At 40.3% G+C, this 63,328-nt stretch overlaps 1 long non-coding RNA gene across 2 annotated transcripts; it reads left to right on the top strand.

Annotated features, from left to right (window-relative positions):
- Nucleotides 1-9,353: 9,353 nt before the first annotated feature.
- On the top strand, nt 9,354-25,063 carry LOC123370804. 2 transcript variants are annotated; one of them, XR_006579559.1, is made up of 4 exons: nt 9,354-9,455; nt 13,562-13,687; nt 19,911-20,036; nt 24,441-25,063. It is a non-coding gene; the product is annotated as an uncharacterized LOC123370804 (long non-coding RNA). The 2 variants fall into 2 exon arrangements; XR_006579560.1 differs by lacking the exon at nt 13,562-13,687.
- The last annotated feature ends 38,265 nt before the right edge of the window (nt 25,064-63,328 follow it).

Here is a 63,328-nt window from a genome sequence, read left to right as displayed (position 1 = left end):
CTGTTATAGCCTCACCCTGCCCCCACACTCAGTCTTCTTTTCTCAAGACTGAAAATGCCCTGTTATTAAATCTTTCCTCATACATCAGGTTTTCAAAACCTTTATCATTTTTCTTGCTCTCCTCTGGACTCTCCAATTTATCCACATATTTTCTACAGTTTGGCACCCATGATTGAACACTGTATGTCAGCTGAGGCCTCACCAGTGTCAAGTAGAGTGGGATGATTACCTGCCTTGTCTTCTATACAACACTCCTGTTAACACACCCCAGAATATTAGCCTTTTTTGCAGCTGCATCACATTGCTGACTCATATTCAATTTGTGATCCACTATAAGCCCCAGATCCTTTTCAGCAGTACCACCCTGTGGCAGGGCAGAGGTAAACCCCTTGAATGCCCATCTAAAATGCTAGCTAAGCCCTAATTTCTGATAGGGAGGCCAGGTGTGGGGGCCCAGGTGGTCAGCAGGGAGCCCAGCTGCTAGCCCTAACAAGGGCTGGCTCACTGCTATGAGTTGAATTGAGTAGCGACAGCTGGGCTAAAGAGGAGGAGGGCTATAAAAACCCAGGGGAAAGCTCAGTCGAGAGGCTAGCCTGGAAGGGGATAGGAGGGTTACAGCTCTGTCTCCTCACCAAAGGAAAGGAGCTTCATGGGCCAGGAGACCCTGGGCGGGGCTGACAGGAGATAGCCAATGGGGGGAAAAGGGGGATAACGCTGTTGCCCTGTAATTAAAGACACAAGGGTGAAGCACCGAAGAAGGAGTGGGGACTCTTTATTTTAACAAGCCAACCCAGGGCACAAGCACAAGACAGTGGAAACCTGTGCGGACCCTGTGACACCCCCCCTAGATATTCCCCAGTTTGTAGTTGTGCATTTAATTTTTTCCTTCCTAAGCATTGTACTTTGCACTGGTCTGTGTTGAATTTTATCTTGTTGATTCCAGACCAATTCTCCAATTTGCCAAGGTTGTTTTGAATTCTAATCCTGTCCTCCAAAGTGTTTGCCACCACTCCCAGCTTGGTGTCATCTGCACATTTTATGAACACACTCTCCATCCCATTATCCAAGTCATTAATGAAAATGTTAAATAGTACCAGACCCAGAACGGACCTGTATGGGACCCTACTAGATAAACCCTCCCAGTTTAACAGCAAACCATTGATAACTACTCTTTGAGTCCAGTCTTTCAACCAGTTGTGCACCACCTTACAGTGATCTCATCTAGACCACATTTCTCTAGCTTACTTCTGGAAATATCATGGGGAACTGTGTCAAAAGCCTTACTAAATTCAAGATATATGATGTCTACAGCTATGAACAGGTAAAGATGATGCAACATTTATTGTACTGCATCAAAAATATAATTTCCATAACAGATTGTACTGCTTTCTGTGGAATAAATAGTAATTGAATGTAGAGAGGGGCCTGTCTGGATTCAAATGTTTAGTTTGACCCATTATACAGACTCTTATCATGAAATTCAGATCCAGGTTCAGTGTGGGTTTTGAAACACCTTTTCTGCCCACAGGAGCAAATTTCTGGATTTTTCAAATTGTGATTCCAATTGAATTGTAGCACATCAAAAGTGGTCCTAAAAACCCTGTTTGATCACTACATTACATTTTACTCAGGAAACACAAATGGACAATACACAGGTATTTTAATGGCATAGTAAGTTAATATATGGACACTTGACATCATGAAAGGGGATGATGGATTAGTGTGATATTACTAATACAGCCTTGGGCTGAAATTCAGCCACTGGTAGAAAGTTAGTGCATAGACTACTTTCAAATTTATGTTAGCTTATACTTGCAGCCTATTAAGCATTGTGTTGATGAAGCCATAAAGGAAAACAGCACATTTCCTTTCACCCTTCTCCCCTTGCTGTTATTACAAGAAGCTAGCATAATTGACACTTTTGCCTCTGAACAGGTTCAAATTCAAACTTCTAGTGTGGAAGCCCAGGGAATCACACTACGAGATGAGGAGAAAGTTTCAAAGAGCTGGGAATGCTTGGCACTTTTGAGGATATGCACAGCACCTTTTCGGACTGGAGTCCAAGACAATCAGCTAATAAAAGGTGACTTTTTTTTTAAATTAGGTGAGCAGGTTTGGAATTGGACAGATAAATGTGAGTAAGAAGGGAGGGCAGGGATAGAGGAGCATACACTGACTGGCACCCAAGTACAGAAAACCAGCTCTTGGAAGCACTTTAATACATTTTATTTTTGTTGAAGCATCAGTGAGAGAGAGGAGGAAAAGAGAAAAATTGAAGTGTGAATTGAGCAATAAAGATGGTTAATGTAATCTTCCAGAAGAACCAAATAACTGAATATTTCATATTTTGACCTATCCATATTTTGTGACTCCTGGAGAATATCACTTTTAAGAGTTGGTTTCTTTCTATCTTTGTGGATCAAGCTGAACTTGCCCTTGGCTCTGACTTGAACTTGGTGAGCTCTGTGTCTTTAATAAATAAACTAGAGGGTTAGATTCTGCATTGCAGAGGCAAGGTAGAGCCACACTGCAGCAACACACACTACAGTTGTAGCTCCACCATCCAGGGGATGAAACCATCGGCCTGTCCCCCTTTCAGACAGCTAGCACCCATGGGAAGAAATCGTCTAGCCTTGCTCCTCCTCATACTTGTTGGCCACTGCCTGGGATATAAAAAAGGTTGCTTCTCCCTCCCTAATCCTACCTCAGTGCAAAGTGGCCAGCCATAATCCAGAGCTAAGTAAGTGCTGATTTCTGAAGCTCCATTCTAAAATAATGCAAGCATGACATTTATATGGAGGAACAGAGTCAAGTGCAAATTAGATACGCAAGGGAAGATAAGCCTTTTAATAAGCATACTTGTTAGCATTCTCCTACTTTTTGTCTTTCTACTGTGAGATTTTGGGGTGATACCAAATACCACAGACCAGAAGTAATTAATCCTTAACGTCCTCTAAATATTGAGAGGAATTGTTTTTTAATATTATAAAAACACAGGCAGACAGACAATATAAATACATCCTAAGCCACCAGTTAGTTATTTTATTTTATTTGTATAGTTTAAGCAAAAACTTCAAGAGGCTCCTTCCCAACCGGTAAGGACAATAAACAGTCCATTAAATGTTCCATTATACATAATAACCATTATGATGTGTTTTGCAGTTATGTAGCTTCTTTCAGAAAAGGGTTTCAAAGCATTTCACAAAGGTAGGTCACTGTTACTATCTAGTATCACAGAAGAGTACAATGAGGCAAGAGAATGTAAGGATCACACAGCAGGCTTGATCCAAAGCCCTTGTAAATCAATGGAAAGACTCACATTGACTTCATTTGGGCTTTGGATCAGATCCTCACTCAGTGAGAGAATGGGAATAGAAACTACATCTTTTGACTCCCAGTTCCCTGCTCCAAGCACTCCCAGATAAAATCATCTTTGGGGGAGGGGAGAAAGGCATGTTTGCCCAGTTTAGGGAAATGATTGGCTAACTGTATAAAATCATTAGGTGCTTTATAATGATTCTAAGAAGAGCTCTGCGAAAAATATTTTGCATCTAATAAATGTATGACTAAGAACACAATAATATTCATAGTGCCATAACTCCTTCCAACAAAGACTTCAAACTCAAAACAGATCAGATGGCAAAAAGACAGAGAAAAGCAATTGGTTGTTATTACACCGCCATGGTAACCTCTCGGCACTCTTTACTGTAATTCCAGATGGGAAGTGAGAGGAGCAGCATATGGAGTTATTCATATTACAGCAAAGACCTCAGTGCTTATAATAGAAGTAGACTCTTGTTGCAAGACCACAGTGATTTCTTGGTTTGCGTTAATGTTTCATAGATGAAAAGACAGTACTAAGTTTGTTGGAGAAAAGTAATCAGCATCATATAAACTGACTTTCAACACATCCCAATTTCATGGTGTTTAAATGCAGTAGTGTTTTGGGATATTGCAAGGATTTTGCTAGAGATGAGTAATTAACTCACATGCTTTATAGTCCTCCAGAGAAGCCTATTCTTTCTTCAGTTGAGCCAGGGTGTTCTAAACTAAATATACCTGGGAAATCAATAAAGTCACTGTGACAGGGAGCGAGGCACCCAACTCCCATTGAACGCAAAAGGGAGTAAGGCATGTTGTATTAATTTAGACAGAAAATATGGGCTCAAAGAGTCAAAGGTGTTAACATAATCCAGTCAATGTCCAACATAAAACAGTGCTAAACAAGGTTCAGAGTATGGTATACGGAGAACTCAGCCTGCTTAGTATCTTGGCAAACACGCCATTAAAATCCTTTTAACCTTTTATTGTGAAGATACAGAAAAGAAAGAGGTGTAAAGTATTAATTAAGCCTTTCATTTTAACAACATCCCTTGTTTTCTCCCCCTTTAGCTGGAGAAAGTTTTTAGAAGGAAAAACCCCCTTGTGTGGCAGTCTTTTAGTCAGTACCAAAGATAGTGATAACTGTCCTTTTTGGTGAAAAAAAGAATAAGTTAGTTGAGATGTACTGGAGCTGTTGTTGCTGCTTTTGTTAAAGTCCAATCCTGTTTCCTAGAAGACAAAAGAAAAGGCAGGAGTATTCAATAAATATTTCTTTTCTGTATATGCGGAAAAACAGATAATATAGTCATATCATATAATAACTGTCAGGACTAAGCACCTTTGGCTGAGCCTGAGGACTAGCCAGCCCAGCCTCCAGGCAGATTAATGAGCTCAGTCAGGTTGTAGCAGGACCACATGATTGCCCCCCACCTGATTGGCTGAAGGGAGCCAACAGACCTAATTTTAAGATCAGTGGCAACAGTAGGTCACTAAAAGAACAGGAGTACTTGTGGCACCTTACAGACTAACACATTTATTTGAGCATAAGCTTTCGTAGGTCACTAGTTGCTCAATGCTTCTGCCCACAGCTGTGATCACTCTTGTTCCTATCCTGCTCCAGCCCTGTTCCTGACTCAATCCTATCTTGCTCCCTTCCTGGTTCCTGGCTCCTGACTCTAGCACTGACCCTCAATTCTAGTCCCTGGCTCCTGGCTTCTGGCCCCATCAGTCCAGTTATAACCACTAAGCTGGACTGTTGATGCCTGGGCTCTTGATAATAAAATTCCGTCTGTTCTAGATGTTTAACTTCAGTATCTGCTGTTTGACATTTTTAATCAATAGGTTCAAGTAACTTGCATCCAAGAGTTTAAAAGAGCTGGCTGAGGTGCTCTCTGGATTGATAATGTTGATTTTCAATAAGTTTTGGAACACTGGGGAAGTTCCAGAAGATTAGAAGAAAGCTAATGTTGAGCCAATGTTTTGAAAGGGTAAATGTGTCGACCTGGGTAATTATAGACCTATCAATCTTACACTGATCCCAAGCAAAGATAACAAAATGGCTGATATAGGGCTTGATTCAGAACTAATTAAATTAAGATATTGTGATGAATACCAATCAACAGGGGTTTATGGAAAATAGATCATGTCAAGCTAACCTGATATCTTTGTTTGATAAGATTACAAGTTTGGTTGATAAAGGTAATAGTGTTGATGTAATAGACTTGACCTTCTGTAAAGCATATCACTTGATACCACATAGCATTTTGATTTAAAAACTAGAAAGATACAAAATTAATATGTCATACGTTAAATAGATGAAAAACTGGTTAACTGATTGGTCTAAAAATGTAATTGTAAACAAGGAATCATAATCAAGTGGCTGTTTCTAGTGCCGTCCTGCATGGATCAGTTCTTGGCCCTACACTATTTAACAGTTTTTATTAATGAGCTAGAAAAAAACATAAAATCATCATGGTAAAATTTGCAGATAATCCAGAAATTGAGGGACTAGTAAATAGTGAAGAGGACAGGTCATTAAATCAGAGTGACCTGGATCCCTTGGTAAGCAGGGCGCAAGCAAACAAATGTGTTTAAATATGGCTAACTGTACAGGTATACATTTAGGAACCAAAGAATGTAGGCCATAATTACAGAATGGGTGACTCTATCCTGGGAAGCAGTGACGAAAAAGATTTGGGGTTCATGTTGGATAATCAGCTGAACTTGAGCTCCCAGTGTGCAGGGCCGGTGCAAGGATGTTTCGCACCCTAGGCGAAACTTCCACCTTGCGCCCTCCCCTGTCCCCGAGCCCCTGCCCTGAGGTGCCCCAGCTCACCTCGGCCCCGCCTCCTCCCCGAGCACACCGTCGCTGCTTCACTTCTCCCACCTCCCAGGCTTGCGGTGCCAATCAGCTTAGGCGCCCCAAGCCTGGGAGACAGGAGAAGTGAAGCAGCGACGGTGTGCTCGGGGAGGAGACAGGGAAGGGGTGAGCTGGGGCGGGGAGTTCCCTTGTGTGCCGCCCACCCCTTACTTGCTGCAGGCGGCCCTCCCTGCACTCCTCTGCCCCAGCTCCCTCCACCTAAATGCCGGCAGTGACCAGGGTGGCCGAAGATCCGGCCGCCGCGGTCGCTGATGAAGAAAATGCTGCCCCCCAAATCTTAGCGCCCTAGGTGACCGCCTAGGTCGCCTAAATGGTTGCACCGGCCCTGCCAGTGTGATGCTGTGAACAAAGGGGCTAATGTGATCCTTGGATATATAAACAGGGGAATGTCGAGTAGGAATAGAGAGGATATTTTACCTCTGTATTTGCACGGGTGCAATCATAGCTGGAATACTGTGTCCAGCAAGATCTTGAATTGATGACAGCAGAACTGAACTAGAGAGGGTTTAGAGCACGGCCAGTTTGTTTACCTACTGCATCTGCAGGTTCAGTCGATCGTGGATCCCACTGGCCGTGGCTTCCCGCCACCCCCATTGGTCTGGAGTGGCAAACCGCAGCCAATGAGAGCCGCGATCAGCTGAACCTGCAGATGCGGCAGGTAAAAAACTGGCCCGGCCCGCCAGGGTGCTTACCCTGGCGAGCCACGTGCCAGAGGTTGCCAGGGTGCTGACCCTGGTGAGCCACGTGCCAAAGGTTGCCAACCCCTGGTTTAGAGAAAAGCAACAAGAATGATTAAAGGACTAGAAAAATGTGTCATAGTGATAGACTCAAGGCTTTCAATCCATTTAGTTAACCTTTTTATTGAAGGGACTATTTGATCACACTCTATAAGTACACTCCTGGGAAACAAATATTTAATAATGGGTTCTTCAATCTAGCAGAAAAATGTATCACATGATCAATGGAAGCAAGGCAAATTCAGACTGGAATCATCGACCATTTTGAGATCTGGCAAACTCACACGAGCATTGGGCTGTTTAGAGCATTACTTTTAACTACCTCATTCTGGTGAAAGGCATACAGTGGTATTGCAAAATATGCAGGCTTGGCCAGCTAAGTCATACTTTTATTAGACAGTAGGAAAAAGGAGAGAGATAAGAAAGAGTAGGAATAGCTGGGGAAAGAAAAGAAGACACAACAGGGTGGTGGGGAGACAAAGTTTCACATTCCAGGTGATATTCGAGATTTAGCTGGAGCTGATAGAGGTGGCAATGTCATTTGGTTCCCTCTCTCTGGCCTGGTCTGGTCAGGACATCTCTCAGGATTAGGATGAAAAAGATCTGGGGTCCCAGGAAATAATAAGGATGGTGGCCATGATGGTGAAGCTTGCACTGTCCCCTTCTTTCAGTCACCCGGAGTAGTGGTAGTTTCCATCCATTTGTCTGTATTTTCCCCAAAAGTCTCTCTTAAAAAAAAGTCTATTTTTTTAGAGCATGCTGGGCAAAATAGTCCATCCTCTCATTATTTTGTCCACCAATAGGCCTAATTTTCTACAGACCAATTTTGTTTCATTTATTTTTGGTCTTACACTGTTCCTGTTTACCAACCATGTGATCGTAAAACAGTCATTGAATTATATCAGTAGATTTTTTTTGTTTGGACTAATTCAGCCTCTCTCTCCCTTTTGCAAGTATTCCCATCAACATTTATTATTATAGTTATTGCAACACTTTATGAACTTTCATAATTTTTACTTTTGAACTCACAGAATAAATTTGTTGGTCCAATTATCACAACCGGCATCTGCCAACCTATATATTTTAATTACTGAATAGGGTATGATACTAGAATCTTAAGCTATACACATAACTGAATTGACCTGAGCTTCGTTAAATGAGAGATCTTGATACTGCAGATAATGAAAGATAGTCTCTTCAATGATTATGCAGTACTTGTTTTAACACTGAACAGAGAAGATGCAAATACAGATCACGTTGCCTGTTTTCTTCCCTTCATGTTTAGGCCAGAATATGAAGAATAAGATACTCTAATGAAAATAATGGAAAGAGAAGGTGTTTTAAAATGAGAAGATTCAGTGTATTCAATGCTGAAAACAAATTACAGTGTTTAAAATGCAACATCTCTTCTCTTTGGCAGTTTTTGTTTCTCAGACAATTCAGTCTTTCTATCCAGTATAACTCCCCTGACATATGACATGCCAATAGACAAATCCAGCAAGCTTAAGCAGGTGCCATTTATGAAACTGAGCAGGATTACGTTTTACTTGTATTTTAACAAGCATCCAGCTATAACTGAATCATCTCAATGTCAACCTCTTAAAGATTTATTTAGATTAAACAAACCATAGGCTGTTGCTAAGGGAGATTTTATAACACTGTAATAATTATAACACTGAAGTGTTGTAACCTTTCTGATGAAGGCATTGTTGACATTTTAGCTTTCTCTCATGCTCTGAGCTTGTCAGGTTTATATAGATGGCATTTGATGTGATTTCCTTTCATATGTGTTACAGCAACACTTATCCTTTATTTTCAAACAAAGAAATAAAGAAACCTGTCAAATGCTGTAGAATACCCTGGAAGCAAGAGGTACACTCAGTGTTTGTGCTAAATCAAAGCTATGGAGACTGCATTTTGGCTATATCTGCCTACAACCTTTTGCTTTAAAACAGTGATTAAAATGGAAGATGTTTTATGATAGAATTTGAAACAAGGGTTTGTTTATTTTTAATCACTTTTGTGTTGAGAGTCATTTATATTAGGCAACTGATTGTGGTATAAAACATGTAGAGCATCATCTGTGCCAATTAAAGCTAGGATCAATCTCAGTGCACTTCAGCTTTTTCTGTATTTTAACAATCCTGATGGTCATACTTCTAAAAGGAAGTTGTAGAGATTCTATAGCTTCAGAAGAATACTGTTAAAACATTTAATGTGCATTTATTAATAACGCAATGCACTTCCTGTACTATCCAGCCAAACCAGGCTTTCTCACTGCACAATGGTGTCATATTTATTGCATACTCTCAAGGGTAGGGATTTAACATTTGGATCACTAACAAGAACAGAATGTTTCCTTCTATGACTAATATAATGACTAAGTGCAGGGTTCCAAATGGAACCCAGACCTACTGGGACAGTACAGAGCAGGATATGTGGAAGATAACATCTGAAACCTTTCTTAATCCAAGCAAAAGCAAACACAACCATCTCTACAGACTCACAGAAAATTGGTAGGGTCCTCAGATGATAAGCAAAAAACATTGCAAGTTTCTTGCTGGGCACATGGACATTAATTTTGAATAATTCTAATAACTTAGTGGCAAATTATTATATTTTAAGTTAGTCTCCTACTTACACTATGACCAGTCATGGCTGGCTCTGATTTAAAAGCACGGTAGCATGATACCTGTCAGAGGCAAAACCACCTGGTCAGACAGGTACCCTTTTTCTCGATAGAGTTAAACAACAGTGACCAAAATACCAATAACTCTCACACTACAGGCCAGCCATCAGCCATCAGATGATAGTAAAGTTTGAGTAAATTGGAGCTAGAAACCCTAGAAGTAAAAGGCTCCATGTCTCCACCTTACTAATATTCTGAGCTATCTAGCACGCCCCACCCCCAGAATTCTCTCTAACTTGTTAACATCTTTCTGGTAATGTGGTGTCCAGAGCTGAATGTGATCACACCAGACCTGTCTGTTTGTATATCTAGGTATGTTTATGATCCCCATCACCATGTAACCTGATCTGAAAGCCTCCAAAGAGGACCTGTTAACTCCCTGCTTTGTGACGTATAAGCAGCTCAAAATCATATTGGGCTTTTTTGCTACCATACCACGTTGCATTGTGATGTAGAATATACTGCCCATCATCCTTACGTTTCTTTCAGAATTACTTTTACTAGGTTGATAAGGGTGGGATTTTAAAAGTGCTCAACATTGGTCTAACTCTGCTCCTTCTGAAGTCAGTTGTAAAACTCCCTCTGACTTCAGTAAGAGCAGAATTAGGTCAATGCTGAAAAGCCTTTGAAAAGCCCACCCTAAGTCCACAGTTTTGGAGTCTGAAAACTCTACCTGTCATGCAGGCAAGGAATTTATTATTTACAGGAATTCAATGTTCTTCAATGGCTTTCACCCCAGTACAGGCAATCCCCTGCAGAATAGATGGAGTTTTGCTTCCAATATTGGATTTATGTATTAAGTTCCTACACACGCATCCTTGTGAAATGTTAATTTATTTTTTTACCCTGATAAATATAAGCCCACAAAAATATAGGCCTCATGCTGTTTTCCCACTAGGTAGACAATGGATTTTGCTATTTATGTACCAGAAAAAATCATTACTTTAATATGGGTTTTGCTTTTGTGAATTTTTTTCACAAAAATCTCCTTTTCTAACTTGAAAAACTTGACATGAAAATTCTGATAGCTTTGAAAAATATTGCCATTTCCTCCCATGGAATGTGAGATATGACCCTTTATTCCATCACTACCTTGGGATTGTGTAATGGTAAGAAACAACAGGAAAACGTGCAATGGGATTTTCTTTACACTGGCCTTATTAAATACTGTATATTTGTTCAAAGGGGAAAAACACACATGCTTCAGTTGAAGGAAAGTATTTTTGTATATGTAAGGGAAATAAGCCAGTCAGGCACACTACATTTGCAGAGTTGCCAAAGTCAGTGAGACCTTAAATTATACTATCAACAACATAATCTAAGTGCTGCTGGTGTCCAGGCACAGCAGTAGTTTGATACTAGACCTTTTCAGTTAATGAATCTCTATGCATTGTTCACTCAGGATGGATCCTGCCCTTCTTTTGGACTTGCACGCTCTTCAGTCAGCACTAGAGGAGTTTGCTTCTTATCTGACAAATGCTCTAACCCCTATTGATGAATATAAGGCACAGTGCTATTGCCTCTGTGTTTCTGTATGCTGCTTGGCAGACTGATCCCTTGAACCTTTATTCAGACACTTCACTGGGACTACTCACACAGGGAGTGGTTTGAAAGATCAAATGTTGTCCAGTCTGCACTACTGATTCAGCTGAGCCCTGCTACTGGAAAGCAAGCATCATGCCAGCATAGCATAGCATAGGATGTACGAAAATGTACTACATCCCTGTTATAAGTGGAAGATGTTATTTGCATTGATACAATAACAACTGAAAATAACTTCTATGGTATTGCAAATAGAGCTCTTCAGAAAGAAGTCATCGCCACTCTACTTAGGGACTGACAGTTTTTTCCCTATTCAAAGTAGTTTGCAAACTACTTTGAATTTCCCCTGTTGTTTATCATTTTGGAGACAATGTGCTATGTTGCATGATCCATTTTGCCAGAAATTAAATAGCATATACAGATCATAGATAAATGGCCTGTAGCATATATGATTAGGTTAAAAACATCAGAGTTTATGGTGTAACAGGGAGCTCATGGATCATTCACTAGATGCTATATATACTGTAGATTAGAGAATCTGAAAATGGTCTCTATATAAAAAAGAGCGACCAGATATTCTGATATATAATCCAGATCATTTTAGGGGGAAAGGAAGCAGATCTTCCTCTAGGAATCCTTTTAAGCCCCGATGGAATTCATCCCCATCCCTCCACCCTAAGAATACTACTGAGTTCCTCACAGAACACAGAAAAATGTCCTACTATTTTAATAGATCATTTGCAAACATTGACTGAATTTAGGATTTTAATCCATATTTAGGCATCTAAATAAGTGACCTGATTTTCAAAAATGCTGAATATCCAGCAGCTTCCATGCCACTTATTTAGTTGCCTAAATATAGATGCAATCCTAAATTTAATTACCTTGTTTGAAAATATTAGCCAGCCTTCATCTATAGCTTGAACTAAATAGGAATCAAACAATTTGGCAGTTTCAAAATACTTCATAACTTAAAAATAAAAAATTGTGAAGCCCCTTCCTGCTTTGGTTTGGAAGAAACCGTGCTTTCCACCAAGTAAAATACCATGAGAAATGTTGTATTCTTGTTATATTTCCAAACCACTCAACATCAAAGAACTTGAAATATCATGCACAAGCTTATTCTCATGAGTTTTCAAACCTCATCTTAGGTTTTTTTTGTTTTTTAAATTTTTTAGAGCTGGGTAAATTTGGAAAACTCATCTTGAACTGATTTACAGTTCTCTGTCAAGATTTGGGTCAGGTCTTACTTCATCAGACCTGATTTATAATACTGACACGTTGTTACATACCCTGCAGCTCTGATACCCCATTATGTGTCTTGCTGCCTTTGCCTCCCAAAGCTTTTCAAAGGAAATCCCTCTTTTGAAAATGGAGAAACTTCTACTTATCCATTTTGGCATGTATCTGACAACATGGTCTCTCTTAATTAATATGGAACTGCTATGCACAACATAATATGGATATATTGCATTTTCAGTCTTTTGCATGAGCCTTTAGCAAGACTAAACAAGGATAGGTAAATGGATAGGATGAACATCACAATCATTCCCAACTCATAACTTCAGAAATCCCAAGCCAGTCCCAATAATGCCAAACTTAGAGATCAGGGGGTAGCCGTGTTAGTCTGTATCCACAAAAACAACAAGGAGTCCAGTGGCACCTTAAAGACTAACAGATTTATTTGGGCATAAGCTTTAGTGGGTAAAAAGCCCACTTCTTCAGATGCATGGAGTGAAAATTACAGATGCAGGCTTTATTATACTGACACATGAAGAGAAGGGAATTACCCCACAAGTGGAGAACCAGTGTTGACAAGGCCAATACAATCAGGGTGGATGTAGTTCACTTCCAATAATTGATGAGGAGGTGTCAATTCCAGGAGAGGCAAAGTTGCTTTTATAGTGAGCCAGCCACTCCCAGTCCCTATTCAAGCCCAAATTAATGGTGTTAAATTTGCAAATGAATTTTAGTTCTGCAGTTTCTCTTTGAAGTCTGTTTCTGAAGTTTTTTTCTTGAAGGATGGCTACTTTTAAATCTGTTATTGAATGTCCAGGAAGATTGAAGTGTTCTCCTACTGGCTTTTGCATATTACCATTCCTGATGTCCGATTTGTGTCCATTTATTCTTTTACCTAGAGACTGTCCAGTTTGGCCAATGTACATGGCAGAGGGGCATTGCTGGCACATGATGACATATATCACATTAGTACATGTGCAGGTGAATGAGTCCCTGATGGTGTGGCTGGTGTGGTTGGGTCCTCTGATAGTGTTGTTAGAGTAGATATAGGAGCTCATCAATGGTGAATGGCTCTGGTTGACTCCTATCTACATTATGATGTCAAAGTTGCTGCCATTCATCATATATTTTGTGTTTGAATTGTTTTTCCAGTGAGACCTCTGCTACCCACAGTAGATGACTTTCAACCTCACTGGGCTTAACCACTGGGCGATTTTGACCTGGAGGTTGTTGAACAGTGCCCAGCCGGCTGATTAAGTTCCAGAACTTCTAGCTGGAGTAAGTGAAGTCAAGTTTCTCTGTAGATTCCTTCCACCAAGTGAGCCTGGAGGCATCCAGAGACTCAATCGGTTAGTTGGCGATGTCCGAGTCGCCAAGTAATTCAAATTTCCTGAGCAAGGCTTCACATTTGGCACTCAGGTAGAGAGTGTAAATTGGTCAATAGCTCCATGGCATAGCTGAGCATGTGGCTTTATAAATGGCTCCTTGAAATTGGCAGTAGGCTTCATCGACTGGGATACAATGCAATGGAATGGTAACCACACTATGTTCCAGTGCATCACAGAACTCTATATAATCTCCCTTAACCCCTGTCTACTCTTTCATTCGCGTAAAGATCACCATTTGCAATAACTAGCAAGGAGCCAAGAACTGGGTATATTTTTTTAGTTATATATAACTTTGGAAGGATACAATGAGTATAGTCAAATTCTAGAGATGACGTGGATCTCTTCATTCTTCTGAGTTGATGCTTAAGATGATAGAGAGAAACAAAGTAAAACATCCAAAATAGGCATATTGGGAACATGGACTCTATGAAAACATTGTGGTTCTGAGGGCTCGTCTTCAATTATTTTGTGATTTATAGATATCACAGTAATAAATGACAATGAGAAATCTCAAACAGATTTAGTAAGGACCTGCCACATGACAAGTCCATCCCAACATACCAGGCCTGGATAACAGTAGAACCCCTGCTAGTTCACTTTTTATCAATGTCCTCCATAACTGCAGTGCATACACATCATTTTGTAAAAGTGTGTCCACTGTTATCCATTCTCCAGGATGACAACATGAAATGGCAAATTAGCCAGGAGGCTATGGACTCCATGTGCCTTATACATAGGGAAAAGTCAGACAATCAAGGTGTATGAAAGATTAATGCAGAAAACATACACGGACATGGAGAAACATTTCTTTTTCCTATTAGAAGAAAAGTTAGTGCTGCCACAGCTGGGGGTTTGAACTCTTTTGTTAACTACACAGTTTATCTGCTAATTTATATTAATCACTATTAAACACTAAAATCCAGGTAAAGAGTGCCCAGTGGCAACATGAAAGCATTAATCAGCTGCATCTTTAAGTGTTTATTGTTAATCTATCCAACCACGCACTTAGGACAGACTCTTCCACTGGGCTATCTCAGGGACTCTCTTTCTCCCCCACGAACATGATACAGTCCGGTGGTGATCTGGAAGCCTACTTTCGTCGTCTCTGACTCAAGGAATATTTTCAACACACTACTGAACAGTGCACTGACCCAAAGGAACCCTCCTACCAACACCACAAGAAGAAGAATTCTGCATGGACTCCCCCTGAATTCCTCAAGCACCTTGGCCAAAGGTGTCACAGTGGCTTACTTCTACATATGGGCCATTAATGAGAAGAAGTTACCATACACTTGGCATCAAGCAAAGATTATTGCCATTCTTAAGCCAGGCAAGGACCCCGACAACATGTCGAGTTACCACCCAATATCCTTATTGTCAGTGTGTTTCAAGGTATTCGAGCATTTGATCTTCCAATGAATCTCTCCAGATTTGGACGATGTCTTCCAGGTCAAGCAGGCAGGGTTCAGGAAAGGATGCAACACCTGTGATCAAGTCCTGGCCTTGAGGACCTTTATTGAAAACGGTTTTCAACAAAATCTAAAGATGGGAGCCATCTTCTTGAATTTGACGGCTGCCTATGACACAGTTTGGCACAGATGCCTTCTGTTTAAACTCTTTTGAGTTGCTCCACATTGGGTGGTTGTAAAAGTAGAGCTCTTTCTCCAAAATAGGTGGTTTAAAGTACACATGGGCAATTGCTGTAGCTCTTGGAAGTGTCAGATCAATGGCCTTCTTCAAGGCTCAGTTCTTTCACTGATACTGTTCAATGTGTACAGCTACACTCTTGCTCCAGCTACATTCTTGTGCAAGTTTATCTATGCTGACGACATCTGCTGCAGCTACCAAGCTCAGTCCTTCTCAGAAATTGACATTTTCTTGAATGATGATATGAAGTTCATGGCAGACTATTGTAGTCAATGGTGCCTGCAGGTAAACTTTTTCAAGACAATTTCTAGTGTATTTCATCTGCATAATTCAAGCACAAGCCATGAGTTCAATGTTTTCCCCAATGGCCACACCTGCAGCATGATCCAAACCTGGTTTAACTTGATGAGACATTGGATAGGTCATTAACGTACCACAATCACTTAAGGAAGATGACAGCCAAAGTCAGCACTTGGAACAACTTGCTCAGAAAATTGTCCGGTTCAACCTGGGGTGTGAGCACCCAGACGCTTAGAACATCAGTTCTTGCCCTCTGCTATTCAGCAGCAGAGTACTATGCTTTTGTCTGGTGTCACTCGTCTCACAAGAGACTGGTTGATGCAGAGCTTAACAAAGCTATGCGTATTGTTACCGGGACTTTACTGGCAAATCCGTTACCATGGCTACCATTACTCAGTAACATAGCACTGCTGCATATTCACTGTGAGAAGGTCTCCGTCATGCTGCTGGCCAAGATCTATGATAATAGCAACCTGTCTTTGTTTGCAGAGCTATTCAATCATCCGCCAGCTTGCCTGTCTTCTAGATGCCCTTTATGATCATTTATGCCTCCATAGGATGTGACAGTGGAATCTGGTGCAATGAGTAGTCAGCAATGACAGTCGTTAAGCATGTCTCATCATTGACCCAACCATCCGTCCACCAAGTTTTTGATCTGCCAAGGCACCTGTGATCATCTCTGAATCGGTTTTGAACAGGATGGGGCAACCATGTAGCCAATCTCTTTAAGTGGGGTTTTTCCTAATGACCCACGATGCAGCTGCGGTCAACTATGCTTCATATCATTGTCGAGTGCCCACTGACTTATTTCGACGGTGGGCTATCGGCTCTCCACCTGGCTCACGATGACACCATCAAATGGCTGGGCACATTGCACATACACTGATAACAATACCATATGAATTGCACTTTTAATACAGCTGTTTATTCCATTATACTGATGATAATCATTGACCTCCAACACCGCCATTGTTCTCTGTGTTGGTCAATTTTAGAGCTGAGTGAGTTGGGGAGGCCATCTGTGACAGGGTTTGCAAAGCCAGGAAGGGGTTAAAGAGCTACTTTGGGCCTAGGCAGCCCCATCCTGCCACAGTTGCAAAGCAATCATGGGCTGGAGGATGAGCTTAAAAGGGGGAGCAGAACAGCTCAGTAGTCAGCACTTTGTGGAAGCGCTTAGCTCCTCAGAGAATGTACTAGGGGAGGCCAAGCTACCTGCAGCCTTTGGCTATTGAGACTTTAACCTGACCTGTGATGGGAAATATCATAGTGGACACTTACAAGGTCTGAGATTTATCCTTTGATTTTTTGCCATTTTGAATAATCATACTGGTAGCAAGTAATCCAGGGGAACAGTGGTAAAACACCTTTGGGGTGCAAGAACCTTGCTGTCTACCATAAGGCCTTGGATTGGAACTGAGTGAAGAGGGTGACTATGGCTTCTTTCTACCTTCAACCCCAGACAGGGTTGAAGGTAGAAAGCCTACCTCTGATATAGAGAATTTGGAAATTGAAGACCCTATAACCAGGAGGGTCAAGACATTTGTCCTGGTGATGACTGCGGGTCCCTGGCCTGATAGACGCCTGTCCTTTGTTGGACTCCTTGTGTACCTCAAAAGGGGTGGATATAATCTGTGACCTGGCTGGAGGGCTGAATCATGGAAGGAGGCAGACCATAGCAAGGCCAGAGCAGGGCACCAGGAAAGAAGAAGAAAACATGCTACATGCATGCCTAGCTGCAAGGGGGTGCATGTAGTGAGTTAATCCCATTCACCTTCATCTTATTGGATGTGTTACAGTTTTATTCACTATCTTAGCTCACCTGACATGACCAAACTGAATAGTGAATGAAGATGCATAATAAAGCATCATCAGGGTATTGATTTGGGGACTTTAAAAAATGGACTAAGTCAAAATAGGATATTTGAAATTGCCTTTGGTTGTAGAACTGTAGAATATGGCTTGTTAATGTTTTCCTGTGCAAATAAAATTTCTTCCTTCCCCACTTTTTTTTCCTCAAAAAGAAAAATAAATTCTATTCTCCTTTTCTCCCATCTCTATTGCTTGACACACCTTATTAAGAAGTCGGGGGTGAGGAGAGAAATGACCACATTTTAAACTTCTAAAATTAAAATTATTCAGGAATAATGCAGTACTTTTAAAATAAATATTTACACTTCATATCCTTGTTTTATCCTGGAATCACTTTTCTATGCTATTGAAACCAGCTGTTCCTCTAGTTAGTATACTGGATGATTATTTTCTTTTTGAAACTGTGAATGTGTCAAACTGTTTCATTAAAACACAAAGAAGGGACACTCTAATCTAGAAATAATATGTTCTGAACTATATTAAGTGGCTTTAATGACAGAATATTTTCACTATGTCTATATGACATTTCATATTATGACGTGATATTATGCACTACTACTACTATGGACATATCATGAAATAATGAAATAATATACATGAAAGTAAAACTTCAAAAAATATTTTGAAACAAAATTGAGAATTTTTTCTAAAACAATATATTTGGAAATGAGAAACTTAATTAAAATATAATCCACAGGAAAATTTCATTGAAATCAATAAAATTTTCAGCAAAACAAACAAACAAAACAGCAAACCAACAACAACAACCTTGTTTTCATCCAGGGCCGGCTCCAGAGCCCAGCGGGGCAAGCACCCGCCTGGGGCGGCCCTTTCCCGGGGGGGCGGCAGGCTGGGCCGGCGGACCTGCCGCAGTCATGCCTGCGGAGGGGACGCTCGGCCGGCGGCTCCAGTGGACCTCCCGCAGGCATGACTGCGGACGGTTCGCTGGTCCCGCGGCTCGGCTGGACCTCCCGCAGGCATGACTGCGGCAGCTCAACCGGAGCCGCCGGACCAGCGAACCGCCCGCAGCTGCGGGAGGTCCAGCCAAGCGGCGCGACCAGCGGACCCTCCGCAGTCATGCCCGCGGGAGGTCCGCTGCTCCCGCGGCTCGGGGGCGCCTCCCGGGCATGACTGCTTGGGGCGGCCAAATTTGTAGAGCCGCCCCTGTTTTCATCTAAGGACATTTTTAATGGAAAACTATTTCTATGAATATTTTCTGACTAGCTCTATTGAGCATAGAAATTTCTTCTTACTGATTATTCACCTTCAGTTACTTATATGCATCTGATTGATATTTATAACAGTTTATGATAAAGTGTCGAATTTATATGGAACATGTAATGCACAGGATTATTGACTCTTTTTTATTCTACAGATTGTCAACATGGGGATTGATCTTTCAATCCAATATGGTTGTGGATTGAATGCAAAAGCAGAACTATCAGGTTAAAATTATCCTCAAGTGTTTAGCACAGCTGGCTACTTTAGTGATGGAATCAGCACAACTGCATAAAGATGACTTCCTGCTTAATCTGGGCCATAAATTTAAAGTTAAATGACAATTGTGAGAATTTCTCAGAGAATTATGAGAATTTGACTACGTCTCCCCAAGTTTCCTTGACAGTCCAAAAAGACCTTTTGAAATCTCCCATATGCCACTGCTTCAGTGAATTGTGAGGTGAACTGTGAAATAAGTACCCTGAAGTCAGTGAAACTTCTGTAGCATAGAACAGCACAAATATGAACATGGGGCAAAACTCTACCCCATATAGCATGGGTCATGTGGCCACCCTGCACCAATGGAACTAGTCAATGCAATCCCATCTATTCAGTTATTAATTGTTCAGTTTTCTAGAGAAACAAATATTTTCTAGAGATACAGCCTTTTAAACAGGTATCATAGAACTTCATTTTGATGGTTTGTGTTCATAAGATTGGAGGCTAATTTTTATATCAAACCCCTGTATATAGGCAGGAGTGGACGGGGAAGCATTGTGGGGGGAATAGAAGGCAAAAGGTAAAAAAAACAAACTGGTTTCCAAAGAGACTGAACACTATTTTGTTTGGCTTTCAGACATGGCAATTTAGCAACAGGAAATGTCAGCTCATTAAAGCCATCACATGGCATTGTATAATGATAGTAGTCATTCCCCTTGGCGGGGCTCCAGTGATCACACTGAGTGGGGAAGTGGTATGATTTGATATGAATGTCTCGATTTCATTTTTAAGACAGGACAGTTTAGTAGGCTAGTTGATTTGGCAGGCTGTTAACAGAATTAATTTGATTGCCTTGGCAGTGGTAAGAAGATGAATGAAGGAAACCTCTTGCCTGACAGTATTTAATACCAAATTATTATTATATACTGTTTAACTGGTGCTGGATGAAGGATGTGCGGGGACTTGCAGCAACCTTACCAAAAATAGTAAGTGCCAATTGGGAAACATGTATGCACAAGAAAAGAGACTAGCTTTCCAGTTAAAGCCAGACAGGGCTTCACCCCATAGGCCTGTTACTTTTCATGTTTACAGGCTGCTTCATTTTTTATTATTATTATTATTATTATTTTTTCCCCATGCTACACTAGTGAAAGTCCTGCTCTGTATTATCTATCCCTGAAGTATCTTACTCTGATTTGTCTGCTGCTGACTGAAACCATTTCCACTAGTGGATGGATACCTCAGCTGTGTTATTGTTGTTGAACAACTTGGCACTCAAGTTACTCTTTTCCTGAAAATAACATGGGAGAGGAAATGGCATGGCACTGAACATGGAACCCTGCATTTTACATACATAGAGACAGTGTTCTAGTGTGAAATGGAAGAAAAAGACATTGAGCAAATGATTCATTTGAATAAATAGCTGGATGTGCAGGAAAAAGTTGTGTGTCTAGGGAATTTTAACTGTTAATTAGGAGCCATCAGTGACACTATTATCTTTACTCCATGATTACTAACAGTGAAACAGTTTGGGCCCTTTTCTTCCAAAGGTCTGAAAGTGCTTAAGACTTTCTGGGGAGATGATGATAACCTCTTCAGATTTCAAGCTGAAACTCACAAATTTGGACTCACATCCAAAATCAACAAAAAATGCCTGTCTCAGAATTGGCACATGAAGTCTGGGTCCGAACAGACTTTCTACTAAATTTGAAGGAAATAACACTGGGTTCCAGATTTTATGACGTGAACATCATTTTTTTTAAACATAAGAGTTCAGAAAGGTAGCCTGTTTCTTCTGCTACTTAGTAGCAAAAAATATAGGAAATAGAGGGAGAGAACTTAGTTTGCTGGAGTCATTTTATCAAAGTCTAGTGCACAGGACCAAAATTTAGCTGATTAAACTCTACCATTTAAAATGTTAATAACTTTTAAAAGTTAATATCAGAATGGCTCATCAGCTCCAACCAGATGACTCCTGGAGAGCTAAGGCTTTAATTTTCTTCCATGCAGTGATGGATCTCAAAATACTTGTCATGCTAGGGAGTTTCTAAGGCACTCCATGGGTGTAAGCACTTACCCTAGCATACAAGGCTCTAATATCTTGTTGTACTAACAGGTCACCAAGTGTGGTATTGACTAAAGTGCTTACATGCTGATCTGGGGAGGTCACTGCAGAATAGCCCCATACCTCTGGACCTGTCTAACTTGACATGCTTTATACATCCAGGTGTGGAAAGAGTTTCTTGGAAATTCCTAGGCCCAGCCAGGCAAGCTTTACATAAAATCAGAGGGTAAAGCCCCTATGCCAAGTGTTCAAGAGTTTCCTGGCCCAGCCTGGCTTGCTTTACCTTACCTCCTTGAAGGCAGGCACCAGAGGTTCATAGACCTATTCTGCCTTAACATTAGAGGGGGTAATCATGTACTTCTTTCATTAAAAGCTGAAGGATACAAGATGTTAATTCATGTGTGTGTGTGTGTACGTGTGTATCCCAGGTTGCACAATTTACTCTTCAGCATACTGTTTTGATTGCAATTACACTTAAAAATTAACAGAATAGAGTCATATTTTCATGGAAAAGAAACTAAAGGGAAAAATCTAATTTCTCCACTAGTCATGAAGTGTGCTAGTCACTAGTGCTTATAGAGACTCACCTGTGTAAGGAAATAAACTATGACCTGATACCGAATGCACAATGACAAAATGAAAGGAAAGGATAACAGTTCCAGCAGCTGTAGTGAAAAGGGGTGAGATCCGAGAGGTATGAAAGGGATGCCAGTTGCTGCTAGTGAGCAATCTGGATGACTGTTCAAAAAGGGAACTGGAGCTTGTCCTGAAACAACAACTTGAAAGGGTGAAGAGATGGCCATCATGGTCAATGGATTTAGTTTGGGTTGTTTGGGTGGAGAGTAGAGAAGAGAGAAGGAGGGTATCCGTAAAACTTCTGTATCTTCACAGGAACTTCAGTGAATTGGGAAGTAAAATGAGTTCAGATTCTAATTATTAAAAGCATCACAAAAGGGGATTCAAGCATTAAGAGGAAGAAATGGAAAAAGCAAGCTCTAATAACCTTCAGATCATCTACTCTTTCTGCTGTTTAACGATGTCAGCGCTTAACACAATGAAAATAGCTGTGCAGTAATTACCCACAGTTAATAATATAGCTGTTCACTTTTGAGCTTGAAGCCTCAAGATCTTTGACTAAAACATCACTGGATTTTGTAGATTCTTGGGCAAAATTCAAAGCCATTCATTAAATTCCATGTACACATTTTTTTCTTTTGCTGGATTTCTCAGGATCTTTCACCTCTGGGGTAGATTGAGTAGCAAGTTTTTAAGTCTTTAAGGATACACTTTGAAAAGCACACTTGATTAGAGAATGAGTTGAGTATGTCAGCAAAACAGTGACGCTATCCACACATCTATGTTAAGTTGGAAGAACACAAGCAACTTTGAATTAAAAATGGCTTCAGATACTTCCCCTGACTCCTTTTGCCTGTGTTTGTGGTTTTACATTAATATTTTTCTAGATTTTTAAAAAATATTTCCTCTTACTTTTTGGTGTATGAAAAATCTCATGCAAACAAGGTGTGCTGACTAACTGGATATACAGAGGAAACAGTCAAACTTACTAAAGTGCTGTAAATGCACAAAATAAATAAAATGGAAATTCATAGAATCATAGAATATCAGGGTTGGAAGGGACCTCAGGAAGTCATCTAGTCCAACCCCCTGCTCAAAGCAGGACCAATTCCCAACTAAATCATCCCAGCCAGGGCTTTGTCAAGCCTGACCTTAAAAACCTCTAAGGAAGGAGATTCCACCAACTCCCTAGGTAACCCATTCCAGTGCTTCACCACCCTCCTAGTAAAAAAGTTTTTCCCTTATCCAACCTAAAACTCCCCCTCTGCAACTTGAGACCATTACTACTTGTTCTGTCATCTGGTACCACTGAGAACAGTCTAGATCCATCCTCTTTGGAACCCCCTTTCAGGTAGTTGAAAGCAGCTATCAAATTCCCCCTCATTCTTCTCTTCTGCAGACTAAACTATCCCAGTTCCCTCAGCCTCTCCTCATAAGTCATGTGCTCCAGACCCCTAATCATTTTTGTTGCCCTCCGCTGGACTCTCCAATTTTTCCACATTCTTCTTGTAGTGTGGGGCCCAAAACTGGACACAGTACTCCAGATGAGGCCTCACCAATGTCAAATAGAGGGGAATGATCACGTCCCTTGATCTGCTGGAATTCCCCTACTTAATGCCCAAAATGCCATTAGCCTTCTTGGAAACAAGGGCACACTGTTGACTCATATCCAGCTTCTCGTCCACTGTAACCCCCAGGTCCTTTTCTGCAGAACTGCTGCCCAGCCATTCAGTCCCTAGTCTGTAGCAGTGCATGGGATTCTTCTGCCCTAAGTGCAGGACTCTGCACTTGTCCTTGTTTAACCTCATCAGGTTTCTTTTGGCCTAATCCTCTAATTTGTCTAGGTCCCTCTGTATCCTATCCCTACCCTCCAGCGTATCTACCACTCCTCCCAGTTTAGTGTCATCTGCAAACTTGCTGAGAGTGCAGTCCACGCCATCCTCCAGATCATTAATGAAGATATTGAACAAAACCGGCCCCAGGACCGACCCTTGGGGCACTCCGCTTGAAACTGGCTGCCAGTTAGACATGGAGCCACTGATCACTACTCATTGAGCCTGATGATCTAGCCATCTTTCTATCCACCTTATAGTCCATTCATCCAGCCCATATTTCTTTAGCTTGCCGGCAAGAGATTAGAGATTCTCTTCTGTGATCTCTTTGAGTTGTAATAATCACAGGAGCTACTTGTAACAATAAAAGCTACTAGGTAAAAAAAAATAGGACAAAAGTGATTCTATATAATGAAAGGAGTGGAATTGGAATAGAAGCCTGAACTGAATTTATGAGGGCTTATGAAAGACCATTAAATTTATTATATTTCAGATTGGTGTGCTTCTGTTTCTTTAGTTTCTTTAGAAATCTTGGGATGAGTTTGTGGATTCTTGGGTTGATGCTGTGTCTCCATTGCAGCGTATAACTCAGAGTCTGTGACACCAGTAGTCTCTAATGCAAAATACTTTATAGATGTCAGCACACTTGATAATGATGATCTCTGACAGGATAGATTTAAAATACTATTTTGGATTGTAATTTCTGGTTTGTGGGATATATACATATATATATATTTGATGCTATGGCCTTCCTGTTCAGTATAATTCTTCCACATTGGCTATGTGGGTAGGAAAGAAGGGAACAATGAAAATGTAAGAGTATTGCTGATATTTGGTCTACACTCTGTTTGTAGGTCTCTTTTAGAACGTGACCTTTCTGTGGCTTTCTTTTGTCCCTCCCACTTGTTCTCTTTTAGAATTCTGACTACTGCTGCATCAGTCAGACATTGGCTTGGCTGGAATCAAGGTACACTGAATCATACTTTAATTAATATGTTCTTACGTCAGAAACAAGGAAGCTTATGTGATAGACCAAAATTAGATAAGAAGTTGGAACAAATATTTTCAAGGCTGGAAGGACATCAAATATTATGAGTCTGACTTTGACAGAGAGCAAGAGCAATAGTCCAGATATCCCCTGTGTATAATATTTTGCCAACAAAAAGACAATTGATGCTACTGATCCCAAGATTATCCACCAGCAGCCTTGCTGAAATCAAGATAGTTAGAACAAATAGAGACACAAGACAAAGCAGCTGCAACTTACCAACAACCACTTCCTTCTATTCCATGTGGTGTTTTACATTCTCAAATGTAGTTTCTCTGCTTGCAATTGCAAAACACTATAACTTTAAATTAAATTAGGTGTTTTGAATAAACATTTGATTTAATAAGACAGCTATTATACATTAGCTCTCACTGGTTATTAAAGCTTGTCCTCTAACTCAAAATGACATAAGCTATAAATATATAATTGTTTCCTTATTAACACATTAAGTTTGACAGGAACTACAAGGCTTAATATTAACGTTTAACAAGATACCCTATAGTAAGTTAATTTGACATATATGAATTGATACCTTTTCCAACATGATTTCTAATTAAACAAATATAAAATGTCAGAAATAGGTTGTGTTTGAATTATTTTATTTCTAATAGCCTGAGACCCCTTTGTCTCTGGGAAACAAAATAACGCATAATACAAGTGGGAATGTTTTCATGCCCCTTATATTAACCATTGAGATCAGATCATTTCATTCTCCTTTTTAGTTGGTTGCTTTGTTTTTTATTGTTTTAAGTGCTTCCTCTACTTTAACAAAAAGGTCCCTCAAAATGTTTTCCTCTAAGCCTATAATAAGTATTAGATAACAGTATGTGCTTGGAATGGGTGAACTTGAAAATGTCATTCAGGTTTTAGTGATACTTCTTCCAGCTATATTCCCTTGTCAGACTGCCAGACAGGTAATTCCAGTTTTAAAAATATTAACGTTTAAGTATGCCCCACTGTTGGAGGGATGAATGACTGGTGAAATCTGTTAATTTGTTTCCCCATTTTAACCAAACTCTTTTCTCATAACCATAATCAGTGAAGAAGACTGCACCACCAGTATTTGTGACAAGTATATGAATTATAGAGTCTGCTCCAACTTCCACTGAAGTTGTTAGGAACTTTTCCATTGACTGTAATGTGAGTGAGTTGGATGAGATCTTGATCAATTTTTGTAATTTGAAATGGGGAGAAGATTTCTTTTTAGAGTAGCCTGAGAATCTCCATTTCCCTTTGTTTTCTCCACTCCCCTCTCCCACCCACATCTTACACTTGGGGAAATTTGGCCAATTCCCCGGTCAAATATATGTAGAGCCCTGCAGGGATTCAAAATGTATATCCACAGTTATCCGCAGAGCTGCAAGGCTCTACCAGGAACCGCAGCAGCAAAAGCAGCAGCCTGGTGTCCCACCGCTCCCAGGAGCCAGCACCTTGCACCAGCAGTTCCTCCACCGTGGCTGTACTGCCTACATCCCTGCCCCCAGCCCTGCCCATTGCACTAGCGCAACTAGGGACACCTGTCGGTGGGGCTGAGGGCAGTACAGCCACTCTGGAGAAGCTACTTGCATGGGGTGCTGGCTCCTGGGAGCAGCGGCCCACCAGGCTGCTGCTTTTGCTGCTCCAGTTCCTGGTAGAGCCCTGCAACTGCACGGATACTGATTTATATCCACAGATATCCACATCTGTAGATATAAATTTTGTATCTGTGCAGGGCTCCAGATATATGCTCTGCAAAGAGGTAGGGGAGTTGTTTTGTTTTGGTAATCCCAAAGGATATGTTATCTCTGATAGGGATTGTAACAGTCTGACAATTTCCTGCAATATCCTGAATGAACTTGATTGAATTAAACTTTATTGACTTAAGTTTGACTTAACATCTTTGGAGATCACTGTATTAAAGGCAAATGATTCTGTATTATTGTGAGATTGTATAGAACTTCTTTAGCAGGAAGACAAGATTAATGCAATCTCTAAAAGGTATTAGGACCTTCAAAGGTCTTTTTGAAACAAGATGTGTGAAGTGGATTTCCTACAAATTACCTTGGGGTGAAGGGAATGCAAATTTTCCCCTCTGAAGCCAATCTTCTGAAGATATGCCCTGGAGAGAGAGAAAGCTATTGTGTACCTATTACCTGCGTCTGGGAACTCCAGATCAAAGACCCCTGATCTGTATAAAGGCCAAGCTGAACATGTCATGTGTGTTCTTGTTCTGAACAGAAGCTGTGATGAAATGGTAACCACAAGGAATCCCCTTGGGTGGGGGTTGAAGAACTGTTCCTGCCAGAGTCCATGTTAATGTTAACTTTAGTAATCTTATTAGCACGTGTGTAGATTCTTTTATTGTTTTTAATATGTTTTGCCTTTTGCCTTAAGAATAAAGCAAGCCTTGCATTGGAAGTGCAGTTTGGTACCTTATAACTGTAGCAATTATACCTGTTATCCATCTCTAAAGAGAGAGCATTCTTGGGCAACCTGGCCTGGGAAATGCACAGTGAAGGCGGGGAACTGTGCTGCCTGGAATACTCCTATCATAAGGGAGAGATATGGGTCTCCACCCTGAAAAGCAATTGCTGGGGAGCTGGAAGCTGGGATCGGGGGCCCTTGCTGAAGCTCTGAAGGGAAATACAGATTCACTTGCCCTCGGATATGTCTGTCATGGTTGACTTTGCTCCTGTTTGGATACGCCTGCTCTTATCAGTGGCAAAAGTCATCCCAATGCTCCATTCAACTTGGTGGGGGGAATTTTAATAAAAGATGCTGACGTCCCCTCTTGCACACCATTACTTCTTTTCCTCTTCTCTTAGCAAGATAATAGCTGCATTTAAGGTAACTGATGGTGATGCTTTAGTTGAGCAACAAGACAACTAATTACCTGAACACAAATCACAGTTCTTTCTGTTCTATCTTGAAGTTCAGTGACTCATAGAATGGAAAGGAGTAGGGAAAAAACACCATGCTGAGGAAGCCCTGAACAGGAATTAGATCATGTTTTCACCTCTCCCTTAGCCAGAAGGCCGAGAAGCTTCCTTCAGTGGAGGTTACCCCTTTTCTCCTTTTCTACATAGAAATGGTGCCCTTTTATTGTTTTGGCATTTTATAGGGACTTGATGTGCTTGAAATCTGAGCCTTGACAACTGTCCATGCAAGAAACAAACAGGAACACTCTGTTCCATTGCATATTTTTCATATGTATTGAAAAGGCAAGTAGTACTGCAGAACACATATTCACCAGTTAAACCTAGCCTTAGAATGTGAAATGAGTATTCAGATTCACCATGGCTGAAGTGTAGTTATACTTTGGAAACTGAAGATGTGAAAATGACAGGCAGGTTCCATGCTTGGGTTTTGTGGCATATTTTCCAAATGTGATGACTGTACAAGAAAAGAGATTTTTTATTACTATAGCCATTCCTGCAAACACATCCTGAGAGCTGAGAAATCTTGAGACATTCTTTCTTTCTCTTGGCAATAATGATTTTGCATTAAAAACATGTAATTATTCTTTTGGGTGATATACCATAAGAATAGACGCCAGGTTATAAAGCCATTACAGCTTTAGAAGAGTGATGTTAACAGGAGTAAAAAGTCTTTTAGGCTTATTTTAATTCATAAGAAAACAGATATGACTCTGAGCACATGTGGGAAGACGATCTGTAGATTTAAAGGTGCCTTTTTAATGGTCGTTTTTCTGACCATAATCACACCTTAAGAGGCCAAATTTACAACAGCCACCTCCATATTGCTCCCCTATAATTATGGAGATAAAGTGATGTTTGCCTAGGAAATTACGATACACTAGTCTAAAAATTATGCATCCTTTTCCTGCTTCTGTCTAGGATTTATGCCATATGCTGCTTATTACTTCATGAAGTCCAAGATAGACTTTGGTGTCCTTATGGGGTTCTTTTGTTGGCTTTTGGGTGGGGCATTTATGGGGTTTTTTGGGGAGGGCGCATTTATCAGACCTTTACTTTGTGAACTAATTTATCAGAGCAAAAAGTTTTATTTTGAATAGTAATCTTTATGGGATTGAATATCTAATTAGACTAGTCTGAGAAACTATAAATAGGGTCCCCCAACATGCATGTACCTGTTTTGTGCATGCACTTGTAGCATCATTTATAGATTCTGTGCAAATGTAAAGCCTATAGTTTTTTGAAGTTTCAAAATATAATTATCACACAAAACAATCCCAAACCTCTTATAAATGTTTTAGCAAGACTGTTTTTAAAATGAGTGATTTATCACCAAATATACTTACATAAGCCTAGAAGTGTCATTGAAACAGCTACTTCACATCCTTGCACCATAAAATTGGAGTCTTTAACAATCTGAACTCAATAATAATACCATGGAGTTGTAGTAATAATTTTGCAGCTAATCTTTATTTATGTTTCCCTTTGTAATAGTGAATAAATAAGGAGAGCAGCTGGGAGGTTGGGTGTGACAGCTGGGTCTTTCCGGAATGTACCATTATTTCCAGATCAGCAGTTTTCTTTTGACCTAAACTAAACTCTGGCCTATTCAGCGGAAAAATGCCTGCAGGGGAGATACCTCCTGTACAGCTTTTAGTCCCTTTGTGATGTTTCTCCTAGATCCCTTTTTATTTTTTTAAACAAAAACTTTAGTATAGAAATGAGGCCAAGAGATTTGTGTGACAGGGTTGATTAAGTCCCAGCTGCACCATAGAATTCTGGATCCTAAAAAGTCAGCACAGTTACAGGAGGTAGGTAGTGTTTAGGCTAATTGTATTTTTGTAACACACATAAAATATCTCTGCTTTAAAGAGAGGTGTAAAAAGGAGTCATGAGAAAAACATCTAAGAATTCTCCTGACATATAAACTCGGCAGGAGTCATACTTACCTGGAGTGCATAACAAATCCTTAATTGAAATTATACAGAGCTTGGAATGACATCTTTTTTTCTGTGTTAAAGCCCTAAAAGCTCATTGCAAAACAATAGTTTCATGCTACCTCAATTAATTCAATAGACATCTGGATCTTATAAAGAGTTGAGAATAAAGATTTAGTATTAAATTACTGAACAGGGCAACTGTGTTTAGCTTTCAAACAACTTCTTGAAACCTTTTTTTTAATTTGAAGTAAAATTAGATTTCATCAGGAATTGTCAAAATTAATGTACTCGTTTAATTATTTCCTATTTTTGACAAAATGCTCGTAATCCTTTCTAAAGGTGTTCTCATAAGCAGTGTTTAACAAGATGCATGCCAGATCATTTTGTCTTGTATTTCACCCAAAATAGAATCAGCACTAAAAATAACAAAAAAAAGGTTTCCCTTGAAGTCAGTATGAGTGTGTGAATTATTTAGGAAGACTACTTTACAGCCCCCAATAAGTTTCTGGAGGATGAGTCAGTGAGGCAAGTGGCTTGTTACTCTACCCAGGGAGACTAACTGCTTCATAATTCCAAGGCCAGAAGGGACCATTGTGATCATCTTGACTCACCTCCTGTACACAACACAGGCCATCGAACTTCTTCCCAAAAATAATTCCTAGATCACACCTGAAAGAAAAACACCCAATCTTGATTTAAAAACCACCATGACCTTTGGTAAATTGTTCCAGTGTTTAGTTACCATGGTTAAAAAATTATGCCTTGTTTCCAGTCTGAATGTATCTAGATCCAATGGCTGGATGTTGAAGCATGTTATACCTTTCTCTTCTAGACTGAAGACCCCCTTTTCAAATATTTTCCCCCATATGAGTACTTATAGACTGTAATCAAGTCCCGCATTTACCGTCTCTTTGTTAAAACAGATTAAGCTCCTGAGTCTATCACTGTAAGGCATGTTTTCTAATCCTTTAATCATTCCAGTGATGCTTCTCTTGAACCCTCTTCAATTTAACATCCTTGACTCGTGGAATCCAGAATTGGACACAGTATTCCAGCAGTGGACACAACAGTGTCAAATGGAGATGTAAAATAACCTTTCTAATCTTCTCAATATTCCTCTGTTTATGCATCCATTAGCCCTGTTAGCCACAGCATCGCACTGGGCGTGGCTCTCTAGAGGGCTCAAAGGTAGCAATAAGAAGGAAAACAGAGAGAGGAAATAATTGTGGGCTTTTTTCATGTTTTAAACCAGCATATGTGAGAGGGGGTTGTGGGTTTTTTTTCCTGTTATACTCCAGTATGTGAGTTCTTCTCAACCTACTTTCCAATATATGCTGTTGTGTTGCTCAGGAATAGGTCAGATAAATACAATCACTGACCAACCAGATACTAACAATTAGGGCTGGCTGAATGAAATGAAAACACCCCAAAATTGAAAAGTTTCCCGTTTTCGGATGAAAAAAGAAGTTTTGGAAATGTTGTCATGATGCCTTTTGGGGTTGTAGAATGGGTACCTCGTTCCCATATTTTCCTCAATGGGCCAGGCTCTTTGGCCAGATTATATCTCCCAGGATGCACTACAGTAATTCAGCAACAGAAGAAACAATGATGCCTCATAAGAGATGCAGTCTAACCAGGGAACCTGGCCCATGGAGAATGGCAGCATGAGTCGTCATGACATTTTCATTTTTTTGGCTGAAACTTTTCAGTTTTGATTTTTTTTCCATGCAAATTTTGACTAAAACAATTGTTTTTTCCTTTTCATGAATATTTTCTGCAGAAAAGTAAGTCATTTTCAGATCAGCTCTACTACCAATGTCTCCTATAAAAATAAAACTTAATGATCACCGGATGAGATTTTGGGTATTATTAAGACAAAGTCTACGCCATCTGCAGGGAGCAAGTTGCAAAGCAGTCCACTAAAGAATCTATTCCTCTATAAGCTGGGTCTGTTGTATTCATTTCCATTAATATTGCCATGATTTAATAGCTGTAGCAGACTAATGATATTGTGTTCTTTCCAATAATTTTCACTTATGTATCTGCTATACAACCTTAAGATGGTGTGTGAGAGAGTCATGCATGAGCTACAAAATGCAGAGCAGCATTGGTGTCAGCTCTGAAATGTTGGTTGATCAGGTATTGTGACAGTAGCAGTGCACAGAACAACTTTTAAGTAAGATGTTTGTCCACCACAAACAAAAGACTCTTTTACAGGAAATATAAAGCAGTGAATCTAATGCCTTAATGAAAAATAGAATATTAGCAATGCAATGGATTATCAAGAGAGACTGGGGTGATCTGGGAATCTAGTAAAGTAGGTTCTATTGCTGACTCTGCTGGTGATTCTGCAATACTGGGCAAATAGTGAACCATCTCTCTGCTTCCATTTCCCTGACATTACCAGATATCAATTTCCCTCTTTGTAAAGTGCTTTAACATGCTCAGTTGAAAGGCACTATACAAGTGAAAAGCACTATACAGTGAAAAATATTTGTTCTGTTGTTAGTTTACACCAAGTAACTAATGGAAAGCAACAATCTGACCCCATCTTCTTGAAGTGGAAGGAAGAAGCTTTGTCTCTTGAACTAAAAGGGGATTTGTTTTATTTTGTTGAATTGCAGTCCTTGTGGATAAATTATACTGAGTCTGCCTGCAAAGTGCTAATTAATGTTATGATGTGGGAACACTGTATAATAAAGATTGCTGTCGAGGAATGTGAATGAAAAGGAGATTGTTCCTGAGATGTTGAAGGGTAAACAAAGTTGGGGTAGGTCTCAGTAACCTTGACTCTGAATTTTCATAGAATTGTGCCTTGCTTTTTGTCTCCTGTAGTTTATATTTTCCATTGACAGGAATCGAGGAAGAGAAAATCTTAAACTAACAACATCCTATCCTCAGCCCCATCTTCCCTTTTAGAGATTGAGAATGAAGCAACACTTTCCGGTGAAGGGGGGGTGAAGCATCTATAAAAAGATGTTTTAAAATGAACCACCATCACCTTTTTAGCCTAATTATAGCCCTGCTGTTCATAATGCAAATTTGTTTGCCTCAGATTATCTATTGTGCAGAACTGCACATACTTTCAGTTCTGTTATTAAAAATAATATAGTTTAGTTAAGAATCAGTCAGCATTTCCATTCTAAACCATTGCTTCCCTCAATTTTGCCATAAAATTTTTCTTCAGGAAGAAATTTGGCATACACCAATTTCAGTAGGAAACCATTTTTTTCTCCCTCCTTCCTTCTCCCTCTCTCCTCAAGTATTTAGAATACTACAGCATTTAGGGTTATTTGTTCAGGAACTTATAGAAGTTCTGGCTTTGCTATAAAGCCTTCTTTCCTTTTGACACACGAGAGAGCACTGTATATTAATAATGGAGTGTGGGACTTTGCAGCGGAATGCCTATTCTATTTGAAAATTTCTTTTGCTTGACACTCTTGTGAGTTCACCAGAGGTGGTAATGGCAACTCTAGAAAAGTTAAAACAACAACAAACGTAAACTGGCTGAGCGGTTCTTTTTTCCTTCCTCCCTTTTTTTCTTCTCTTTCTCCTTCTATTAATTGTTTAATCACTTTTAGGGTTCTGGGGCGGGGAAGTTTTTCAACTGTGGATTTTACTGACTGCATATAAAGTTTATGAGGTCTTCTAGAATCCCCTTATTTTCTCTTCTTTTTGATACCATCGCCCCACTGACATCAAAAGTCTTAGATCACAAGACACCATCACCCTTCTACCGGATGGGGCTCCCTTTGGATTCTGTCAGCGTTGCTTCTGAGCATTGGAATAGGTTATTCTAGGTGACAAGACACATCTCTTTCTATAAGACTCAGCCTGGTGACTCAGCAGCCCTTACAGATCCTGTTGGCTTGAATGGGCTGGGATTCAACCTTACACTCCCAAAGCTGAACTGCCTCTTAACTACAGGTCTTTGCCTATATATCACTGTAAGTGATCTAAACTGAGTTCTGCTAGACCACATTAAAAAGTATCTTAGTGTGGATTTATCTGATACACCCAAACAGCTGGACCAGTTCTGTCATATCTAATCTGATCCAAAACACGCCCCTGTGTATTAAAAAATCAACCTGGAATAATGAGGTCATGGAATAAAAATATATTAAATTTAACTATATCATGTAAGCAGCTTCACAAAGTGTAGTCATCAGTCTGACCAGGAGGAGTGAATCAGAGGTACAATGAGGAAAGTGGAAGATTAAATTTTAATTGCGGAGCAATTTAACCAAAGTTTGCAGAAACTGCTTTTATTTTTTTTAGCAACACCACCAGCACCATGCAGCTCTTTATCCTGCCCTTCCCAGGCTCCTCCATGGCAGCATTTAACACCACAATTTTGGGGAGGATGTATGCACAGGAGATACCGTGTTGTGATGCTGGCACAATATTTTAATTGTATGCATACTACAGTGCTACTAAAGAGCAAGCTATTATAGCTGGTGCCTTCATTCAGTTACTGGGAGGAAAATGTCTTATGGGAAAAAATGTGGGGAGAGTGATATTGTGACTCAGCTGAGCAGTTTTGAACTTTTGTGCAATGTCAAAAGTTTGGGAAGACACAATGAAACTGCTGTGACTTACCACTTTATTAATACACCAAGTTTTATTTTGTTCTGACAGCTCCCAAGGAAGTGAAAAGTGGACTGGCATGTACTTGTTGACACCTTGCATAAATATTTGCTGCAAAGGAGGTTAGACAGACCTGGATGACTGCATTTACGCAATAATAGTGTGTTCTGGAGGAAAATTAAGAAAGCATATGCTTATGGCCTGGAATACCTAAAGTGCTATCCAAAAATGAGGGAAGGAGCTGTGATACATACCATGAGCACTGAGTCTCGAGTGGAACTGTATGTGCAATTAATTGCCAATGGTGAGTGTCATTGTGCCATCAGTAACTTTAGCTGATACCATGAGCTTATCTAAGCAGCTACAGTGGGTGGTGTAGCTGGGACAGTACTTTAGAGAACCCAGATATCAAGAGAGAGACAAATAAGATTCAAAAGTTCAGCACATGGTGGCGATCCCGCAGCCAGTAATGGATGGACTTAACTTGGCAGGTAATGGTAGTTTGCACATAGGTACAATACCAGCAGCAGCCATTGCCTCGACATCCCAACAAGATATGTGGTTATTTGTGTTGGAATGGGACATCTGGAGTGTGAACTGTGGGCTCATCAAACTAAAGTCCACAGGAACCCTATATTCAGAGACTGCGGAGGGCAACATGGTGGCCACGAACTTGATGGGGAGATAACCGTCTAATGTGGATAGACATTTTCCTGACAGTGTGCCACAGCAGCAGATTGCAGGGGGAGGAGTAAGGGAGCATGGGTCAGTCATTACTGCAAGGCTTCTATTCAGCTGTGTTCCACCCACTATCATATCTGTACTTTTGCGGGTTAGGGTGCCCATTATTTTAACACTCCAGGCTTGGCCTACAGCTATTATCAGGTCTCATGGTAAGTACAACTCTGCAAGGAAGCAGCTTTTGCACTACAGTCATAGCCTTATGGATTTGTGGCTGTGCTCCTTGAGGCTATCTATGAACCAGTGACCTTCCATCATCTTGTCACGTGGGTGCTAGAAAGAGGCAAGGGTTCTATGCTGTATATATTATTCTGAAGCATCCCTTTGTCCCAGATGGCCAAAAGGACAAAACCTAGTCTTGACATGGGCCTAGTCTTCCAATGGATAAGGGACTGTGAGCAGCCATTTTCCTGAAAGTGGCCTTATCCCTGCTCCCATGTTTGTATTTCCTTGTTTCAACCATCCCATCATGCAGGTCTCTGCTAGTAGTGCTCACACATCACTTCAACAGTTAAATTCACATTGTCCTTTGTGCTAATTCTACCCTGACTTTGGCTGAGTGAAATTACTATGTTATTAATTGCGAATTCTTAGCCATCACCTTGATGATGAGTGTCTTTGATTATCTGGGACCACTATTTACTATCTTAGTTGCAGACTATAATTAAAGCCACTACTTTAGTGGATGATTGCACTGCAAGTTATCAGTATTTTTCCAGACTGTGAACTGTGAACTATCTCCCATACCTCTTAAATCACCAGTATCCTCACTCACTGTAGCTATTCCTGTGTTCCTTGCAGTAACTTACAAGAAACCCAGTAAATAGATGACATTCTTCAGTAGGTTAAGGTTTCACTCCTGGTTAATAACAGTATGTAAGACAAATAGTGTAAATAGGCATTATTGACAATTGGGATGCTACTTGAGTGTGATACAGGAAGTGTTGTACCAGCCCATCACAGGACCTGGAACGGAGGGTTTAGTTCTGGCAATCCCTTCTATATTATAATGTGATAGTTTACATTACTACAAAAGTCACCTGAGTGTGGAAATATTAGTAATTATTAAAAATATGGGAAGCATCACTTCTCTTTGTTCAGTATGGCTTCTGAGTTACCATGAAATGTGTAGCCTTTGCAAAACAAGTGTACTATGGAGATGGGGACTTCCTCCTGACCCATGTGAAGATCAGCATTTGCCCTGATGCATGATTAACTTTAGACTTGGACAAAACCTTGTGCATGAAAAAATTTCCTATGGGAAAATGTGTTTTTGCAAAATGGAAAGTTTTCTGTGTGAAAATGTCCATTTTGATTAAATTATTTCATTTCGCAACTGGGAAAATCAAAACAAAAAGTCAAGTATCAGAGGGGTAGCCGTGTTAGTCTGGATCTGTAAAAGCAGCAAAGAATCCTGTGGCACCTTATAGACTAACAGACGTTTTGCAGCATGAGCTTTCGTGGGTGAATACCCACTTCGTCACTTGCATCTGACGAAGTGGGTATTCACCCACGAAAGCTCATGCTGCAAAACGTCTGTTAGTCTATAAGGTGCCACAGGATTCTTTGCTGAAAACAAAAAATGTCATAATTATGACACATTGGTTTTATTCTGTTTTGAGCGAAAATGCCAAAAGAATAGGTTTTGACATTTCTGATATGGAACTTTTTGGAATTTTAGTACTATGAAATGTTTTGACATCTCAACTTTCTATTTTGATTCAAAATGGAAATTAACTTTGAAATGTCAAACTTTCATTCCTGATGAAAATTCCATTTCCCAATCAGTTCTAATTAATATGTAGCTCTTACACTGATCAGGGTAACCTATTATATATCTTCAAGTAATAAGACACAAATCCTATTTTGCATCGTGCCTCATCATCACTCTGCAGCTGTAAATTCTGCAGGTTAATTATATGTTGGGCAAAAATATTTCCTTTTAAAACAAGTAGCTTATCAACTTATCTGAGTGCCATTATTTTTGTAGTTTTGGAAAAGGACAGTAGAACTGTCAGATTTGTCTACCATAGACTGAGTGAGGATCTCAAGCTTTGAACCCATCTGTGCTTGTAACTCAAGTTACTTGCAATGGGAAACATATTGATAAGTAAACTTGGAAAGATATTCCTAGAAGTGCTTATAATTTGCTTTTAAACTACTAAAGTGAGGCTCCTTTGAGAATAGAGGAAGAACATTTGCAACTATCCTGGTTATTTTTTGTTGAGATGCCCTTCTTGGTAGCCCTAATACTTCAGTGTTCTGTTATATTTAATGCAGAAAAACAGAGCTGCAGAATCTGTTGTCAGCAGTGCCTAGGAACATCAATGCAGAATGTGAGCTTTAATGGCCACAGGGTTGGAGAGGCCCCTTTTAGACTACAGGTATCATTAGCTATTTTAGAAAATGCAGATGTTTACACAAAACAATTTTTTAAATAAACCCTGGTAAGAGCTCCTCTTGTTCCCAGTATCTCTTTCCACTTAGCAAGCACATTCAGTTAATTTCAGAATATTTATTTGACAAGGAGAGAATTTTGAGACATAACTTATTTTTAAGAGGGAATTGGCAAGAGTCAGTGTTTCATTCACACAATTACAAAATTGTATAAATTAATATATAATCTACAAAAACTTCAAACGCAATAATAAAATGAACTGAAATACATTTTATAAAATAAGTAATTTCACATGTCAATAATACAAATAATCTTACATATATACAATGCCTTTTATCTTGAGGGCTTCCAAGCACTCTCCATCTATTTATACATACACACAGTCCCATACATACAGATCTACTGAAAGGTACTGATTCTAGGATGGAAGACAGCAGCCAATAGGCATACCACACACTGCAATATAGTGAAGAATTGAAATTATTAGTCAAGGATAGCAGTGCAAATTCCTATTCTTGTAAAAAGAGCCATGTTATCTTTAATGTCCCCTAGATCCAGACAGGACTTTAGTTTGTAATGGCTTATCAGAAATGTCCCCATTTAGCAAATAAGGCACTTCAGTTAATCTATCTACAGTTTATATCTGTAGACAAGACTGAGAAAAAAGATAGAGGATCATTGGTATTGGAATAAGGCTGCTCAAACTGGGTGACATATGAAAAACAATGTGACCTAGGAATACTGTATATTCTATTTTTCAGACCATTACAAATGTTCTCACTCTTAAAAATAAGATAACTAGTACTCTGATAGCTAACTTTAAAGTTAACCAATCTGTCCTTTAAATGAAAAAGACACACCAATAAAATGTCCCTTAGGCATGAGCCTAAACTATTTATACTTCTTGAATGTATATGTGAGTGATAATAGCACTTATGTACTATGCCTTCACTGTTTGAAAATGGAAGAACCTACCCCATAAGACTTTTGTCTCCAGAGTTTAGGGAACTGTGTGGTAGCAGGATGAGGGCAAGTTGCGAAGATGCTTTTGTCTGCACCAGATAGCTAGGAATATAAGTAGCCTCCCACCAAAAATCCCAGTGTATGTCAGAGAGCATGTGAAGAATAGCCTGTTTCCAGGAAGAACCTGCTGTTCAGTCTGAGAAGTGGTCAGGCTGTGAGCAGATAGCAGAAATGATACCGGAGAGCTGGGCCCTACTCTTGAAGATTCTGTTGACTAAGGAGGGATGTCAGAGCATGTGTAATGAGCTCACTAGTGAGTATGGAAACTCCTAGTATATGTATGACATAGGAGGAATGGACCCAGGTGTAGCTATGTGGCTTCATACCTCTTCAGATTTATATGAAAGGTTGGTGTTACCAGAGCTTACAGTGGCACACTGGGGCGAGGGCAAAATAAATTAAAGGAAGTAACAGTAAAGTTAGTAAGAAGAGAAAGGAAGGAGGGGGGAAGAGGGATTCTAGGCCTTTTCTGGTATCTTCCCTCTTCATTTGGGCTAGAGATGGTTGAAAAATGTTAAGTATTTTCTATGAATATTTTTTGAAAGCAATACAAAGTTTCTATTTGGAATTTTAAATGTAAATTTTTGTTTTTTGATTGAAAAAAAAAACCTGGAAAAGTTTTGGGTTTTTGAAAACTGAACAAATCTGTGGTTTTGTTTTTCATTCACAAAAAGAGAAAAAATTGAAACAAACAAAACACTTCAAGAAAATTTTCATTTTGAAAAAAAGTCATTTAAAAAAAACCAAACCTCTTCATCATTTTCATCACATCTAATTTGGGTGGTTTGAAAGCAGAGCAGTTGCCTGTCTGGAGGGAGCTGAAGCCAAGGAAAAGACCCAGCTCATCTAGTGCCAGTGTTGATATTCCCATTTAAATGACTGTGGCTTATGCCTCTGATAGCAGTGGGCCCTGGCCTGTCAGCTTTGCTAATCTTGGAATGTGACTTGCTCCATCAAGATATTGTGATTATTGGTCCATGAAGCTAGGAATTGGTGCACATACCAAAGTCTGTGATGCTGAGCTCAGACAAGGAATGAGGTAAACACCAGAAAATACAAACTGTGGTGATAATAATAATAAGAGTTAGGATTCAACATCAAGCAAAGGAGAACCTTGCCTTGCAGGTTCAGGAGGGTCCAGGTTCAGAAACAGTTTAAAGGGAACAGCTGTAGACAGTGAAACTAAAGGAAAATGAACAAAGATGGAGTGCTGTTCTTTAGATGGAGTAAAAAGGTGGAGAAAGAGGTCGCTATTTCATCGGTCAGATCCCAACTCAGATTTAAACAAGGGGACTTGTAATGAGCCCTTGGTGGATATAGAAGGGAATGGATACCTCTGTGGTTAATTGAATATATATTGGGATAGGAAAAGTTCAGAGCTGGATCCATATGGATAGGCCTTATCCTTTCAGCAGATTGGAAGGAGGCTGTGTGGTTCCAGGATCAATAAATTAATATTGTTTGAATGGGCTGGTTTGTGTTAGGATCTTTTTTGTCTAGTGACTTCTCCACATGGATCCTACTACCTGTGAAAAATGGCACAGGGTGGAGATTAATTTGTGATCTGTCTTCTACTGAACATCCTTCTGTCTTCATGGGTATCTGGCTGTGAGAAGTATCTACCTCACGATACCACTAGCTATAGAAGGATCCAGATCATAATGAGCAGCCTCTCCCTGAATATCCCACTGTTTCCAGAGTGGTAAAAGACAAGGGTAAATCAGGCTGTGAAAAACTTTTGTGAAGAGTCTGTTGTCTATTGGGGCAGGGGGGTCATTGAATCTGTCCAGGCACTGGGATTTTTGGCATGGTCTTTGAGCAGCCTCCACTGATAATCCAGCTAAATTGTTGTGGTGTGTAGACTGCACATTAACTTGCTAATATGGAGACACATGGACAAAGAGTAGAAAAATTGGATATTGCAAAAACAAAAAGGGATTTCAGGTGTATGCTCAGGATGCTAGTTTATAATACAGAGTATCAATCAGTCATTTTAAAATCCTTAAAGTGTACTTGAAATTCAGCCTCCCCAGCCAAACTTCAGTCTTTCTGAGGAATTATTTTCCAGCTTTCAGGACAGGAGATACATGATCCTTTATCGTGCCACTTCTTAGAAATGATATGATGTAACTGTAATATAAATCAGTTATATACATTATCAATGTAAAAATGAGTATATGAAAGGCCATGTTTCCTCTTTATGCTAGTTCATCACTATTTACAGTTTTCACCTTTCATTACATTAAGATAGTTTAGGTGCCCAGGTTCACATACCATCTCACACCTACAGTTGCAAAGTGAGACTGAGGACTCACCAGGTACAGCAGAAGTGGGTGACATCTGGAAAAAAATATTTAGCTCAAATCTCACCTTCTACAGTTTAAGGCACTGATTTTATATATATAATCCTGGGAGGAGGGAAAAGGACCTACAGAATGAACTAAAAGATACTTAAAATAAGAAACAGATTGTCATTTTAGGCCAATGTTGGCTCCCAAGCCTAATGTCCTCTCTTGACAGAATAACTTACTGTTTCTGTGTCACTAATTTTTACTCCTCAGCTCCCTTTGCATTGGAATATCACCATTACAAGTCTTTTGCTTGAGACTCATGGAGGAGAGGGTCAAATACGACTCTGTTTCATCAGTGTAAATCCAGAGTTTCTCCACTGGAATCCTAATAAGCTGTGGGCTTAATTCTGCTCTGGTTCGCACTGATGATGGATGGTGATATTCTGGATTTACACACTGAGCCAAATGCTGCTCTGGGTTACATGATAGTGTGTTAGCATCCAGTGTTTAAAGGGATGTCATCAATATAATCACACTTGTGACTGAAAATGTTTAATCTAGTATTGTTTCAAGTAACACTTTACAATTACAATGAAAAAATAAATAATATTTTTTCTCTAATCCCTTTTGTTTACTTTGGATATTTGATGGCACTTTTCGTATAGCCAATCTCAGAGTATTCATTTCCTCTTGATGTTCACTTTTGAGGGTTTTTCACACAGCAACAGAGGAGAAACATTTTTAAAAAAACAGTAAAAGGGAAATGGACTTGTAAACCACAAACTCTGGTATGAAAACTCGTATGTTGGAAACTGAGACTTTGGGATTTTGCTCTCATTCCTGAAACAGAATGTCCAGTTGATGGTAAGAGTAATTTAATCTTATATTTGTGTTTCTGAAATGTGCAACACCACAGAATCTGGGTACAAGTTACTAGTCAATTGCCATCTCTTCAGGTTAATGCCTTTTCCTGGTCTCAACCAAAAGCTACATTTTCAAAGACATTTTTAAGTTAATTCTTGTGGCGAGCAAATTATTTCAGCCTGTTACATCCACATGATCACAAAAATGTAACTGAGAGTCTATTTATTGTTCTGTTGTAACTCTATCTGAGAAGTAGACAATTGCCCTAGGCTTAGAATTTCTAAAAATGTGTATCAAACGTGATCTTGTACAGGCAAAAAGCAGCAAGTTGATTTCTTCCAAGAGCAACTTGCCATTTTATACAGTTGTTGGCTTAATAAGTGAAATAACTCTAGGCTATGCACATGCCATAATGATTGCATTTTGTAAGAAAAAACTGCACCTATGAGTTTCAAAGTTTCAGTGCCAAGACTAGTCATATTGTGGTCTTTTATGTTGCAACCCCAAGCTATTCTTACCACCCTAGATAAGGGGTAGCAGATCAGAGAATAATACTGATTTTAAAATAACTAAACAAAACAAAATGAAAATGACCTAGTCAAGCAATATAAACAGCACTTGATTGACAAGATAGATACTCCTTGAAATATACTGCTAGCAGTAAATAGCATCTTATGCCCATGAGCTGTTTTCTAAATTAATTAAGCCAAGAATAATAATCTGGCATGTGCCCTTGCTGAATTAAGCCCTTACTTCTGAAAAATGCTGCAACTCCCTCCCAATCACCTCTGGAAATGATAGCACTAGTATTCTGGTGGATTGGAGTTATATCACAGGCTTTACCCTCTCCCCACCCCAAATGAAACAATTTTCTAGTATAGACAACTACAAAAGCTTGAAGGGTTTGAAATGGAAAGCTTTGCTTTCTTACTTTTGTGTGTTGCTTGAATTTGCATTTTCTTGGGATGGGCAGAGGGAGGTTTAAATGCAAAATCTGCAGGTCCAAATTCTACTTTATCTTCATCAGAACATGAGTAAGAGTAAGTATATCTGGTTCACTGAGGCATAATCAAGATACCCTTGCCTAAAGTTACAAGATATTAAATGGCTCCCAAAATTTTCTGTGCTTGGCCTTGAAGTAAAACTATTAATATACCATTTGAATGCTTGGATTGTATAGATGCAAAGTATATCTTGTATGTAGTGTGCCATGTACTGTGTGTGGGTTTGCATAAAGAGTTAGTATTTTGTATTTGGTCATGCACCTTCTTCCCGATTGTTTGTTTGTTTCTTGATTTTCATATTTGTTCCATAACTTCCAGTTACTATCCTAATATAAAGAAAAAATGACTTCAGAAAATGTAAACTGTTAGCTATTCTTCTTTATTTATATCACAGTTGCACTTAGAGGCCCCAGCTGAGATCAGTGTTCCATTGAGCTAGGTGTTGAAAATATTTTTTAAAAGGTTAGTGTCTACCTCCAAAAATTCAGAAGCTAAACAGACAAAGGAACCATTATTAGATGGGGAAACCGAGGCACAGTGAGATGATTTTGCTCAAAGTCACTCAGTAAGTCTGTGGAAGAGCCAGGAATGAACACAGTGCTTTGGAGACCTGGCCCAGCTCTGTAACCACAATACCATTCTGCCTTGTAAAGATACTCGACAGCTATTTAAGAAACAAGAATCCAGGAAACCACCAGATTTTTACCTTATTCTTTCTTAAGTGTGTATGAATGATTAACAGAAAACTCCTGGCACAAGCCAGGTGAAATGATAGAGATGGAAATGCTCCCTCTTTTGAGGATTGGTATGTGTTAGGGTTTTTTTCTTTCTTTCTGAGAGAAAAAAGAGTTGTAACTTCCTTTACACCAGTATAGTAGCATAATACCTTAATGCCTGCAGATACTGTATGTTGCTGTTATGAGTACCCTTTGACATCTCTGACACTTCCAGCACTCCAAGATCTATGACAGACCTGAATGAAAACTTTTTTTTTAATTTGGCAGGAGCAGTAAGAACTCATAAAACCTGCCAGCTGTCAAGGATGTAAAGGGTGATTTTGTTTCACTCTTTTAATGAATTAAAGCAGGATTGAAACTTATCCAAAGACAGCATGTTTGGCCTTGCAAGAGAAGAAAAATGAAAGAAGGGGATTTTTTTTCTCTTTTGGCAGTTGTACTCAGTAAGGTGTTTACTGTTGGTAGCATTGGATAGCCAAAAGTACTTGAGAGAAAAAACTGTGGCCAAGGTTTTCAGAAATGACACACCTTAAAGGGGCTTGGTGTTCAGAGGATCAAAATCTGGGCTCTTTAAAGGGTCTCAGTGTGAGCTCTCTAAAACAGAGGGACCCAAAGTCATTAATTACTTTTGAAAATTATAGTCTAGCCTGGCATGGCTATCAGAACTCATGAGTGTAATGCTCTAGTTTGTACCCTAAGTCTTTCAAGGGACTGTCTTGTTGTTTTACTGCTATTGAAAATCCAAAGGATATAAAAATGCTTATTTAAACTGTGCATTTCTTCAGCTTCTTTCATTTGTAAGCTCAGCAGCTGAATTCTTCTGTACCTTTGAGGGAGCTTTGTAGTTCTCTCCAGTTTGCCATTCTCAGAAACCAAGACTGAAATGTATTGTGGAGCCGCTGGCAAATATTTTGAGTTGTCAAAATTATTATACAAAGGTTAACATCACTATTCCATGTGGGAGGAAAATTGCCATCCATCATGTCTTTGTATTCTCTGTACTGAAGCTACACCGGTCACTATGAAAAAGTCAGGTTACCAGTAGAGCTGCTTTATGAAAAAAGGGACCCATTTTTGCAAAATCAGATATATTCAAAGAAGTTTCTTTAACAAAAAAAGATGCACAAAACATTTTGTCAAGAGACACATTAACTAGGCTCTGGTTATGCAAAAATGTGCACACAGTCTTAACTGTATGCCTTGTGAGCAGTGACAATGATTTCAATGGGATTACTTCTGGGGCATCAAGTTAAGCCTGTGTGTAAATCTTCGCACTGCTAGGGCCTAAAGATGTACAGGCTCTCGCAGGCAAAATAAAGCCCTACTTCAGCCCAAAATTCAAGTTGAACTGAACTGTTTTTGTAATTCAAAATTTTTAACTCCCCCTCTCCCCGTACCTTGGCACTTACTAGTTTCAGTTGGAACAGAAAAACTTTATCATATTTCCAGCCTGTGTGCAAGTAGGAAGTACAGAAAATCTTGCAGAAAAGCCTAATCTTATGAGCTTTTCAGCCTGACTTCCAGAACAAAAAGAATCAGATCTATTTCAGATATTCTCTAAATCTTTTGAGGGTCTTCCACCTCCAGCTTGAATATAATCCATGAGACACAACATACAATTACAGGATGAAAGACTACAAAACCAAAGAACCATTTGAGTAGACTTTGTAAGATTGTAGGCAATTGGCAATGTATTGGAAGTTGGAACTATTCTTTGTTTGAAGGGAAATCTCAGTTTATTGCAGCATACAACATAATTGCAATATTTATGTAAAGCAAGCAAGGACTGAGAGTGGTAACTGTACAAGAAACATGAGTAATTTAACAGTTTGATATGAGAAGCAACATTTTCCTGACAACTGTCCACTTCACAGAAACTGTGAACATTCAACAGAAATCTGAAGGGCCTGATCCAAAGCACACTCACATCACTGGACTCTGGTTCAGGCCTTCTTTGAGAATGGTATTAAGTCAACAACAACAAGATCAGTTCTCTCTGAAATGGGAAGAACCTGCTAATAGATATAAGCCTGATTTCTGCTAAACCCAAGGAAAGGAGCAAAAGAGAAAGAAATCTCTGCCAGAATCTTTTTGCAACATTTTCTTCCCATTCATTCTGTTGTGGGAGAGTTTACCCATGCTGCACAACAGGCTGTAGGAGCTGGCCTCCAAATCCTGCATGTCTCTTAAGAGCAGTGCAAGGCCAGGGCCATTTGCATGACATTCCCATGCCTCCATGCTGCTGCTGATTTCCAGCAACATGTCCAGGAGCCAGCTCCAAAGAAGCTATGTTGCCATGTCTCCCACAGCTAATGGTTTAGGGGAGTCCTAGGCATGGGAGAGAGGGATGAGAAGAGCGGATATGAATATGGAGGAGGGCTATATTCTGTTTCTGCCCTGAGCTCTGTAGAATTTATAGGATCATGATGTGTGTATCTCCAAGCCCCATCCCTGGCCTGCTCCCTCCTCCTCTGGCCTGTTCCTTCCTCCATGACTTTGGATTCAAAAGGAATTCTGCTAGAGTAATATACTAATAATGTATGTATGAAGTCTTCCTTTCACTAAGTAAAAAAATGCATCAGATGATAGTGGCTTTATATGGAATGTTATTTATATCCAAATATTTGAAAGAAGCACTGTAGCTGCCAGTGCACACTGACAGTGATCCTCGCTTCAATCTCTGAATGGAAAAACATTATTCTGTAACCTAGAAAAGTAGGCAAACAAGCAGAATTTCTGCTTTTTTACATATGTAATGAATAAAAGAGATAATGTAGATTGAGTTGGTGGTTCCTTTTCTGTCTCTTTGAAGAATATTGCCAAAGAATGTTGGGATATGTCCCTGAGGGAACTAGCCTTTTCCTTTTCCGCAGATGTTTCTCTTTAGAGCTAACGCCTCCCATGACATGCACAGGAGAAAAGGGGAAAAAAACAGGTTGTGCTATTGACTGAAACCTAATGGAATTAGGTGCCCAAATCCCATTGAATATCAATGCCGATTGGATGTCTTTGAAAAGCCTCACCTTAGGCTTCTTTGAAAATTCCAACCTGAGCCTGTTAAAGAACAAAGGACTTAGCAAAACTGGAGAGACGGCATATAGAAGATTCTTTAAGGATGTCTTTCTCTGGTTTTCTTGAGTTGGAAATTTCATATTTTATGTGTGGTGAATATAGGAACTGATCCTTCTCCCTAGCTTCCATACTCAGATCTTTCCCACACGGAAAGAGGATCATCAAACTTCCCTGCTGAATCTGATACACTACACAGAGAACATTAACTTCCCTGCCTGTATAATGCAAATTCTTCATTACAATAACATACTTCCACCACAAGCACATAGTGTACAACCCACACAACCTGTAGGTATATGTCAACACTGATTATTTACAAATGTTGCTGAGGTTGTAATCAAGGTTTTGCATTATATTGTGAGAGAGATTGTGTACTCTGTCGTCTTGATAGCTAGTTTTTGATTGAGATTGCAAGTTTGGTTGATAAAGGTAATAGTGTTGATGTAATATACTTAGGCTTCTGTAAATTGTTTGACTTGGTGCCTCATGACATGTTGATTTTTCTATCATTCTACATTATTTAACATGGCAGTCAATAATTGGATTAAAAGCTGGCTAACTCAGAGGTCTCAAAAAGTAAATGGGAAATCATGATTGATTGGGTGTTTTCAGTGGAGTTCTTGGCCTTACATTATTTAAAATTTTCATCAATGACTTTGGAGAAGCTATAAAGTCATCACTGATAGTTTGCAGATAGCATCTGGATTGAGGGATGATAAATAACGAAGAGGATGGTCACTATTACCAAGCAATCCAGACAGCTCTGTAAGCAGCACGCAAGCAAAGAATATGCATTTTAATATGGCTAAATGTATACATATAGGAACAAAGACTGTAAGCCATACTAACAGGATGGGGGACTCTATCCCGGGAAGCAGTGACTCAAAAAAAATATTTGGGGTCATGTTGGATAATCAACTGAACCTGCACTCCCAGTGCAACACTGTGGCCAAAAGGTCTATTGGGATGCATACACAGGGGAGTCTCAAGTAGGAGCAGGGCCGGCTCTGGGTACCAGCAAACCAAGCACTTGCTTGGGACGGCACAATTGCAGGGGTGGCTTTCTGGCAGCGGCAGTTGCGCTTTCTGAGGTTTTTTGGGGGGGTTTGGGGGTTTTTTTTGTTGTTGTTTTTTGCTTCAGCAGTTGCACTTGGAGGTTGTTGTGGGTTTTTTGCTTTTGCTTGAGATGGCAAAAAACCTAGAGCCGGCCCTGAGTAAGAGCAGAGAGGTTACTTTACCTCTGTATTTGGCACTGGTAAAACTGCTGCTGGAATACTATATCCAGTTCTGGTTGAAGCTGGACAAATTCAGATTAGAAATAAGGCATTTTTAACCAGGGCCAGATCTGGTTTTTTTGCCGCCCCAAGGAAAAAAAAGGGGGGCAGGGCCACCAGAGCGGCAAAGCAGGGGGTGGGGACACGGCGCGGCTGGAGCGGCAAAGCGGGGGAGGGGAACACGGCGTAGCTGGAGCGGCAAAGTAGGGGGGGAACAACACAAAAGCAGCGCGGCTGAAACAGCAAAGCGCAGGGGCGGAGGGAGAAACAATGGCGCGGCCGGCAAAGCAGGGGAAAAACAAAACAAAAAACCCTACAGGGCGGCCAGAGACAGGGGACACCTTGTGCTGCAGAGTGCGCGCCCGGTCTAATGGGGAGGGGGGGGGAGAGAGAGAGAGAAGAGGGGCGGCCAGCGCTTCAGCGGGGCGCTCGCCACGCGGCCCCGACCGCCGCACCGCCTGCCGGGAGGGCTCCGCTCCAGTCGGCGGGGAGGGAAGGATGCGGGCTGCCCTGCCGAGTTTGCTGCAGGGTGCTCCCCTCCTCTTCGCCGCCGCCCCCTACAGGGCGGCCGGAGCAGCAAACAAAAAAAAAGTGGCCGTGCTGCCCTAGGTTTGGGCGGAATGCCACCCCATAGAATCTGCTGCCCCCCAAGCACGAGCTTGCTCAGCTGGTGCCTGGAGCTGGCCCTGTTTTTAACAATGAAGGTAATTAACCATTGGAACAATTTACCAAGGGTTGTGGCAAAATTGCCAGGCAATCCCTGGCAATTTTGAAATCAAGATTGGATATTTTCTTAAAGATGTACTCCAGGAATTATTTGGGGGACATTGTATGGCCTATGCTATGCAGGAGATCAGACTAGATGGTCACAGTGGTCCCTCCTGGCCTTGTCATCTATGAATCTGTGTTGGAGGAAGACAGCTTTTTATGAACACTTCATAGTTGTCCTGTCAATGGAAATATGGTGTGTGGATGTTAAGATATGGCAAAAAGGTGTCCTATAACTTGGCATTTCCTTACCTTTAAAGGGTTTTCACATTTAAACAGCCTTAATCCATTTTATATGAAGTTTATGTTGGTGGAGTGTACCCTAGAGCTTGCTCTCTGAAGCAAAATATTCATAATCCAAACACTGTTGCTTACTTGTAATTATGTATCATAAATAGAGCAGGTCAGAATATTTATCACAATATCAAAAGCTCCTTAATCAAAAATGAAAAATGTTGTAAAAAAAAATTGTTTCCGATAAATTCCTCAAAGAATTTTTGAGGAGAAAACAATTTTGGGGTTATTTTTTAAATGTTTCATTTTGTAATTGTGGGGAAATGATCACCTACTCTGTTTTTCCTCTTGACTTGTGAGGGAAAAGTCTTTAAAATGGCTAAAAAGATAAACAGTAACACTTTGATTTTTGGTTAGTTGGTTGGTCTGGATTTTTTTAAGGTTGTTTTTCCTAACGTTTTTTTCCCCCTCTCACTTTTTAATCTATCTTTAAGTGACAGAGAGTAATGCTGACTTCTTTCCAGTTCAAAAACAAAATGTGAGAAAGTGTGGGGGGGACCCTACTTTCTCACACCTTGTTACTGTTTTTCAGACAGAAAATACTGGAAAACAGGAATTGTGGAGACATAGGTTTTTCCACACTTCCTTCATTTTTTTTGAATTTTCCCATGAGAAAGCTATTATTTCCTGATAAGGAAACTCTTAACGGGGATTTTTCCAGTGAAAATTCCCATTTTTTGACAAACTCTAAACATAAATCACATGGTCTTGATTCTGTTTCCTGAGCAGGATAGCATATATGTGGCCCAGTCTTGCATGGCATTCCACACAGATGGATATTTATACTTGCATGGAAATCCCCTGAAATAAAAGTTTGCCCATCTAGATTATGTTGTATTATTGTATCTTTAGTCATGTTTCTGGTGAAGTGTTCACAAAAAGTGAATTTTAAATTTTGTACAGTTGATTGAGTATAAGTGCTTTCCTCAACCACTTACATTAATAAAATGTCATCATATGAATGTTTTTTCAGAGAGCGAAAAAGAAAAAAGGCAGAAAATATAACAGAAGGAAATTTGTAAGGTGAACAATTATACACTGAAAACTTCTTGCACAATTTGCCACTCTAATCATTTCTATTGGTTTTTATCCTCCTGACTAATTAATCCATCTTAACATATTCACAAGAGTTTTTAAAACAGACTTATCCAATAAAACTTTCTTGCCTGATGAGTTCTCCAAAGATCATCCAGTTCTAACTGATAGTTTTTACTGCTTCTTTCACTGGCAGTTAGCCTATTCAAATAATTTTGGGGACAATCTGGAGGGTTCCCAGGTTCAAATGCATTTTGCATATCCCTTTTCTCAAGCCACTGTTGGCAAATTATTGCACAAGGTGCCATGTTTTCTCTTGACTCTACCAGAGTCTATTGCTTAAAGATCCAGTTTCTGTAAAAACAGCCATAGGTCAAAAACTGAGGGAGGGATGGAAAGAGTCATTTTAGTCATGTGTTTTTTGGCATGGAACTGCTGAGTGTATAATCTGTATAAATGTTAACTTTCTAAATAAACATAACCTCTGGTTGCATGAAAGCAGAGAATAAAGTTGAAACTTGTTCCATTCATTAAGCAACTTTTCAAAACTAGCATTTGTTTTGTCCTAAACAGGCATAAATCTGACAAATTTAAAAAAAAAAGACGATGATGATGATGATAGAGTTACCAGAGCAATTTTATGCCTTTGTTTTTCACAGATCAGTGGATGGATGTCATGCCAGCTGCATCTCCTAGACTACTGATTTAGATTTTAAGCAGCAATTCGGGGGTGGTAAAAGGTTTGGCCATATGCATGTGTGGAGAGATTGTGGGGGTGGAGTTCAGGATGGATGAAAGTTTGTGTTAATATTGTAATTATTGGGGCTGCTCAGTGCTGGAGCACATTCAATCCCTAAGATGGCAGATGTGTGCCAGGTGTCTCATGACTTGTAGGCAAGCACTGTAGGTGTTTCAGCAGCTAGGCTTGTAGACACTAGCCCTAGTGGGTCCCAATAATCACTCAGACACGTGGCTAAGTGAAAGGATATTTCGCTAGGGCTGGCAGGAAGGGAAAGGTTGCAGATATTCTAGGTACAGAGACTTAAACAATTACAGATGACAGAGAGAAATAGTGGTTCTGGTTTGGGCTCTTAAAAGCAGTCCAGTTGAGAATTAGGGCACTTCAAATACCCTCCCCAGGTTAGTTCTCTTCAAGCAAATAGCAGCTTTCTAGGCCAGGCTCAGTTAGTGTCTCTCATTGGGGCCTGCTGCACTGACTCACTGCCCAGCCACTGCTGCTTCCCATAGGTCCCTCACAGACCTGCACCCAGCAGCAAATGTCTGTTCCACATGTGGCTCTGTATACAGTTCTTGGGATTTTTCTCTGCAACTCCTAGCTTGATATGTGACCACTGCTTCCCAAATGAGCCCAGCCGCCACCTGATTCAGGACCCTTCCCCTTGCCTGGCTAGGGGAAAGGGGGAAATGCAGTGGGGACAAAGTGAATGGGAGTTGTAGTCCCCTGCTTAGCATATCCATCACAATACCATAAACTGCATACCAACCGCATCTGTGTGTTTTGGGCAGATCTTGAATTTCATCAGGTGATACTTTTGGGGTTTTCTTCTGATGGCATACACATCACACTATGGGAGCCATACAATGTTCTTTTGGCAAAAGGGAGCCACAGGAAGTAACCACTGTCAAACAGCGAGTTAGCCAACTTTAACCTACCACAAAACTACTGTAGCCTACGAGGCAATTTCCTCCAAATTCTCAATATGTTGTTGCTATTAAAATTCACCCCAGCATCACTGAGAAGCCACAGTCTCTGTTTGCATGATCATAGAATCATAGACTTTAAGGTGAGAATGGACCATTATGATTGTCTAGTCTGACCTCCTGCACAACGCGGGCCACAGAATTTCACCCACCCACTCCTGTATCAAACCCCTAACTTATGTCTGAGCTATTGAAGTCCTCAAATCGTGGTTTAAAGACTTCAAGGTGCATAGAATCCTCCAGCAAGTGACCCAGACCCCATGCTGCAGAGGAAGGCGAAAAACCCCCAGGGCCTCTACCAATCTGCCGTGGAGGAAAATTCCTTCCTGACCCCAAAAATGGTGATCAGTTAAACCCTGAGCATGTGGGCAAGACTCACCAGCCAAACACCCAGGAAAGAATTCTCTGTAGTAACTCAGATCCCGCCCCATCTAACATCCCATCACAGGCCACTGGGCATATTTACCGCTAATAGTCAAAGATCAATTAATTGCCAAAATTAGGCTATCCCATCATACCATCCCCTCCATAAACTTATCAAGCTTAGTCTTGAAGCCAGATATGTCTTTTGCCCCCACTTCTCCCCTTGAAAGGCTGTTCCAGAACTTCACTCCTCTGATGGTTAAAAACCTTCGTCTAATTTCAAGTCTAAACTTCCTGATGGCCAGTTTATATCCATTTGTTCTTGTGTCCACATTGGTACTGAGCTCTGATATATTTATAGAAAGCAATCATATCTCCCCTCAGCCTTCTTTTGGTTAGACTAAACAAGACAAGCTCCATGAGTCTCCTTTCATAAGACAGGTTTTCCATTCCTCGGATCATCCTAGTAGCCTGTTATGGCCCCAAAAGGCCCGAGGTACTCTGCAAGAACGAGACCGACTCCACACTGAGAGTAATTGGTTTTAATGAAGGTAACGTGACACATCTGCAACGGGGACCCCAAGCGTTGCTGTCACTGAGACGGGGACCCAGCGCCCTGTAGCTCGGCCTGGGGTGAAGTCCTAAAACAAACACAAAGCATGCTCATTTTATACAAACAGCAGCATATCAGCTCATACATAATGCAATAGAAACTCTCCACCCTCCGGGGCTGCCCCCCTGGCCAACAGCCAGGGGCTTGCTACGCAGCAGTCCCAGCCGGTTACGGCAGGTTAAAACTAGCATGCCGTGTCCTACAATAACCGGAGGCTGAGAAAGCGGAACTGCCTGAGCTAAGCCGTAACAGAATCTTCCGTGGTTCCCTAGCCTCCTACATAGCCCTTCTCTGTACCTGTTCCAGTTTGAATTCATCCTTCTTAAAGATGGGAGACCAGAACTGCACACAGTATTCCAGATGAGGTCTCACCAGTGCCTTGTATAACAGTGGAAATACCTCGCCTGATGCATCCCAAGACCGCATTACTTTTTTCACGGCCATATCACATTGACGGCCCATAGTCATCCTGTGATCAACCAGTATATCCTAGTACTATTACTCCAGTTTACAAAGTAATCCAGACCTTCTTGTATGATATCCTGGTCCTTCTCTGTATTGGCAATACCTCCCAGCTTTTTGTCATCCTCAAACTTTATTAGCACATTCCCACTTTTTGTGCCAAGGTCAGTAATAAAAATATTAAATAAGATTGGTCCCAAAACCAATCCCTGAGGAACTCCACTATTACCTCCCTCCAGTCTGATAGTTCATCTTTCAGTATGACCCATTGTAGTCTCCCCTTTAACCAGTTCCTTATCCACATTTCAATTTCCAATTTAGCTAATAATTCCCCATGTGGAACCGTATCAAATGCCTTACTGAAATCGCTCCTGCGACATAAAAGTGTATGCGTACACATGCACACGCACGAGACGGAAGGGTTCTTTCTAGCCTTTTAAGGGGAGTTTAAAATATAATGGAAAGTGAAGAGCAAAAACTTCCATCTAAAAAGCATTTTTAGCGTAATAGTCAACATACCCTGTATGTACTGAAATGCCTTTAAAGAGAACATTATTATTAGTAGGGAATGAAAATATATAGTACTCAGTTACACACTGCACCATTATTTCACTTTCTATATTAACAGTAATATGTATGGGAGGTGAAAATATGGGGTTGCCACCAACTCTTCCCCTAAGCCCTGTTTATTCATTAATTGTATATCTGCCAAAGGGTCCTGATTTTTTTATTTATTTTTGGCAGCACAATCCGAATTTAGGGCATCACACTGTTTATAATGTAGTATACAACTGACTGTGGTACCCGTTCCAGCTCCTACGGCCTTTATTCATTTTCTTACCTGCTGACATTTTCTTATTGTATATGTAAAAAAGGCCTCACATTGATTTGTTTTAAATATTATTCTAACCAAGAAAATATATGCCATGCTTTAGTGCAATTAGTGTCTTCCGCTCTTAGACTTCCAACTCCAGCAAATCACCCAAGAATAAAGCTCACTGTAAATGAAGGTTTACAAAGTAATATATCTTGTATAAATATCTACACAGCATTAAGCAGAAGAACAATGTGGAAATACATGTCATAATGTGGTATCCTACCCGTATGGGGCCAATATTTCAAGTTTTTTCTCATTTTTTCCTGTCATTACTTGCGCAAAACTCCTAATTTTTACTATGTTAAGAACTAAGGACCTCCACATTTGGTTCCTCCTTTGGACTTGTTTGGCAATATGTAATTAGGGAACAAAGAACAACATATATTAAGGATAATTTAAAGATACCATGCATGTAAGATGTATGCATCCTGGTTTTTATATCACACAATTCTCCATTTACCCCATTTCCTCCTCCATAGGAAGCTTGTCCTCTTTTAGATCTCGGATGTGCCCTGGAATCCTTTCCACTGACTGCCACAGTATTTCAGGAGGAGGAGGAAGAAAGGAATCCAGAGTGTATTTCAACTCTGAAAGCTGAGATATAAACCATACTGACATGGCTGAGTTGCAAACAGGAACAAAAGCTCTTGTGGGCAGGTGGGACAGACAGGCAACAAGTGAAAGTCAAGAAAAGACTTTGGTGTGAGAAATGTGAAGGGTAGGAGTCAAAACACAGAATGCTGCTCTGAGGAAGTTGGCACTTGTGCTGAGGGGGAATTTCTGCAGGTATCTCCACAGACCCTCCTACAACTGCCCAGATTGTCACCATATAAGTGTCATGATTCTGAAGCTGGCAGGTATGAAAGTCCTTTGCTCCCTTCTCCAGTCCATAGGACAGGGGCACACTATGAGTTTTCACAGCTCCTCCAAATTAAGCTTAATAGAATTGATAGTGCTCCAATCACAGTATCACTTTTGGGCCGATTGAACTTTTTTCCTGGGAAGAATTTAAGTCTCACAGGAGCTGACAAATCAAAAATGACAAAGAAAAAAAATATTGACAATGCTCCTTGAAACTATTGTTACGAGACATTGGGAGGATGAATATGTGTAGAAAAATAGATATACACTTCCCTTGAAAACTCAGATCTAGTAACTGGGATTTTGAATATAGGTGTTGCTTTCATGCAACATATATAGTTTTAAAAATGATTGCAATTTTTCCTCCTTTCCATAATGCCAAAGTAATACACAGGCACAACACACATCTGTCTTGTACTTTTTAAAATGACCTCACCTTGGAATGGGATGCACACTACTTGCAGTGGCATGAATATCTGCAGAACAGTGTACATTAGTTTTTTGCGTGACATGTAAACAAAGCAGATCTAACCCGTGGTATCTAAATCTAAAGTCTCCAATTTTCAGTCCATAGTATGCGCACACTATGTATCAGAAGCAAAACCATGGTTCAGAAAATATCCTTTTAATGGGAAAAGTCCCTGCAATAATTATACATATTTTCTTTGCCTTTCTCAATGAAAGACATGCAAAAGAGTCTGTTCCAAAGTCGACACTGAAGTCACCATTATTTCATTCTTTTTTAATACAGACTTGTGTCGACTTCCTCCCATTTTATGTTTGTACATGACCATGTTAGTTTGGACACTAACTACTGATTGACTTTCATTGTAGACTGTACTCTCTTTGTTGACTACCGTGCAGCCAACACATGATGCCAAATTGGGTCTTTCCTTATATCTGTGAAAGAAAGAACTGGTTTAGATCAGAATTTGACCCATACTCTCCTGTCACACAGAAGGAAGGAGATGAGAATTAGTATATGCAGCCTGTTGCTCTGCTCCCATGCAGAGTTTTGTGTTAGCAGGTCAGTGCAATGAACTGACCACTGGTTTTAGCTTAGCCATGCTCACACTCCCCACCCCCAAAACACATTCCTGCATAGACAGTCATTGGAGAGCTCTGTTCCATGGCACACAATAAACATGGAGTCCCTTTGGTAGGGGTCTCTGCAGACTCCTCTATTCTCATGCAGCTGAAAAATAGGATCTCTACTTGATTTTGGATTCTTCCTGAGGTGCCTAAACTGGGGTCAGGATTTTCCCCTCGCTGTGATTATTTTAAGTGCTGTTTATGAAGGTAGAATAAAGCAGTTGAGTCAGCAAATGGTGCCCTTTTACTAAGCACCTAAAGAATGATATAGTTCCGGGGTTGGCAACCTCTGGCACGCGGCTCTCCAGGGTAAGCACCGTGGTGGGTCAGGCCAGTTTGTTTACCTGCCGTATTGGCAGGTTTGGCCAATCGCGGCTCCAACTGGTCGCGGTACACCGTCCCAGGCCAATGGGGGCGGCAGGAAGCAGCACGGGTGAGGGATGTGCTGGCCACGGCTTCCCACCACCCCTACAGGTGTATTGTTCATTCAGTGCAAGCTCTCAAGCTGTTTGGTGTGGTTTTTCAGTATGCCAAAACCCAACAGCAACCAACCCTTAGTGTGGATTGGCTACTGACCCCTTGTGATGAGTTTTTCCAAAGTTCATAAATGACAGCTTTTTTTAGTTTTAGCTATTGTAACAAATCCATCGCAATCACATAAAGCCATCTTAACTGTGTGGCTTTAATTCCATTATGACTGTGATGGTTTTGCAGCTTTTTTGGAAAATTTGTATGATGTTTATTCAAAACTGTACTAAATTTAGTAAATTTAGTAAATCCAAATCCCAAACACCTAACTCAGATTTCCTGATATTCAGAACAAGTCTCAGCTTTGTCCTAAAGTTAAATAAAATGGGTTGAATGCTTTGCACAGCTCTGTTCAACCTAACTGGTTCCTGTGAATCTTAATCCTGGCTTACACTTAAACATAACTATGTCAGAAAGGGGTGGGGTTTTTTTGTAACTGACATAGTTATGCTAGTGTAGATGCAATTATACTAGTATAAAGCACTTTATTCCAGTACAATTTATTTTGCTTCACCAAACTGGAATAAGTTATACAGATATAAACCCTTTGACACTGGTCTAACTGTTCCTACACTAAGGAGGTTTGCCAATTTAATTATGCTGGCATAGTTGAAGCAGCAAAACTTTTAAGTGTAGACAAGGCCTTAGATTTGTATCTGCTTACTTTATTAAGGAAACCAGTTTCACTACCATCTGTGCTGCAGAGTCAAAGAGTTGGATTGTGTTGTCTCATGCAGCATTAACAACATTCTCAGATATGTTCTGACTATAGAATATCTATTGCCAGTGACGATCTCGGGGGCAAGCTTGAACTTCTGAGATGTCAGGTCAAGTTTCCAGAGACAACAGTTGCAAAATTTATAAACTCAGGCAAATTAATTCTGGAAATCACTGGGAGAGAATAAGCATGAGCCTCATGACTTCATTTTTGTAGTCATTTTTCTAACTATATAAAACAGCACTTTAAAATGTGTTCAGTCATTTACTGGACTTCAGCAGCTAATCTAGGTATTTAAGCCATTACCAAAAAGGTTCAAAACTTGTAGTATTTTAATTTTAAAAATCGCCGTGTGTCTGTAATGTTATCCTTCATGCTGTTATTTTTCAGTGTCAGGTAAGAGTGAGGGTTTGACACCGTTAATATAACGTGGGGGTGTTAATCTTATAATTGCCCTGTCAGCACTTTGTGTCAGGGTGTTAATGACCAGCTTTCAGCCACTCAGAAATTGCCTGCCAATAAAAATAGTGCCGGCATCTAGCCAACCAGCAGCTATTCAGCTACTTAGCTTTCTTTCCATACAGTAAATATAAAAATTCACTAGTCATGTGGCTATAAAGAACCTTCTTTCTACTCCCCACTGCCCTTTCTTTCTCCACACCCTCTTGAAATAAAAAAGCTTCTTCTATGTATTTTGGTTATTACATTTCAAAATGTCCAAAATATATCTTAAATAAACAACCCCTTGGATAGGACAAAAGCACAGTTTTCAACAGCAAGCAAAGCAATCATTCATATAAATTGCTATTGAATAAATATAAACCAAAGACTAAATGCTGCATTACTGTAACTAGTCAGTGGCTGTGACAGGTCTTTATTTTGCTCTCTGTGCAGGAGAGGGGCTTTTCCAACATCCTGGCAGAAGGAATTGCATGACTCCAGCAGAGTTATTTGATGTGCCTAGAGGCATATTACACAAATAGCAGGGGAGAGAAAAGAGAGAGGAAAAAAGGGAGATCACTCAAAATAACAACCACCAAATAATAAACATTCTTAAGGATTCCAAATGTCATTTCATCCCTCAGTCAGGCCTGAATGTGATTCACTTCAAGATGACACTGCTTAGGCGAGTAGAGTTAAGACACACCTGAACTCTATAGGGGATCTTGTCAAAGGCTTTCTAAAAAATCTAGTACACTATATTGAGTGGATCACCATTATCCACTGCTTTTTGACATCCTTAAAAAATTCTAATTAATTGGTGAGGCATGACCTCCCTTTACAAAGGTGATGTTGACTCTTCCCAACAAATCATGTTTATCTATGTGTCTGATAATTCTGTTCTTTACTATGGTGTCTACCAATTTGCCTGGTACTGAAGTTAGGCTCCTCTGCCTGCAATTGCCAGGATCAACATTACATTACATTAACGACTTTCCAGTCATCTGGTATGGAGGCTGATTTAAGAGATATTCCACAGTTAGTAGTTCTGCCGTTTCATATTGGAGTACCTTCAGAACTCTTGGGTGAATACCATCATTCGTGATAACTTATAAATGCTTAATTTATCAGTTTGTTCCAAAATCACTTCTATTGATACATCAATGTGGGACAGTACTTCAGATCTGTCACCCAAAAAGGATAGTTCTGATGTGGGTCTCTCCCCCACATCCTCTGCAGTGAAGACCAATGCAAAGAATTCATTTAGGTTCTTTACAATGGCCTTTTCTTCTTTCAGTGCTCCTTTAACACCTGGGTTGTCTAGCGGCCCCACTGCCTGTTTTTCAGGCTTCCTGCTTCTGCTATACTTAAAAAAATTCTTAGTTTTTTGCATCTGTAGCAAGTTGTTTCTCAAATTCTTTCTTGGCCAGCCTTATTATACTTTCAAAGTTAACCTGCCAGAGTTTGTGCACCTTCCTATATTCTAAGTAGAATTTGACTTTCAGATTTTAAATGATTTAAATTTAAAGAATTGTTAGCGTTCAGTGCTATTTATTATTTCAGAGGTAAAGGGTTCTATTTTTCCATTGGATACATGATGATGTATATGTGTAGGTCTCATTAGCATTGATGTAAGTGAAAAATCAGATAGAAAAGGGATATAAAACAACTCAAGTTTTGTTTTGACTATCAATCAATTTGTTTATATTCAATCTTTGATGGTTTAATTACAATTAGTATAAATGATGTGAGGTATCATTAGTCTTTATTAGTGTTTAAAACAATGGCACAGGATTTAGAATTTAACCACAGCACATTGGAAAATCCATCATCATTTTAAAGAAAACATTCTCCCCTGAGCAGTCTCTGCTGAGATTAAGAGTTGATACTATTTGTAATGCTGAATATTCTGATGTAAACCATTGTCCACTGAGAATGTATTTTACACAAGTCACCTAGCAGCCAAATGGTGGTAATTTAAACCACAAATCTGCAAAGACAAAGTCCTAGTCTACAGTACAGAGTTAGGTCGACGTAAGGCAACATACATCGACCTAACTGCAGAGGTGTTTATGTTACAGTCTCTCTCCTCCCGCTTGAACTCGCCCGCTGCACCAATCTAATAAATCCACTTGGATAAGAGGCGCAGCATTTAGGTGAACATAGTTAGGGAGTGTCAGTGTCAGTGTAGACACTGGATTGCTTACATAGACCTAAATGGCCTCCTAGAAGTGTCCCACAGTGCCCCACCATGACTATTCTGGTCACTGTTTTGAACTCCACTGCCTGGTGGCCAGGTACACACCTCTCCTCTTTTAAAGCCATGGGAATTTTTGAACTTGCTTTTCCTGTTTGCTGAGCGTGGAGAGCTAACATAGCAACTGTGCAGTCACAGCTCCAATTCAGCTGTAGGAATTTCAACATCTACGGCCAGATCACTTGGGGCCTGCAGGAGAAGAGCTACAATAGGGACATGCAGCAGTGTTGTAAAAAGCAAAGAGATTCAGCAGGAATACCAGAAGGCAAGGGAGGCAAATAGTCACTCTGGTGTGGAGCCACACACATGTTGCTTCTACAAGGAATTGCATGCCATCCTCGGTGACAAACTCACCTCCACCACCAAGACCCCCATGGATACTTCGGGGAACCAGGAGTCACAGGCCATCAGAGTGAACCCTGAGGACAATGTGTTGGACAAGAAAAGGAGGAGGAGGATGGGGGACAGAGTACAGGGAGATCCGGTGGCATGGTGAGCCAGAACCTCTTTTGACTCCTGAGCAACCTAGCCACGCCCAGCAGTCCAGCACTGGCAAGCCTGATTCAGGGGAGGGAAGGTCTGGTAAGTACTCAGATTTCTTCACTATTGCAGGAACGCATCTGCTCATTTACCTTTTTTTTTTAATCGGGCTAAAAGAGGTAGCAAAATAACCAAAAGAGGGAAAGTTGATTTCTGCTTCTCATTCCAGTGTAGAGCGAGGCAGAGGGGACCCTGCGGAATAGTTTGTTTATATGCCCCGAGATATCCTGTGAATCCTCCATAGAAGGGCTGGCCCACAACATTTTGGCACCTGAGGTGGAGCGCTCAAATGACGCTCCTATACCCTATATCCTATACCCCCTCGCTTGGGCCAAAATTTTGAAAGGTCTCAATTCTGCCTTCTTCCTGTTCTACTCTCATGGTACTGCTCTGATACCTACCCCAATAAAGGAGAACTAACAACTTAAAATGCCTTGCTCAAAAATTTTAAGTAACACTTAACTTTCAAATGCCTGAACAGCAAATGTAACTTTTCTTGTCTGCATATTAAACACTGGCATTTTTAGCTGTTTGAATAATCAAAGTAGTGCTTTCCGTGCCTTCTTGGTTGCAAAGATTTGAACTGTTTCCTGAAGGTCCACAGTCTGGGCCAGTTCATGCTCTATTGAGATGGTTGCAAGGGTGACCAGCCTCTCCTGTGTCATTATGGAATGTAGCTGTGCTTTTATTAACTTCAGCTTGGAGAAGCTGCATTCTCCACTGGCAACTGTTAGAAGTATGCGCAGAGCAACAAAAGCATTTGGAAAGAGGGTGGTCATCTTATTTGTGCACATATATTTCAAAACAGCCTTTGAAGTTGATCCTGCTGAAATGTATCTTGAAAGGGCTTTCAAGGGCTTTTAAGTTCATCACCTAAATCACTCGCATCAATATTGTGCATGTCATCATGTGTTAACACTGTCTCTAGTGCCCTGCATTGCTGGTGCAGGTCTTCTTCAGGTATAGTGAGGAGTTTTGGAATATCATACAACATCCCAAATATACTGCTGTGTTCCTTGAGCTGAATGAAACATTCTTCAACTGACTATTGCACAATCTAGCATCTGGTTAAAGAATTCAACTTTGAATTGTTTGGGGTCTCTTATGGGATTATCCCATGTCTTGTAATGAAAATGTCTTCTTCTTTGGTGACTCTTGTATTCTTGAATGGGTGGGAAAATAGCTTCAGTGTGAAGTTCCTCTGCCAACTTCTGTGCACTCTTCAAAGCATTTTGAAATCCCTCATCTGACCGGTAAGACTGTAGGTATGACTTTGCTTTGTCCAGTTGTTCCATTGCTCCACATATTTCAAGGTCAACACCTTGGAGTCTCTTGCTTACAACATTTATTTCAAACAGTATGTCATGCCACAACACTAAGCCACACAGAAATTTGAAGTTATGTATGTTTCTGGTGATTCCATTTCCCTCTGCCACTGTTCTCCCATGAACAGTTCCTGTTATAGCATTATCCTCCATTATGGCAACTATGGCATCATCTATCGTCCCAATTCAGTGTTTGATAGGCTTTATCGCCTCCACTCGACTTTCCCATCATGTAGCACTCAGTGGGTTCAGTATCAGAGAGGATGTTCCCAGATGTTGCTTCAAAATTTGCCATCGATGAGTTATTGCAGGGAAAAATACATAGATGCTTTGAATTACATTAAAAAATTCAGCAGCCTCACTAGAAGCTGATGCTGCATCACTGACCACCAAGTTCAATGAATGAGAACTGCATGGGACAAAAAAAAGCTCAAGGGTTTAACTCTCAGATCCGTATCTGCATTCCTCTGTTCTTTCCTCTCATGTTGGCACCATTATCGTAGCCCGGACCTCTCATGTCAGCTATCGCAATTCCCGTATCTTCCAGCTTTTTAAGAAGCACATTTGTCATACCAGCTCCTGTAGTATCATCAATGTCAATAAATTCTAGAAAATGCTCTCTGACAGTCACCATTGCAGGGACATTTTCACTAGGTTCTGTTGTTGTTACAAAACGCATCATTAAAGTAATTTGTTCCATATGGCTGATGTCAGGTGTGCAGTCCAGAATAACAGAGTAATATCTTGCTGACTTCAGATCTGCCACAATCTTCTGTTTGACTTTTGTGGCCAGTAACTGTATGATGTCATTTTGAATTGTTTTTCCAAGGTAGTGGTGTGTGTACATTTCTTGGGTGGTGACTCTTCTTAGATGCTCCTGGAGTACAGCATCAAAACTCAGCCATCAGCTCCACAACTTTAAGGAAGTTTCCATTGTTAGGCACATACAGCTGATCTGAAGTGCCACGCAGTGCTAGGTTTTGGGTAGCAAGCATTCTCACAATGGCAATTCTCATAATGGTTTCAGAACATTTTGCTAGTAAAGAAACTCTGAGGCAATCTTCTCTTGATGCTGATCATCTATGGTGGCCTTTAACCTTAGTCTCATCTCAAGCTCTTTCCACCTATGGAATGCTCTCTGACGATTTGCTGCTTTCTCATGGCATGCCAGCTTTCTAGCCAGATTTTTCCAGTCCGTTGTTCCTATAGAACCTAATGTGGCTGGAACATTAGACTGGAAAAGTTTACAACAAAAACAGTATGCAGCATTCTGGGTTTTTGAGTACATAAGCCATGGCCTCTCCACTTTGTCACCATTGGGGATTTCACACCAGTAATTTGTTGGATGGAAACTTCTATTTTCATTGTCTTTGGGGAACATGAAGTTTTTCACTTGCTGTGGCTCAGGCAGTACAAGGAAGTCCCTCAGACTACTGTTCAAGTGGGTCCACAGTCCTGGATCTTCTAGACTGAAGGAACTAAATTCAGCAGCTGCTGTTTCTTGCACCTCCACCACATTCTTCTTTGATCTACACTTTTCTTCAGGAATGTGCATGGTTACATCCATTTGAGATGGAGATATGGATCCTGCAGTAGCTGCCAAGTCACCTGCATTCTGACTAACTGGAAGATCAGGCATCTCCTCACCACTCACATCCTCACTGAAGCCGGAAGGCTCATTTGTGTCTATGTATCTCAGGAGAGCTCCTTCCTGCTTAGACAGAAAAACTTCCTTTGCTTTCTTTCTTTTTCTGAATGCTGTCCCAGGGGGGCATCTTCTTCATTCACTCATGACTGCTGTTCTGTGCCAGCTATAGTGGCTCTCAGCACTCAATTGAAGGGGACAAATAAGCAGGCTGGTAGCAGGGCCTGAGGTAGGGAATATATCAGAATAAGGGCCTAACTGGCTCCTACTACTTCAGTTTACTGCCTGTTCTCCTCAAGTGGGTTCAAGAAAGCAGCAGGAAACAGAAAGCTCCCTGAGAAGCTGGTGTTAATCAGTCTAGGCTCCTGAC

Source organism: Mauremys mutica, chromosome 5 (assembly GCF_020497125.1).
Source record: "Mauremys mutica isolate MM-2020 ecotype Southern chromosome 5, ASM2049712v1, whole genome shotgun sequence".
Taxonomy (NCBI): Eukaryota; Metazoa; Chordata; order Testudines; family Geoemydidae; genus Mauremys; species Mauremys mutica.
The sequence above is the reverse complement of the archived record's forward strand: the minus strand, read 5'-3'. Positions and strand labels throughout refer to the sequence as shown.